The sequence below is a fragment of the Thermobia domestica genome, chromosome 7 (assembly GCF_964235325.1).
Source record: "Thermobia domestica chromosome 7, izTheDome1.hap1.1, whole genome shotgun sequence".
Taxonomy (NCBI): Eukaryota; Metazoa; Arthropoda; class Insecta; order Zygentoma; family Lepismatidae; genus Thermobia; species Thermobia domestica.
The window spans coordinates 293,073,536-293,145,624 of NC_137460.1; the positions used below are offsets into that span (position 1 = coordinate 293,073,536).

The 72,089-nt window shown below is 35.3% G+C and overlaps 1 protein-coding gene across 6 annotated transcripts; it reads left to right on the plus strand.

The window, feature by feature from the left end:
- The first annotated feature begins 12,952 nt into the window (after window positions 1–12,952).
- LOC145691050 (uncharacterized) lies at window positions 12,953–60,022 on the plus strand. 6 transcript variants are annotated; one of them, XM_081766680.1, is made up of 4 exons: window positions 12,976–13,050; window positions 27,741–28,014; window positions 29,009–29,556; window positions 46,617–60,022. In XM_081766680.1, exons 3-4 carry the CDS (start codon window positions 29,084–29,086, stop codon window positions 48,283–48,285), a joined length of 2,142 nt encoding a protein of 713 aa, XP_081622806.1. In that variant the 5' UTR covers window positions 12,976–13,050; window positions 27,741–28,014; window positions 29,009–29,083; the 3' UTR covers window positions 48,286–60,022. The 6 variants fall into 6 exon arrangements, with proteins under 6 accessions (XP_081622803.1, XP_081622806.1, XP_081622804.1 ...); XM_081766677.1 differs by lacking the exon at window positions 27,741–28,014 and having other exon boundaries at window positions 12,953–13,050; XM_081766678.1 differs by lacking the exons at window positions 12,976–13,050; window positions 27,741–28,014 and adding an exon at window positions 13,891–14,567.
- The last annotated feature ends 12,067 nt before the right edge of the window (window positions 60,023–72,089 follow it).

Consider the following 72,089-nt stretch of genomic DNA (forward strand, 5'->3'; position numbering starts at 1 on the left):
GCCAATCGGGTCAGCTCGGGTCGGGTTGTCGGGTCGGGTCAGTCAATTTGGGTCACGGGTGGGGTCGGGTCGGTCTTCAACACATATAATTTCCACGAAAATTACAATATACCACGGTTTATACCTCATTGGATTTCCAATAAAACGTTTTCAATGATGTGTACACCATGTCACCATTTTTGTATGAGGGAATGTCTAGAGGGATTTTGTGGGAATTTGATGGAGTGTAGATTCCTGTGTGTGTGTGTGTGTGTGTGTGTGTGTGTGTGTGTGTGTGTGTATGTATGTATGTATGTATGTGTGTGATACCTTACAGGATACAAGATGTCGAGGAAGTGTGTAAATAAACCGGACAATTTCTGTTATGTATGTGGGGAGCTGATATTTAAATCACAACGTCGATGTTTTACTCCACTTGTGAGGAAGTGTTATCAGTTATATTTTGGTTGCTGTGTAGGAGACCAGGATAAGAACTGGGTTCCTCACTACATTTGTTGTACTTGCGTGAAACGTCTGACTGGGTGGGCAAATGGTGGACGAAACATGAACTTCGCAGTACCGATGATCTGGAGGGAACCAAAAGATCATTCTTCAGACTGCTACTTTTGTATGACACAGATAAAAGAAATAAGCAGTAAATCTAACCACACAGTACAGTACCCTAATTTGCATCAGCAATTAGGCCAGTTCCACACAGTGCAGAATTACCTGTACCGGTACCTCCTCCTCATCTTACGGTAAATGAGGATTACGTACTTGAGGCAACTATTGAAGTTCCAAATGAAGATGATGATCCTACTTATGTAGGAAGCACATCTACATTGGATTCCCATCTGATAACTCCGGGTGAACTAAATGACCTCATACTGGATTTAAAACTCTCCAATACACAGACAGAACTTCGTGATTCTAAACTTAAGGCTGGAATCTGCTCCATCGTGACACTAAAGTGTGTATTTTTCGAAACCTTCATACAGTTTCAAAACTACTATTCTCAAGAAAATGATTTAGTGTATTGTAATAATGTCTGTGCTGTGATGGATAGACTTGGACATGCACATATAAGTACAGAGTGGAGATTGCTTATTGACTCTTTGAAAACTAGTTTTAAGGCTGTCCTTTTGCACAATAGCAACAAATTTCCTTCAGTGCCTTTGGCTTATGCAACTAATATGAAGGAAACCTATGAAAACATCGAAATAGTGTTAGAAAAAATTCAGTATGAGAAATACAAGTGGACCGTTTGCTGTGATTTACAAGTCATTTCTTTGTTAATGGGTTTGCAGCTTGGTTATACGAAATATTGTTGTTTCCTCTGCGAATGGGACAGCAGGAACAAAGCGGAACATTACATCAAGAAGGAATGGCCAACGCATGTATTAACTCCTGGACAGAAGAATGCTGTTTATTCCTCACTGGTGAGCCCTGATTATATAATTCTACCTCCTCTTCACATAAAGTTGGGGCTCTTCAAAAACTTTGTTAGGACAATGGACAAAAGTAATGCAGGATCTTGTTACCTCAAGGAAAAAATTCCTCGGCTTAGTGACGCTAGGGATTTTTGTAGACCCCCAAATAAGATGTTTGATTCGTGACCAAAAATTTGAGGATCTCTTAACTCTGGTTGAGAAAGCAGCTTGGTGTCCATTTAAATGTTTAACAGAGATTTTTTTAGGAAACAAGAAAGCCCCAAATTACCGTGAAATTGTGAGTGATTTCCGGCAATCATTCAATGAAATGGGTTGCAACATGTCCCTTAAAGTTCACTTTCTAGACTCCCACCTGCATTTCTTTCCTGAAAAGCTTGGTGCTGTTAGTGATGAGTATGGGGAACATTTTCATCAGGACATTTCCTCCATGGAGAAGAGGTACCAGTGACAGTGTAGTTCAAAAATGCTAGCTGATTACTGTTGGACACTTAAGAGATGTTCCAGAAACCAAACACAGAAGAAAGTCGACAACTAAAACATATTAGTTGAGGTAAGTAAGTGTCCATTTATTAAGAAGATACCACTCACTTCTTTTGTATTATTTATTAAGTAGATATAAAATGGTGACACGGTGTATACATCATTGAAAATATGTTTTATTTCAAATCCAATAAGATATAAACCGTGCTTATATTGTAATTTTCGTGGAAGTTATATGTGATTTTATCTGCAATGAACAGTACACATAGCATATTTTTTATATAAATATGTTTATTTCTCTAGATAGAATAATGCTATTCTTATGAAACTTAGAGGGCTTACTAAGTATAAATCAGGCTAACATACAATATAATTTGTGCGTTTATATACCTAAGGTACCCAAGCTACAAGTATGAAAATGGTTTTAAAAAAAGAAAAAAAGAAAAAGAACAGAAATTTGAGGGGAAATTTTCCGAAAACACCTCTGTCACGGGAAAACTGAGGGTGATAGAGAAAAACTGATTGCAGATTCGAATTCTACGTGAAAAGTTCTATTAGAATCAGACATTTTCTTCCGTGTGCCAGAGAAAAAGAATTTTTTTTCAACTAGTGCAATAGGAACCATTTTCAAACTCATCAACCGTTATCCAAACCGGTTAATGTTGATCGCAGATATTAAAAATACTCACATCCGTATATTATTTAATACAAACGAAAATTTTACCTGCACATTTCTGCACAAACGATGTATAAACGATCGCGACAATTTGTGGTTCAATCGAACACAACTGGTGGGGCTAGCACTTAGACAACTCCCCTTTTTTTTCGTTCTGTCCACGCATCTGATAGCTTAGAAAAAAATTTCGCCTGCGCATTACTGCTCAAACGATGTGCAAACAATTGAGATGATTTTCTTTTGAATGGGACGTAGGGGGTGCTACCAATTAGGTAGCCTATACTTTGTTATCGTTTTGGCGCGCCCGCAATTGTGTACAAACAAAAATTTCGCCTGCAAGTTTCTGTACAAAACCGTAACAAACAAGTGCGACAGTTTGTGGTTGAATTCGACATGGTGGGAGGCCTATCAATTAGAGAGCCCATAGTTTGTTATCGTTTTGGCGGGGCCACATTTATGTGCAAACGAAAATTTCAGCTGCACATTTATGTACAAAGGCGTACAAACAAGTGCGACAGTTTGTGGTTGAATTGAACACGGTGGGAGGGCTAACATTTAGACAGCCCCCCACTTTGTTTTCGTTCTGGCGGCGCCCCTAATTGTGTACAAACGAAAATCTCGCCTGCACATTTCTTTATAACTATATTCAAACGATTGCGACAATTTGTGATTCAATTGCACATGGTGGGAGGGCTACCATTTAGACAGACCCCCCCCTTTGTTTTCGTTCTGAGGTCGCCCCTAATTGTGTACAAACGAAAATTTTGCCTGCATATTTCTGTACAAACGATGTACAAACGATTGCGACAATTTGTAATTGAATTGAACATGGTGATTGGGCTATCACTTAGAAAGCCCCCCACTTTGTTTTCGCCCTGGCGGCGCCCCTAATTATGTACAAACGAAAATTTTGCATGCACATTTCTGTACAAACGATGTAGAAACGATTGCGACAATTTGTGACTGAATTGGACATGGTGGGGGGCTATCACTTAAACAGCCCCCACTTTGTTTTCGTTCTGGCGGCGCCCTTAATTATGTACAAACAATAATTTAGCCTGCACATTTCTGTACAAACGATATAGAAACGATTGTGACAATTTGTGATTGAATTGGACATGGTGGGGGGCTACCACTTAGACAGCCCCCCCTTTGTTTTCGTTCTGAGCTCGCCCCTAATTGTATACAAACGAAAATTTTGCCTGCATATTTCTGTACAAACGATGTACAAACGATTGCGACAATTTGTGATTGAATTGAACATGGTGATTGGGCTATCACTTAGAAAGCCCCCCACTTTGTTTTCGCCCTGGCGGCGCCCCTAATAGTGTACAATCGAAAATGTGGCCTGCACATTTCTGTACAAACAATGTACAAACGATTGCGATACTTTGTGATTCAATTGGACATCGTGTGGGGAGCTACCACTCAGACAGCTCCCCACTTTGTTTTCGTTCTGGCGGCGCCCCTAAGTTTGTTCAAACAAACATTTCGCCTGCACATTTCTGTACAAACGATGCACAAACGAATGCGACAACTTGTGATTGAATTGGACATGGTGGGGGGCTACCACTTAGATAGCCCCCATTTTTTTCTGTTCTGGCGGCGCCCTTAATTATGTACAAACGAAAATTTCGCGTGCATATTTCTGTACAAACGAAGTAGACACGATTGCGACAATATGTGATTCAACTGGACATGGTGGGAGGGGCTACCATTTGGACAGCCCCCACTTTGGTTTCGTTCTGACGGCGCCCCTGATTGTGTACAAACGAAAATTTCGCCTTCACATTTCTGTAGAAACGATGTACAAATGATTGCGACAATTTGTGCTTGAATAGGACTTGTTGGTGGGGGGCTACCATTTAGACAGCCCCCACTTTGTTTTCGTTCTGACGGCGCCCCTAATTGTGTACAAACGAAAATTTCGCCTTCACATTTCTGTAGAAACGATGTACAAATGATTGCGACAATTTGTGCTTGAATAGGGCATGTTGTTGGGGGGCTACCATTTAGACAGCCCCCACTTTGTTTTCGTTCTGACGGCGCCCTTAATTGTGTACAAACGAAAATTTCGCCTGCACATTTGTGTGCAAACGATTGAGACCATTTCCGATTGAGTCTGATAAGGGGGGGGGGGCTGTCTAAATGGACGTCTCCTTTTCACCTCTACTGTAATTAAATTCTTCCTCGAGAAAATCTGTAATCAACACTGTCAGTAGCTACGTCCTCGACTAATACACCTTAACAAGTACAGCTTTATTTTCGTATATTTTTCAACAGTTAACCAATTTAAAACTATCGCAAACAAGAATATGTAGTCAACTTCTTAAATACTTCGCTCGCCGAAACCCGTTCAGCGCGTGCAACAAGCAAAAACAACATGTTTGGCGTCTCACAAACGGAAAAGGGGAAAAAAAGAGAAGGAAAAGCAGCACGGCAGTGCCTTATCGCAGTCAGAGCTGACAACATAGTTTCGGTCGTCACTAACGCGAATAGACCTACTAGCGGTGTACAAGAGTTATATAGTTACAATATACGTCGTGCCACAGTAGCGCTACAGGCGGAATGTGCACGAACTACAAATGAATATGTTCCCTTACAAGCATCAGTCACTGTTGCACCCTCTTTACATTCTACACATCCTTTTTTCTCCCACTTTTTGACCTTGACAAGCAGAAGTACCAGGCTTTCCAAGTTCACAACCATAAACTGTTTGTGTACAGAGTACGTTTTCAGTTCTTCGAATGACTGTGCGCGCGAAGAACAAGGGTGATGATCGGGCTACCGTATACGGAAGTCAGTAACACCCGGTTGCAACAATAAATGTAAAATACAAATATAGAGCCTTGACAATGCCGTGAGGATGAATATATATATATATATATATATATATATATATATATATATATATATATATATATATATATATATATATATATATATATATTAAATATTACTTTTGATAAAGTGGATACTTTCAATTATTTAGGATCGATATTAACAGACGAAAATCATATTTACGAAGAAATTAAATGTCGACTAAAAGCAGGGAATTCGTGTTACTATTCGGTTCAAAATCTCTTGTCGTCGCGAATTCTGTCGAAGAATTTGAAGCTTAAAATATATAAAACGATAATCATGCCTGTTGTTCTGTATGGTTGCGAAACATGGTCGCTTACTTTGAGGGAAGAACATAGACTGAAGGTATTTCAGAAGAAGATCCTGAGAAGAATATTCGGACCCAAGAGGAATGGGAATGAGAAATGGCGGAAACTTCATAGCGAAGAACTACATAATTTATACGGTTTACCCAACATTGTTAGGATCGTCAAGTCTAGAAGGCTTAGGTGGGCAGGTCATGTAGCTAGAATGGAAGAAAGTAGAAACGCTTTCAAAGTCTTGACTGGAAGACCCATCGGGAAACGACCATTAGGAAGACCTAGGCGCAGATGGGAGAACAATATTAAGATGGATCTCGCAGAGATAGGAGTACAAAGTAGAAACTGGATCCAATTAGCTAAGGATAGAAGTCAGTGGAGAGCTTTTGTGAACGCGGCATTGAACCTCCGGGTTCCATAGGCCATAGAGTTATATATATATATATATATATATATATATATATATATATATATATATATATATATATATATATATATGGGGTAACTCATTATTGTCTCATTTTGAAATTTGCACCTTCAGACTTTGTCTTGTTGGCCTAATTTTATCCTCCTCAATATAGATTATTTAATTCGCACACTGTGAACAGCTACCAGGTTTCAGTTATTAGCTCTTTTATTTATGCATAGTTTAATGAGCAAAAAGGCTTTTGGAGATTCCTAAAATTCTAACAAGCTCGTCAGTGTCCCTACATTAAACTCTACTCAAGAATTAGAGGTATACCGGAAAAAAGAGATGTTCACCTCTGCTTAAAGTTTACTTAATGGCTAATTTATTCCTAATGTTATATGAGACCTGCATCCTAAGTGTCTTGTTGTTCGTACTTCAAAACACCTCTGCTTAGCCTTACTTTAAAAAAAATCTTTCACCAAATAAGTGTTTTGACCAGTTCAGTGGTTCTTAACCTTATTTCTATCACGACCTCCATTTTAGCACATCTTCTTGCCAGCGCCCGCTTATAATTTCTGGTTTATAAGAAGCTTCTGTAGGATTATTGATTTACCTATTGCGGAGATTTCACGATATCTATCTATTTCTATAATAGTTTTTTGTATACCTAAGTAATAGTAAACTGTGTTTCTTGTACTATATATGTCGCATACAGTAACTTTCTTAATAGCGAATGGATTAAATCCAAATTTGTCAGTTCATTCATATTATAAATATTGAATCCGACCCATGATGCTGTTTCAAAACAAAGGGCAATCATACTGTTTCAAAAATAATGACATTTTTTTTGTTAGAAACTATACTGGGGTTCTCACTAATCCATTAGGGGTACCATCATATTTTACTAAAGAATGCCCATTAGATTGTCCATTAATATACATATATTAGTTTTGTGAAAATATGATATGTTTATAATTGAAGTAGAGGGATCAAAGGTTGAAAAAAGGTTTGTTATCACTTTCAATTTTTCTCCTCCTTATAGCAGAGACCCAAAGGTCCATATCCATAGGAATCTCTATATTTATAACGTCATAAAAAATACAATTCTTCAAATCTCGGTTACTTTATTAGATATTGATATGCAGTTTTCCGTATTCTACACATTTGAGTGTATTGTTTAGGATACCAGAAAGAAATTGAATAATGATGAACTTTTTTTTTTTTTTTGGTAGAAACTGTAGTGGGATTCTCAAATAACCCATAGGGGTACTATCATATTTTACTACAGAACCTCTGTTCTATAAATGTACTTATATTAGTTTGGTGAAATGCATTTCCTTATAGCAGATACACAAAAGTCCATATGTATAGGAATCTACCTATGACGTCATGAAATGTTTAATTGCTAATATTTCCGTAACTTTATTAGATATTGACATGCAGTTTTCAGTATTGGACAGAGCTATGTGTCCTGTTTAACCTACATGAAAAGAATTGAAAACTGAACCAGAAGTGGGAATTTTACAAACTCCATGGTACATTCCGCATCAAAAAAAAAAAAAAAAAAAAAAAAAAAGCGACAACTAGCGCCGTGCAGTTAGGCCACCCAATACACACCTTCTTATCCCATAATCGTGTCGGGTAAAGATACCCCCTCTCTCCTCCTTTCTTCTCTCTGATACTAAAATTAGCTAACATGAACGCAATTCTAATTTCAAAGCACACATGAGTTAGTTTTGATAAGATGGAATAACAAAAGCGAGACGAAACAAGATTCATAAGTTGATGTAGGGAGAAACTGAAACACACACAATCAATAGTTGAAACCAAAGGATGTCTATTACACAGATATTCAAAAATCAAGCAGAGAGAGAGAGAGAAAAAAAGGAAGAAAATGAAAAAGAAAAGGAGAACAGATGAAACAGTGGAATTCAAACGTAGTAAGAAAAGAACCTAACATTATAAAGTTCCGTTTCCAGAAATCCAACAGTAATATAGAAATAACGTTTGTTCTGACATATTTTTCAGAACTGTTCGTATATATAGAGGATGATTCAAACATTCATTATGTCACTTTGATAATGGATAGCATATTCAATTTCCATTAGAACTGTATATCTCCGAGACACATTTATGATAATGTCAGAAGTTTAACAGACGTGCTTTATTTCCGCGTGGCTCGATTGCAAATTCGGTAGTGTTCATTGGACGTACTGGTCCAAAAGCACATTCTAATATACCCAGTAGATAGCGTTGGTCATATCCTCCATTTCAGACTACTAAGGCAAATTGAAATCAAATTGAAATAATGTAAATGTATTGGCATTCATGTAATTAAAGATCTGTTTTTAATATTACAGAAATATACTCAGCAGGAAGAGAGAAACTAAAGCGAGCAGAATATGAATCGGATTTGAACACAGAATCGGAAGAAATGAGCAAACAAAATCGAAAACTAAGAGCAGCTAAGGGCCATGCTATAGGAATAGTAAGAACGATAGCGAAATTGAAGAGGAGGAGGAGCGTATTATAGCTACATTACCAAAAGTGCCGAAAGTTACACTACAGAATAAATATTCAAGAAGCAGATTTTCAAATCCTATAATGGTAACCAAATGTACTCAAACAGAGACAGTTGTAGAAACACATCATAAAGAAGATAAACAGTACTGGCGACTAATACATTAAAGTATATAGTAACACTTGCTTACTTAAATTTGAGTCATAATTAGAATGTTGCAGGTTTGCTATTGACTATTCTCTTCTATAGCACTACATTGCTATATCACAAAATTTACAATTTTGTTAAATATTTAGTTTTTATATGACATTTACAATTAAATTTATATCAAGATTTTAATTAGAAGCCTGTAAATATAATACATCTTCGGTTATTTCACTATGGACAAATGTAGCTACGTAACACCACGGTGCAAGTATTTGTTTTTCTTCAAGATAAATGTTCTTCCCAGAGAATTTACACCTATCTCGTAACAGGATACATCAGACTTTTGTCAAATTACTATACTTTATAAAATTAGAGTGCACTCGGTTCCATAATAGATTTCTTTTACCGATTTCGTAGTTAACAGTTTAAAATTACTTTGTTTCAAGATATCAAGTGCAATTATACAAATAATTGGACCAGATCTTTTTCTAATAGTTTCGAAGAAAACTTTTATATTATGAAATCCGGCTATAAGTCTTCAGAATTTAGAAAGCCCAAATTCAGTTCCGTGAATTTAATCCATATAAGTGGACCTGAAAGTTTGGGCACTAAAATACAGCAAATAGATACCTATAATTTTAAAAATAGGAAATAGGCACTAAAATTTAACTCTATATAATGAAGATAAGTGTTCAATGTAATTCAAAAACTATAGTTTAAGTGATAGGTACTATTCCAATAATATAGGAACATACCCGTTGTTTGCAGATTATATTTTTTCATATAAAGATAGATTCTTTAAATGTTATATATATATATATATATATATATATATATATATATATATATATATATATATATAGTTTACTAAATAAGTTATATACAGCATTTTCACTATATACGACACTTCACTCAACACAGTCCAAAATTTTTTACCACTGCAACTTTTACAATATTTTAAAATTACAAACAGCTCTACCACTTTTTGAAGAAAAGTTCCTTTCTTGGAGAGATTTGAAACTTCTTGTAAACACTTAAGACAGTACTTGCTCCTTTACAAGATGAACATCAAATGACGTCAGCACGACAAACGAGCACTGAAGAACGCTACTTCTTCGGTGCATCTATGGAAAGAGAAGATGAATATGAAATGAAATCTTTGAGGTTTACATCCCACGATTATGCCGGCTAGGCTAAGGGGCACGATGATTATGAGAAGTGAGTTGGTGGAATGAAGAAAGTGGAAGGAAACGAGAGGACCCTGAGGAAACCCACGGACACGGTGTTTGTCTATCACAAAGTTCATTGGCTTGAGCGGGGATCAAATCAGGGACCCCATGCACCAGAGGTGAACGCTCTACCACTGAGCCACCGCGGCCCCAAAGGAATATGCAAATCAAACCGTCATTTTTTTGACCTATACTCTTTTTATCGTCGCGGACTGGAACTTAACATTGATCTGGAAATAAGCTTCTGTTAATGGTAAATTTATCAGCAGGGCTGAAGTCTTTCTTAAAACAAGAAATTTGTACTGTTATGGTAATGAAGTTTTTATTTTTTAGGAAAAGTATATAATTGGGAATATTAGGCACTAAACTAATAGTATGGCTAATGTGAGCCAAAAGAGGCCCAAGTTAATTACCTTAAATTGAACTTACAACCATCCAGATAAGCTTTGGAGCCTTAAGTTTTATTATATTTTTGTAACATTAAAGAATACGCTTCATGCCTACCATCCGATCTCTACTCATAAGTTTCCTCAGTTCCTACTGAATCATTTCACGCTGTCATTCTGGAGTACAAAATTATACTTAATAGTATGCGAACAGGAACACTGTGACCAACAGAACAAACTACACCCAAGGGCAACCCTTAGCACATCGGGCACGCAAAACAAATCCTTGACAAATTTATTTTCAATTGTTGAGAGACACTTTCCAGTGATGAAGAAAGTAAGTCAGGGATTTTGTAAATCAAGTCTCAGAAAGGTTACCCACCCTTTTACAACAGACAATTACTATACATATACATTTCACGCGCGAATTAAAAATATAAAGTTGCCCTAAATATATTTTTGTTCCTTTTCTCTCAATTTTAGAACTGAACGAAGCTACACTTAGACATTTCACAGCTACCAAAGTGAAGCTCAATGCCATTCTTTCAGCACAGAATGAAATCTTTCGTAGAATTGAAGAACTCGAAACGAAAGTGACAAATTCCTATCAAGAGAAGGGAAGAGTTTCTGCCGACGATCCTATAGAAATAGATTGTCTTCCTTTGAAAACGGAGGAAGAGGTTGGCATCATCGAAGAAAAGTTGGAAAATAATGCATTCAAAAAGGCATTGGTAAGTCAAACAAAAATATGCAGTACTTACATATACTGATGGTACTTACTTGTGAAAATGTGCACACAAACTACGCAATATTCAGAGCAGGCTGAACTGGCTGCGAGATTTCGAACTATGAACTAGTTCATCTTCGGGCATGTTGCAGGAAATCGAACACATGGATGAAAGAAACAGGGTTAATGACCCTTATTAAAAAGAAAAATCTCAAGTATAAAAGGATATATTTTTACGGGGAGTGCTTTAACTAACGATGATTAACCCTTTTCCTTTTATCCATGGTTTAGACTTCCTTTAGCCATCCTTAAACCGATTGCTTGACGCACTTTTTGGTCACCACAAGGCACGTGATGAGTAAGCAAGTCCTGGATATAACACTATTCCCTATTGGTTAATAATTGAATAGTTGTCCAATCACGATCAAACTTAGAAGTGGTTGGATACGTGGCATGACATGGCAACTTCTAGAATGTTCCATGCAACTACGCAGAAAGAAATTTCAGTGCCTTCGAAACAAAAGGCTATTGTTCTCCACACGCACACATAAACAAGAAAAGTCAGTTTTTGGCGTCGGAGAGATGACATGAACTGTAAAAGCACTCACATAGTTGCCAACTGATAGATTTATCACTAAGAATTAGTTATACGTTCAATAAAATATGCTTTTTAATTTTTCTTGCTTCGAGAGTCGATAGCAGAGGTACGCGTACCTCTGGGGATACATAATCCGAAAATAACCATATTTTGAAATCAAAGCAGAATATGTGTTGATTAAAAGAGAGACAAATAGAGAAACAGCAAACGGACAATAAGTGTACAAATCAAAAGATTATTTACAGGGGGATAAAGTGCACATTCCCCAAAAAAATAACATGGGAAATTTCAAAATATGTTTATTTTCGGATTACATATTCCCAGAGGTACGCGTACCCCCGGTTGAATAGCACTGCCCTAAGGAACATTCCTGACATGCCTAGTACATTCCTGGCATATGCCAAGTAAATGTGTCAAGTACATACACGGAACGTGATATACACATAATAGATACATTCCTCGGCATGTGTCATGCACGTACTTAGGCGGAAGTAACCTTATTCCTTACATGTGTATTTCACATGATTGCTCTACTCACGTACCTATCATGTACATTCCAATGTACCTCGAGGAACATTCTTTACACATGACCAATATGTACTTGTTTTGGGTGGGTTTAACCATTTCCCAATTAATAATGCTAAAGTCCTCTCTGTATATAAAATGTAACGCCGCCACTGTATATGTCTATTGCTTTCTCCTGCTTTTTTTTCTTTATCTTCGAGTTTCCTGCTTTTCCTACTGATTAGTCTGGCAATACTGCTTATGTCAATAATTTATCCCTCCCAGAAGGGAGTTGACAGTGGTCGTTTTAGGGCGAGTACCTCGTTTGTTTTAGTGTTCTGTGAGCAAGAGAGTTGAGTGGGATCTCCTATACACCTACGCTACTCTTACAATTTCTTTTACATTTACAGGTATATACATCCCCTTCTTTTTTCTACCCTTTTTTCATTTTACATTTCCCACTTTCTTCTAATTTTTGCTCTGTTCAACTTGGCTTTCAGCGCTCTTTCACTGTCTGAACCTCTTACCCGATCTTGACCTTTTTCCGATTGTGTCCTTTCTTCCCAATTATGTCCTTTATTTTATTCAATTTTGTTATCGAATCATAAAACTTCCGTATGGGGTATTCATTTGACAATTTTTATAATCTTAGCACACATGACTAGCGAGCGTGTGCACCTACCTATTTGACCAGTAATGTTCTACGACAAGAAATGACAAGACAAGACCTTCCAGGCTTCTCTTCTGAGTAAATAAATTATATGTTTATATTTATAAATCAGGTTAGTTTTTCAAGCAAAGATTTTCTACTCCTAACGGCCCTTCTCATTGTTCTCGAATACTTTTCTCCGGGCTACATAACAATATCAAACGTAGTATAAATGAAATTCAAGGGATTCACTAGAAATTATTATTCTGAAATGACTGAAACATTATGTATCGGATGGTTACGTAAGAACTGCATACTCTGCATTCTTTCATACGGTATACTCTTTTGGGGAAATGCTTCACGTATCAATGATATCCTATTAATACAGAAAAAAGTAATTAGAATTATGACAACTTCACTTCGAACAGTGCATTATAAACCTTTTGTCAAAAACAGACTACCTGAATTACTGTACAGATAGAACTTGCATTCGTGCAATACAAGGTACAATAAACTTATAGATGTACCATATAATAGACTTAATCCGCCTTATGCAGAGTCGTTTTGAGGTGTGATTAGGATCATACTAAGAGCCTGACTACTGCAGGAACCTTACGTTAGTCGAACTCTTTAGTGTGGCGATAATCACGTTCGATCGTGTGGTTCGGATTCCACGTTAATCAGTAGGTCCACGTCTCATATAGCCTCGCTGCTAAACGGGACGCTAAACTAAAATCAACTCAACTCAATCACGTTCGAAATGACTGCATACGGCCCAATAAGTCGAAGAATAACTATGATGTACTAGACATAAAATTGTATAATGTGTTACCAGGTCACTTATCTTTAAGTCCCATCAGGCCCGTAGCCTGCCCAAAAATTTAGGGGGGCCCGACACAATCATATACTTCAGCACCATATTATATTTCATTTGCAAGCCTACCGTGAAATTTTGTGGGGGCTAGCCAAAGTATAGGGGGGGCCCGGCCCCCCTTGCCCCCGTGGATACGGGCCTGAGTTTCATGAATGTGTTTAAATTCATCTCATTCGTCCCTAATAATAATATATAATGTAAACAATAATATACAGATTAATAGATTTGTAAACAAAATTCATAAATTTTGGTAAATGTTTAGCACACTGGACCCAGAAATGCGTAAAAAAATACAAAAGTTACGAGAGAAATGGAAGACGGATGTACTTAGACCTAACATAATCTAACCAAACCTAAACTAAACTAAACTAACTTACACTAACCTGAACGAGCTTAAACTAACCCAATATTAGTAGAAATAAGGAAATTTTTTTCGCTTTTCGAAAATTATGATGCATCCCTGTACTAATATAAGCTAACATAAAGTAGCCGAAACTACCCGAATGGAACACAAACTACCGAAATTATATCATTAAAGAAAAAAAAAATAGCTGGACGGCTTCTGCTAAACATTGTCAGAAATTTCTAATAATGTTTTAATAAAGTAGTGTGGAGATAGTTGAAATATGAAGTTCATGATATCTAAGATGTGTATTTACGTTGTAACAAAAATGAAGGTGGAGAGTGGTATCTACGTATTCTACCATAAGGTAATAACATGTATGTGTACTTGGTGTTGGTTTCCTTTGGCGCACCACATTTTGAAAGATTTGCAGGTAAAGTTCAATCATTTTCATGGAAAAACATTTATAAAGGATAATTTACTTTAAGCGATAGAACTAAATACAAAGTAATATACCTGTAGTTTATGTCTATAAGTTAAGGTTACTAGTGCAATATCCCTACAAGTGCTTCAGTACGGGTAAAATAAGTGAGTGCATATGAGAGATGATTGTATTTAAAACTATTTTCAACCGGCGGTGTATTTGTACACACTGTAATGAAGTTCTATTTTATGTTTACGTGTTGAACGCTACTAGTATGAAACCATGTCAAGTGGTAATGAAACTCGTATCATTCTGAATAACTACTCAGTTTTAATACTCTGCTTATGTATATACGAACTGTCGCTGACGCGCCTGCTACCTTGAGACGCACCCCGTAGGTAGCACTCGGGTTCTTCAGCTTTGCCCTTCCCTGGATGGTTATATAAGATTCATGTTATTAGTGTCCACCTAGTACAGGTTGTTTTGTGTTTCTTGTACTGCACTTTTTATACATACATGTGAACACCGTATTTATACGCTATTCGTAAAAGAATTGAAATTTTCGAACAATGCTAATTATTGCCCCCATGAAATTTCACTATGCCATTTGGGTTATTTTTATGTCGCCCAGTGAGAATCATTTACGAAACAATGCGAAAAATGCGTGAAAGCTATCGAAGTTTTTTGTGGCTTAACGTCTGGCTGGGAATTCTATGTAAAAAAAAAAAAAAAAAAAGTCAAATTATGTGTGATAGTTTACAGATTCTTTCACGTTTAGGCAGTCATAATTCACAGTGTATAGACTGTTGGAATATCACCATCACTCAATATGTACCACTAAAATCAGAATCTGTATTGACACCAATTTTGAGAAATTTGGACATTACATAGTGTGCGATGTAGATATTAAGCTTGCCTTCAAATTTTTTTTTTTTTTTTTTTAATTCGAATAGAAACCATACCAATAATTTGTACTTAATCTTAATATAAACTATTTTTTACCGCGAAAATTAAAATATGCAATCAAAATTAGAATTTGTACTCCCCATTAATTAAGAGAAATTTGAATATCTTTGGCGAATCAAGCTGGCTGATGGTATTATTTCACAGCGCTAGAAAGAATAAAGGAAAGCATTATCACAAAACAATTGACTCTGGAGGTGGTAGATTAAATAGGTATCATTGGCTTTTTATAATTTGGTGGGGGTAAAGAGGTCAAATATCTAGACATGTTGAGTACCCCAAAATACATTTTGAGTGCGTGATTCTTTTCTCCAGTTGTCTGTGGTCATGGAGAGTGTTAATTTTTAATATAGAACTCATTCAAAGGACTAGTTTTTTGTGAAGTCCTCACCATTCTCTCATATCTCCGTTTCGATAACAGAATCTAAATTCTGATTTTGCCGATAATGGAACCAGTCAAAAATTCGTTTGCAAAGTCCGGACGTCGAACTTAAAAAATAAGAATATGTTGACTATCTTCATATGGAATAGATCAACATATTTGAGTTAGTCTTCACATTTACTGAATTGGTGCAGTTTCAATTTTCAGTCTATTGTTACAAATTCTCCAAAAATTTCCTAGAAAATTTTCATTTTGATTCTGAGCAAGCCCTTTCGTTGGAAGGTTTGGGTTGGTGAAAAATTGGCTGTTCGTTAAGTAAATACCTCTAATCTTTATTTCATACATTGTTTTGATGATGCAGATTATATGCGAATTTTTCGTGTCCTTTTTACGAATTCAATGCGGATTTTTTACTCAAGCTTGTCCGATTCGAAAAAATGAAAGAAAAAGGATTTGCGTTCGCGCCCAGTGAGCACTGAAAATTGAAATTTTTGGAAACAGATTGGGGTAAAAATTCTACTTTTGATAATACAAATTCGTACATATTTGGCACATGTTCTTGGTAGCATTTAAATTAAAATTTGTAAGAGAAATGTGTTACGCTAGTCAAGTTTTGACATCAAGTTGGCCTGAGTAATAGAAACTCAAATTTCGCTAAATTGTTGCAGGGTACAAATTTAATTTTAGTAATACAAATTTGTACATATTGGGTACAACTCCTTGTTATTCTTTGGTTCAAATTGAAAAGAACAATTACTTTTCCAAGCCCAATTAACGTCACGCTTGCCCGTCATTAAGAATTCAAATTTTTCGAAATTGGTGGGAGTACAAATTCTAATGTTATACGTACTTATTGGGGAGAAGTTTTTCATACCGTTTTGGTTCGAATTATTTATTTATTTTATTTATTTCATTTTCCGCCGTAAGAACTTAGCGTTCATGGCTTCGTCAAGAGATACAGTTAATATTACAAGTTATAATAATAATAATTGCAAGAGATACGCTACAATTAGTATTACAATTATTAAAAAAATAATATATAATAATACAATATATAAAGTAATAATATAAAATATATACGTAACAATAAAACAAACTAAGTGTACTTTTAGAGAAAATATAAATTTACCTTGTTTTATATATTTTAAAATTCAAATAAATTTTGATATTTACATTATAAAGAAAGATCACAGTGAAGATATTCATCTAAACCATAGAAAAGATGTTTGAGTAACAGTAACTTGAGGTGTCTTTTAAACTGCAAGTTTGGCATTCGTTTGACACGATCTGGTAATTTATTATAAACTTTTATTCCTATGTGGTGTAACGAATTTTGAGTTCTTGTTAGACGGAAATTTTGGATATGAATATGATTGGTTGTTCTTGTGTTGTATTCGTGTAGGTCCGAGTTGAGTTGAAAGTTTCTTTTATTCATATGTATAAATGATGTTGTTTCTAGAATGTATATACACGGCAATGGTAATATTTTAAGTTTCTGAAACAGTGGTCTACTTGGTGTATGAAACGGTACTGATAACATTATTCGTAACATTTTCTTCTGCATCGTAAACACTTTCTTTTCATAACAGGTATTACCCCAAAAAATGATTCCATACGATAGAATTAACTGAATCAATCCGAAATAAATTGTTTTCAATGTTTCTGTAGTTAGAATCTTACTAACTTTACGTATAAGATATATTTTTGCACTTAGTTTCCTCAACAAATCATTCACGTGATCGTCCCATGTTAACTTAGAGTCCAATTTTATCCCTAAAAATTTACAAGAGTCAGATACCTGTATGAGTTCCCCGTCTATACGTATTTGATGTATATTTAGAGAGTTCAGTTTTCCTTCATTGAAACTCATTATAGTTGTTTTCGCTGTATTTAAGTTAAGTTGGTTTGCTTTTATCCATTCTGTAATTTTATCTGTCGTGTTCTTAAATATGAAATCCTCGGGGCAAATGTTATTTGGAATTTCAACTAATATGTTTGTATCATCCGCAAAAAGTACGCTTTTGTTTGGAACTATATAATCGGGAAGATCGTTAATGTATATAAGGAAAAGTATACATTAAAGGAAATATATAAGGAAACATATAAGGAAATGTATACAAGGACCTAATATTGATCCTTGTGGAACTCCGTGCCTAATGTGTCTTACCTCTGACTTGGTTGGACCTATTTCTACATATTGCATGCGGTTAGTCAAATAGGAGTGGAACCATAAATTAGCATGACCTCTAATACCATAACTATGCAATTTATTCAATAAAATTTTTTGATTAACAAGGTCAAAGGCTTTTGTGAGATCCAGAAAAATTCCATATATTTTATTTCTTCTCTCTCTCGCTTTATATATATCACTTAGAAAAGCAACTACAGCATTGTTAATTGATTTGCACTTCCTAAACCCGAATTGGCTCTTCGTGAAGATATTATTCTTTTCCAAAAAGGGCACCAATCTGTTATACATAACTTTTTCTAAAATTTTGGAGAAAACAGATAGAATAGAGATAGGACGATAATTTCTTGGGTCAGTAGTTGATCCTTTTTTGTGTATAGGTCTTATTTTTGCAAGTTTAAGATCTTCTGGAAATGTTCCCGTTTCAAGAGAGGAATTGCATATATCAGTCAACGGTGTAAGAAAATATTCGGCACACATTTTAAGCAAGTAATAAGGAATATCGTCGGGCCCAGAAGATTTTTTCGTCTTCATTTTTTTAATAATCGATCTTATTTCTAACTCTGTGGTAGGTATTAAGTATATAGATAGAAAATTACTAGATAATTTTATGTTGTTAGTCTTTTCAGACTCAGAATTTGAGTATGTTTTCGCAACGTTGGCAAAAAAATCATTAAGTAGGTTTGCAATATGTTGTTTATTTGTTATTTCTCGGCCATGCTGAATTATTTTTTTAATTTCTATTTTTTGCGTTTTTGATGCGGTTGATTGTTCATTTACTACTTGCCATAGTGTTTTGTTCTTGTTATCAGATTTAGATATCCTATTTGATGTGTGCATTTTCTTTGCTTCTTTTATTACACCTTTAAGAATACTCCTATATTTATTAAAATATTCTTTTAGTTTCCTATTATTCGTCCTTTTTACAATTGTATGTAGTTGTTTCTTTCTCATGCAGGAATTAATTATGCCTCGTGTTATCCAGTTGCATCTAGTTTTGTGAGAATATACCTTTATCTTTTTAAGTGGAAAGGCTGTTTCGAAATAGTGCCTAACTGTATTAATGAACTGTCTGTATTTATTGTTTACGTCATTTTCTAGTAGTGTGTCCGTCCAGTCTTCCTTGCTAAGAAGATATTGAAAGTACTCCACGTTCGTTTCATGAAAGTTTCTTGCCCACTTACATTCTTTTCTATCAATTTTCCGATCTTGGGGTTGAAGTGTTATGTTTATTTGAACTGCATTATGGTCGGAGAGTGATGTGTTAAGATTATTTGCTTTAAAGGAAGTAGTTTCATTATCTATTATAATTTAATCTATACAAGATTCTGAGTTTTCTGTAATGCGGGTTGGAGTGTTTATAGTGTGTTGTAGGCCGAAGGATTGCAAAGTGTTTGATAATAATGTTAGGTGATTTGATGGTGTCAGGAAATCAATGTTTAGGTCGCCACATAATACGATTGGTTTACTTTCTTTCTTAACTAGAGATAACAGTTGTTCTAATTTTTCAATAAAACGGGGAAAGGAGCTGTCAGGTGTTCTATACATGACTATTATAATGAACCTATGTCCTGATTTTTCGATTTCTATTACTGCATGCTCAAATGTCTGTTCCTCATTCAGATACATGCTGTTGTTTTTTACCTTATACTTTAATATTTTTCTCACAAACATTAAAGCACCACCGCACCTACTGAATGTCCGGCAAAATCCACCAACACATATATAATTTGGTAGGACTGTATACTCTATTTCATCTTCCCTCAACCAGTGTTCGGTAATACAAATTACATCTGGGTTCATCAGCTCAGTGTCGTTTCTGATTAGTATGTCTAGTTCATCTATTTTATTTCTGATGGATTGTATATTCTGATGTAGTACCTTTAGTTCAACTGTATTATATTGGTTTGGTTGATAGCATACTGACCTAGAAGAGGTATCAGTGTCGATGAGTGGAGCATTTGTTATCTCTTTGATGCTTAGATTTTCATCAAACTTAGATACATGTTCCCCATTAACTACTTTATAAGTGATATTATTGTGTCGTCGCATAAAAAATCATTATTCCTGAGTTTCTCGGGTAATCGCCTTTGTCGATTGGTCACACGCGTACTACTACTTGGGGCGCCTATTGTTGAATGTGTATGTTTCTTTTGTGGTGTCATGCATTGACAAATTGGGAGGATAACTTTTGTGTTTCTTTTGTTGTGTTCCGAAACGTTTTCATTGCCTTCTGCGTTACCATTAAAGAAAGCCATGGATTGCGAACTCTCAGTAGATGTATCTGTACTCCTTTTTTTAATGTTACATGTTTGGTTATGTACTGGCTTTTCACTATTAAGATTTACTAGTGTCACTGATGTACGCCCCAAATTGTGAAGCATCTCTTTTGCTGCAAACAACATTTGGCTATCCTCACTGTGCATTTCAAGCAGTCCATTCCCCATAGCTAAACTAAAACTTACGTTGGAGAACTGAAATGTGTTCAAAGCTCTAGAGGCATCTTTTACAACTGTACATTTAGACGTTACCTTTGTATTATTAGTAACCTGTTTGCAGGCTAAAGATTTTGTTTGCCCATTTCTATACTGTACTGTACTATATGATTTTGCACTGGACTTATTACTTATTAATTGATTTACCTTGTCTACAATGAAAAGCTTGCCTCTGCGGTTTAAATGTAGACCATGCTGAGTATGGTGCGTTCGGTCGAGAGACGCAAGATCGACAATATGTACATTAGTATACTTGTTACATAATTTCATGATTTCCTGATTGGTTTTCCTCACTTCTAAATTGACACAAGATTTATCAATTAAGTCGTACCGGTGAGGGACTGTACAAGCCAGAACATTGGTATTACCTAATTTACCTAATACACTTTCATAAGCAGTTATTACACTATTTGCTTCGTTTTTAGATACATCATTAGTTCCAGTGATTATTAACACATAATCCTCTCTTGTGAGTTTTTCTGTTTCTTGTACGCAGTCCTTCAACACTTGCTCAGATCGAGCTCCTGGCTTAACAAAGTTAACTGTTCTTACCTTGTTTAGTTTGTTGCTCATAAGTGTACCTAACCCACGACCTTGGCTATCTGATAATATAACTAGTTTCTTCAGGTCACTTTCCTGTCTATTACTCCCTTCAGCATTCCTATTTCTTCTGTTGTTTTGTCGAGTCACATTTACGTCTAATTTTGTTCTCAGCTTGTTATGGGTTTCACCATCTTCAAAGAATTTCGGAATACTTTTCCTGTCCTGCGACGTACTACTTTTAAAATGTTCTTTGACCATTTCACCTTCAAGCACTACAAATCTATTCTGAGTTCTAATGCCTTCTGGTGAACCTACCTGTTGATATTGTGTGGTTTTTACATTACGCATAGTTTGCGACTTCAGATTATATCGCGGTTTACTTTTATTTGTTTCGACCTTTTCTTTGTCCTCCAATAACTGCGTTTCGTATTTACTGTTGTATATTACATTTACATTGTTTTTCTTCTGCCGAACATTTCCAACAAATTTCGATGAGTTTTTAGCTATTGGTTGGTTAACACTATTATGCACTGAATGAGGGACATTGTTTCTTTTCACCTGTTCAAGGGTGTTGCTTTCTTGCGAGTTGGGGTGTACATTAATATTGCGTTTTACAATTTCACTCCAGGATGCACTTGTATTTTCTTTTTGAGAGATCTGTCCATTATTTTGCAGAATGTCTTTAGATAATATGTCTATTATTAATTGTTTCGATAGAATTTCTTCTAGTTTTGCATTCAGTTCTCTTTGCAGTTTTTCACAATTAATACAAAATGAACCCTCCATTGTATAACATAAACAAAATTCTAACACAAAGAAGCTATAATTTTCAATATCAATGCGATTTTTCCGAAACCATAATTTCAGCGTAAACCGTAAAGTTAAAACAGGGTAAGCTGGCAACGCTGACTTTCATAGAGATTGCAGCTATGAGATTGCAAATGGCCGCCAATTTATTGTAATATATTTTTCAAAATTCTGAGAATCCACTACGAACTAATAAAATGAAATCTACACAGCTATTATTGTTTTGGCACAGCTTTACACTTTTATCCATTGGAGACTGGATTCAACATTTCTTTTTCCTCCAGAGGGCTAACTCGCATTTAAAATACTAACATAATACTTCTAGTGGAAGCACAAATACAAGTTTTGTTTACGTTTCACAAATTATTCATATCTCAGTTTCTATCACTACGAAAGTACATTTTCGATGTTCTTCTTACCACTGCATAATTCACAGATAAAATAGTGTAGAGTAAGTTCTTCTTAGAAAAATATTACCACTAAAATTCTCGCAATAAAGCGGGAGCATGTCTCGACGCGTTTACTGTTATATTTTAGCACGTAACCATTTTTATAGAAATATAATATAGAAATATATATATAGAAAAATAAATTGTTTGGACCATTGGTTGTACAAATTAATACGTATTGGATACAAAGTTTGGTTAAGGTTTTTTTTCGAATTTGAAATTTGTGCAAGCTAACTTTATGGACATTTCTTGGATAGAAGGTCAAGTGTTTAGACGTGAAACTATTAAAGTCTTGGTAATGTAGTACATGGGCCTGTACACTGGAAGATTATTAATTGTGTCCGTTTCCGGAATTTTAAGTAATGCCGTTGACGAGTAGTGTACGGTAGTGCATAAGTATGAGTACAAATTGAGAAGAGGGTTGGAACTTCATGATACTAAGAGCAATGAAACGTTATTTAAATTGTGATAAAGTTAAGAAAGAACTGAGCCCCGTGCTCACTCGCTCAATTATGTTTCGCAAAGGTAGCATTGTTTCTTTCCAGTGATACCTTGTTTTCCTGTGAACCGTAGTAAAGATAGGAAACAGCGAGCTCTGCATGGTTCAAACAACGCTCGTTCGGCTACGTTTTCTTAAGATAACATTCGTGGTTTCTACTGACGACGTACCGCAGGATAGTTCGTGTTTTCGCAAAGGCATCTTAAAGTGAATCCGCAGCAAGAATGTAAGTGCACACCTCAAAAGTGATTCATCAAAGTATAGAAAGTGAATGCAAAGACATAGAAGTATGTTTTTAATGCACTTGTGTATGGATCTGTATATTAAATCTGCACACAACGTAAAACATACAAACGAACTTCTGCTAAGTGGTCACTAAATAGAACAAAAGCTCTATAACTCAGGGAGACAGTGTAAATCTGGTACAGCCGTGCGGCAGTTTGGGTATGCATCTATAGGGGGAGGGAAATCATCCACTGCATTTGCTCATGAACGATAAGAGTGGAAATAAGAGACAGGCATTTCCAAGAAAGCAGTTTTTTTCACCTCGGCTTATGTCTAGTTGATGTAGGCCAGGCTTTTTCTTTGGATCGAAAAAGAATTCCAAATTAAATTACAAATTTAGAAATTCTACGAACATTAGGTTTGGTTAAATTGTATTTGTGCTCCTTCGTCTAAAAGGAAACTTTTTCTATATTAAAAAAATTAGATCTCGAAATGCAGACATATTAGATCTCGAAACCTCGAAATGCGAACATTACGTTTCGCACATCGTTGAGAAACTTTACGTTTCCCCTTTATTTTGGTGTATTATATTTTACATGAGAAGAATATGTGGATATTAAAAAGTGCATTAGGTCTTCGTATAATATACAGTTCACAAAAAATAAGAGATTAGTGAGACGAACATGCAAAAAGTAAGAACGTGCACTTTATTTTACCTACTGTATTTTAAACATTTATAGTTGAAAAAATTCCTCATTCTATTCATTCCCCTATATTATATGGATTCATGATATGAACTTTTTCCATAAATATAAAAAAAAAAAAAAAAAAGTCGAAGCAAGTTCCTTTATTGAATGTAAATTTGTGTTGGAATTTTGTGTGAATTTGCTTTCCTGACTTCAGTCTAGCAATTGCATATTTTCTTAAGATTCCCGCATGGATCCCCTCTTTTACACATTCAATCTCTGTCAAATTATTTTCAAAAATTCAAAAGAATTTGCTTGCTGCTAAGAGTTTGTAGTACAGAATGGGAAAAATGAGCTAAACTATTGAAATCAGTGATATGACCCCTGCATAAAAAGAAAAGTTACCTTCGCTTAATTGCTGTTTAAAATTTAGGAGTATTCTAACGTCAGACATATTTTCTGGCCGCTTTTGCCACACTCAACATTCTCATTGCCATTGGATGAGGAAACCAACTTAACAGTAAAGAGCATTTCTACATGATGTAGGAATTAAATTACGGTCTGGGGGCGCGGTGATTCATTGGTAGAGTGTTCTCCTCCGGTGGTTGGGGTCCCGGGTTCTATCCCTGCTTGCAGCGTGTTCTTTGTATCGGACAAACACCGTGTTTCTGTCTTTTCACCTAATCTCCCGTTTCCTCCCACTTTATTTATTCCACAATTCCATTCATTTCTCATCATCACCGTCTCCTTTAACCTAACGAATATAATTGCGGGACGTAAAATTGAGATTTCATTTCATTTCATTTTAAGTCATGGTCTATGTATTTTAGTGTATAATCCAAGATTGCTAACTCCGCACAAATATGAAAGAAAACACAAAGTAGATTTTCATTTGAAGGACGCTTTTATGATTATCTTTTTTATGATTTTTAATATCTTGTAATCTCTTTCATCTATCTCATGTAACCGAAAAATACTGTACACTTAAATCCACTAGCTACCATGTACTCCACATTATTTCTTTATTAAATTAACTGTGACCTTTTCAAATTACCTTTTATTTAATTTATAATCTTAACACGTTTATCCTCAACAATTTACTTTTAGTCAGAATACCAACAACTTCCTGTATAATATTTATTCTTAAACTCAGTCGAAAATCTATTCAAACTTCTCTCCTAATTTTACTCAAATACAGTCATATTTATATAGCAACATTCGTCTTTAAATATACAGTCACATTTACATTGCAACATTCTTCTTCTTCTTATTAGCATGTTGGAATCCTAAAACACTTCACTTCCAACATTCTTCGCTTGTATCAAAAAACAAACAAACAAAAAAAAAAAAAAAAGCACTGTACACTTTGATCTCATCTTTTTTATATTTTATAGACGTCAATCTCCATCCTTATTGTACTTACATGTACATTTATTTGCGCCCGATAATTTTAAACCCCATTCTTTGTCCGTCATTATATCCCAACATTTAAGTACTTTCCTTTGCCAGTTCCTTAAATCCTTCAAAATGAACTGAATTACTTCCTTTTTTAAACTCAAAACATATTTTTAAACATCTAATATCTCATCATTTGTTAGTTTCTGTCTTCTCTTATACTATTTTCGGTTTTTATTGTGTCTTTTATTTTTGTCCTAGTAATTATCTTGTTCCAGTTTCGTTGGTGTACTATGTTGTTTTTTGTAAGTGTAATATAAATCTCCTTCATAATCTGTCAGTAGCTTGTAATCACTAGTATTCACCGAACCGGTCTCATACTTACTTTTTTTTTAGATCTACTTCTTTTATATTGCTGCTTCTTGTTAACGTAATTTTAAGTGATTTTTCTTCATGTGCTAGGTTGTTACTCAAATGTTTCCGTACGTTGCCCGACAGTTCTTTAATACCTCATTCAGAGATTGCTAATGCAATGTGTCCAATGTCAATTCTTGATACAAGGCTTGCACTTGACTCTTGTCTAATATGGAAGATATTTCATGTGCCTGTTGTACTTACTGTTTCAATTCTTGTACATTTTGATTAACTTACTCATCTATATGTAGTTCGTTTATTTCTGTATGAAGTTGTAGTATAAAAGCATTAGGAAAGTAATGGATTCCAGCGCATTTGAAACTTTCCTTGTCGTATTGACGATTATTCCTAACATGTAGCAATATTTGCTTTGCTTTTTCTGATGATTCTGGCGATACTGAATAAATTAAGTTCTGCCTTGTACTTCCTAGTGTGTGACCAGGATTTGAAGAATTCCAAGATCTTGGAGAGGTACCTATTCCTTTAGATAGCATCATGTTAACTTGAAGCTAATTTCGTTCACTCGCACTGCTGAATACGATCCGTGTTTTGTACAGCTGTAGCAATATCAACTACGTGTCGAAAATTGAAAGAGAAAATTTTTTTCATTCCAAACACACACTTATCTCGTGAATTTCTAAACACGTATCAAAGTTGCAGTATGCAGCTTGGTTTTCAAACGGTATTACAATTTGTTCAACCGCCTGAAGTTCATATAGAGTTAATTTATGAAACTTGATCCTTTCAGCTGTTTCGTTAGTATTAACACCATAATGCTGCAAGATAAGTCCTTTTAATTCTTCATATGGCTTTTTTGTTGGTTTATTTGGGGTGCATTAATTTCGCAATTCTTCGTAAGGTTGTCCACCCATTACTGCTAAAAATGTTGCTATCTTCCTATCCTCAAGTAAGTTTAGTGATAATGCCACTTGTTCAAACCTTTCAATATAAATTTTTATTCTTCCTGTCTACACGTCAAAAGGTTCGAAGGTGCTAAATGAAGCCATTCTTAGTATTTAAAAGCGTAAAATTCTTTACTACAGACTGCGCCAGCTGTTATGCTTATCTTTTTTCTATTTTTAATTATATTTTAATCTCTTTCATCTATCTGATTTAACCATAAAATACTGTATATTCAAGTCTACTAGCTACTACATACTCCAAGTTATTTTTTCATTAGATTAACTGTGACCTTCTCAAATTACCTTTTATTTAACTTAATGAGCTTAGCACGTTTATCCTCAACAACGTACTGTTTTAATTAATCGGAATTCCGGCAACTTCGTGTATAATATTACCCTTAATCTCATTCGACAATCTACTTAAACATTTCGCCTAATTCTGCGCAAATACAGTCACATTTAGATAGCATCATTCTTCTTATTCTCTCTTATAAACATGTTCCAAAGTTAAGACAATACGCTCCCAACAGACGCATTTATAGGTGATTAACACTCAGTGTTCAAATGCTATTCTTGGAAGTAAGTGTTGCAATAATGAATTCAGAAAATTTCTCACTGAAATTGAAAGAGACACTGTGAAAGCACTAGTAACCCTTTTGACTCCCATCGGAAAAAAATTAGGGACGATTTCGTAGTTTTGGGAGGTGGCGTTCAGTGCGCAGGAGAAGAATGTCCTTTGGCAGTTTAGGAGGAGATTGTCTGGCCACGTAAAGCATTAAAGTATTAAAAGTGTTAAAAGCTACGCCTGCTCAAACCAATATTTATTAAACAGAACGGAAATAGTAGACTATACTTTATATTTAAGGTAGGGAGAAATGACCCAAATAAGAAATATAACAGTTTACATCATAAAATAAATTATTAATATACGTAGGTATTTATTTTAGTAAAATAACTTTATCTTTCTACTTAACCAATTTGATAAAATAAACATAGTTCATTCAGCTTTCTCTTTAATTTTGAAAAGAAATTAAATTTTGCATTGGCATATATTGTCGATGTCACAGTTTGATGTTAAGGTTCCGTTATATAGATTTTGATGTTATAAACATCGTAACATATAATTACATCGCAAAACTACAAAAGCAAGACAGCGGCTATAGTTTTTGAAATGGTTCAGTTCAGTAAAGTATAATGTACATGTATGGCTGTAATACGTTTGTTCTTTCGTTAGTTTAAGGTGCGGATGTGCTGACTGCAAAATGAAAGAAAGAAATGAAATCTTTAACGTCCCACGCATAAGTCTGCTAGGCTTAAGGACACACTGACGATAAAGAATGATAAAAGTTGGATGAAACGGAAGTACCCTAAATAAACCCGTAAGCACGGTGTTTATGCACCACATATCTCACTTGGGACGAATGTAGATCGAACCAAGAACCCCATGTGCCAGAAGTCAATGCTCTGCCACTGAACCAACGTGACCCCCTGGACTATAAGATTAATAAGTAAGTATATATCCCATTATATAACTATGTCAGAGCTCTCTAGGTGCTCTTTGTTTAGATTGACCACCTTTTGTGCGAAAGATCCAGTCATTTCTGGTAAGAACACATGCTGCTAGGATCCAACATTAACATGTACTTCCATGTTTCAAAGAACATTGGTACTAGAGTGAACGTTATACTTCAATATCACCAAGAATAACATGGATTAATAAGGAAAAAGTACGAGTGACAATTAAACGCTGGGAAACCAAAAGTTCCGAAAAACGGCAAGTCCTGAAAATTAAAAGCATAAAATAGCGACTGCAAGAAAAATTTCACTAGAAATTACTAGCGCTATATGTATTTGAGTAAAGACAAAAAGCTGCAAAGAATAAGTAAATATGTGTTTAATACGTGTTGAAAAGGTTATCTACATTTAAGTGAAATATTTGTATAACACTTCTTTGGATATTTTATTTCAGGAGTACACGTTAGTAATTTAGCAGAGGAAATTTTAATTTTTAGCTTTTTCTCATGCAACGTTAAACGTAGATAGTGAATTTTAAGTTTTATTTAATTAGGAAAAAGCAAGAATCGTACTTTCATAAAATGTACCTATGGATAGCAAACATAAAAATAATAATGTACATGAAACTTAATAAACTTATAATATACTTGTGAGTAAAGTCTAAGAAAAATATATTAGGTTTTGTTTTAGCAAGTCAGGTAGTAAACAAACAAATCGAATATTAAGCAGTATTTCTATATTTCGGTATAGTATTCTCTCGGTATAGTATTGTATTTTCGGTATTTAGGTAAATCGATATTTCGTACTAGTTGTAACAAAATTTTGGATCTTTTAAGATACTGGTTTCAGTATATTTTACATTCCTAGTCTGATCCCAGACTATTCCATACACTAACTAATTTAACTTAAATGGTACTCACCGTTGTCTTCTCCCGGCTCGCTCATAAATTTTATTAAAACGAATTATATTTTTCTTATTGATTTCAGATTCTTTTTGGTTTCCTTTAACATTATCTGCTGAGGCTTCAAATCTCCAATTTGAACAGTTTTTGTATTAGCGAGATGGCTTTTGATTATTCTAACCTTGCTTTTAATAAAATTGAAATGAAAGCAGAAGACGTTCGTATTCAAGTTGAAGTGAAAACAGAAAGCGAGCCATTTGAAGAATGTAACTATAAACTGTATAATAGTAAGATCAATGATCATAAGGATCCTCTTGGAATACTTCTGGAATGTAACAAACGAGATAGTGCAACGGAAGGGGAGAATATCTCTTCAGAAAGTAATGAGGATAAAACACTATCAGATTGGAAATTAACTGCAAAAGCAATATGTTTGGCCAAGCGTTTAGCAACAGGTGATGTACTTGTAAATGCCAAACATTTTCACAGCAACGACACCAAATCCTCCGATTTTACACATTGCACGAAAGAGACAAGCAGTCACGTCTCTGCCACTGTTATGGAAAAGAACGGCTACGACGAAGCTGTTGAAGAAAGTAGTAGTCGAGAAAGATACAATGCTAAGGCCCTCAGGTATGTTTAAATGCGTTTTTCATCAGAGCTATGTCTGTATAAATATTTTTTTTAAATGGCATTTTTCGTTGTGGTTTGATTTTTATCTAACACGAGTGTGCTTCTTATTTCCTTTTGTCTCTCTATATCCATCTCTATTTTTCTAGTCTTGCCACATCGAAAACTGATTCTACCATAGCTATACCCAATCTTCGCCGAAGCTCGGAACGACGGACATAAGTACTGTTCAATGTGTAAAAGAGTATGTAGATTAACTCGACATAAGCAACAAGCTACAAATGACTGTGCAAGAAAATAAAATTCTACTACATACTATGAAACACGTATAATCGTGTTTATAAATTAAATTACGTGCAAGTTTCATTAATCGTTCAAATATGTAAAAGGTTTTTGATTTACACGAATTAATATTATTCCTTTGTCATGAGGTCTGCTTTTTGTATATTACTTACGATCTGTAGGTGGTTTTTGCGTGAATGTGTATATGATACTAACAACAATGTTCGAAGATTCAATCCACTTTGAAGCCATCGTTATCTTGGTATTGGGTCACAAACAGTCCCAGGGGGCAGTAGCTGGTTCCATGATTGATAATCCGCAATTGTCTACGTCAATGGAGGATGCGTTCTTACATTTGGTCCTTTCGAATATTCCCTTCGATACCTTAAACAACAAAGTGTCATTCGTTATATGAGAACAGAAAAATTTGAAACGTGCAAATTCAGAATAATTCACTGTTCGTAAAGCTTGATCGATTACGACACGAGGGATAGGTTGGGGAGCGCGTTTCAACACACTGAGTTATCACACCTAAATATATATAATTTCTGCAAAATTTACTAATTTTATTTCTTAACCTTGATTATACGGGGGGAGCGCGTTTCGACCCAGCCGTACCTTCAGTTTGGTATTACTCACCCGAAAGAATGTTCCTTCCCTGCCAATTCTTATGCAGCAAGCCGTTGTGATGGGGAAAGTATCCCGAAAGTTCATATATACGGGATCAAATCTAAAGTACAGTCCTAAGCGGTACAGTCTCTATGTGGGGGGGGGACGTTTTCCTGTCTTTTTCGGCATATAACGTGCTTCGAGCGAAGCCATGCGCACAAACACGTAGATAAACATACATGCATAAGCTTGTGAGAAACTGTTCCAAGAATTCTCCCGTGTTTTATACGAAGCTTTTTTTATTAAATTGGAAGTTAACAGAAACTCCATATCTTCTTTTGATCAAAGTAACTGATAAACTTCAAAAACGTTGATATCTTTTCAGTATTTCAAATATTTAGTTAAATATGTATTTTTTCGTTTGCCTGAACCTGAGGTAATAGAACCGGAAAATTTGCACACATAATAACTCAACTTATTGCTATTGCTTAACTTTGTAAGATGTGAGACAGTTCGGCACTTAGATAAGTTTCCAAACGTAACAGTAAATTACTATAAATCTTGTCCTTACACCAAGCCTTAAATGTAAGAAGAAACACTCTGTATATTCGTGAAAGTTACTAAGAATTTACCATGGGTAACGGAAAAATGAAATCTGAGTTTTACGTCTTACGCTTATGCCAGTTAGGCTAAATGAGACGGTGGTGATGATTAATGAATGGAATGGTGGAATGAAGAAAGTGGGAGGAAACGGGAGAACCCCGAGAAAACCCACGCACACCATGGGTAACGGCATATTGGACAACGGCATATAGCAGAGCAGATTTCACTTGTTGTCTGATTAAGCATAAGGTTATTCACCCTGTATGATTTTAAAGCCAGCTTTTGGCCGCCATTAATAAAGTCTCCTTTATTTTGTCATGATACTTCTTTGTATCTGTCCATTTTATAGGATTTTTCTTTTCCTTTTTTTTTTAAAAAAAAAACTATTAGTGTAAGTCTGGGCCTAGCACATGGGACATTATTGCGTTTAAGGCTTGTCCGCCATTACAGTATCCGAAGGATACTCTCTAATATTGATATTACTGCCTCTCAAATTTGAACGCTGTATATGGTTGAGACTTCAGGTGAGAGTAACACTGATGGTACGAAAATTGAACGTCCAGAGCGGTGGTAAACTTTTTTCTTTTGAATTGAGCCAACAAATCTTATGTTCTTTCTGGCTTAATTTGCCTCAAAAATGAATGGTGATTAATAGGTCTCAAATCAATACCTAGCCTCTCCATATTATTCTTCTTTGGAACCACTAAAATAGGGTTACTGTGAATAAATTGACTACTTGTGATAATCCGCATTTCCAGTAACTTTTTGATCTCACCTCGTGCAAAAGGTAAATATTTGTACGCGATCAGATACTGTTTTCGAACCACTGATTCATTAGTATCGATTTCCACTTTATATTGGAATCCTTTGAACCTGCCCTAGTAGTTCGTAAAAATATCTCTATACTGAAACATTAAATCCAATAATTGCTCCTTTTGCTTGTGATGTAGTGTGCTTCCGCTACTAACAGCTGCTTTCAATTATTCTTCTGATGATATTCCTTTAATACCCTAACATCTTGACTACGACTGATATTACTAATGTGTGGGTGCTCTGTGTTGATATTTTCTTCATCAGTTCATTCGACTGAATTTTCATCAGCATCACCACAATTCTCTGTTTCAGTGTGGAGAAGAGAGACTACTACCCTAATGTTATATTCTAATCTATTGTTAACTTGACTAAGGTTAATAATACTTCGTAATTGCTCTAATGCATTCAGCCCATAATAAATTTCTCATTAAGGTCGGCTACGACAAAAACTTCTAATGTGAATGCAGGTGATTCTATTTCAACGGGGAAGACAGTCCTGATTCTACATTTTCTCTTACTCCCCCTACTATAATCTACAATTAGGACGTCTTCAGCTGAATGTAATTTAGGAAAGGAAGCACCCTTTGTAATTTCCTTCCTAGGATTAGATGATAGCGACGTTTCTGCTCCCGTGTCACACAATGTTTTTATTCCAATGCCTTTCAAACGAATGTTATAAAAGGGAGAATATTTTCGACAATAAGGCCTAACATTTGTATGACATTTGCCAAGAAATTAATCTTTTCCCTTAAATAACGTTTTCGTCTTTTCTGCTCTTTGAACACGTACTATGTTACGACAGATAGAGTTACAACCACAAGCACGTGTGCCCTGGTTCGATCCCAAAATCCCGACAAGTTGCCTTTGCGGTTTACGGACATCCGTTGCTTGTATTTTTCGGAGTTATCATGTGCCTTCCACTTTCTTCATTCCACCGTTGCCATGCATCTAATCTCCATCTTTTTTCTTTTTCTTTTTTTTTTAGCATGGGTGCATAATCTTGGGGCGGTAAACTTAATAATGATCATGTAACCAGTAATTGTGGGCAAGCAATCTGCTCAAGAAAAGAGAATCTAAATGGACTAAAGTTCAATTAAGACCCGATCAAATCGATAAAAACCGATTGTATTAAAAAAAATTGTGCATCATTTCAGTATTCTGCAGGTCCGGTTTGTCCAAACGAATACATACATTTCGATACTTCGTTTTACTTAGGTCAAGATAGGAATGCTTGGTCTATAACGAAATATCAGGTTTAGAATTTTTATATTCTTATTTAATGATAATACGTTATCATCGTTTAATTTGATACATTGTAAACGCAACTTTATAATTGTTTAGTGCAATGGCAGGGAAACACACTATTAGGAAATGTGTGCTGTGGTCCGTTTATGAAACAATTAATTATAAAATTCTTTGGGTGGTTGCCAGTAAGCAATTGAATAACTAAATTTTAAGATCTTGATTAAAGTGAGAACTGAGTTTTATTTTAAAGAATATTTTTTTGATATCTGCTCCTTAAGTGACAGATATACCCTTACTTACTAGAAGTACATTGGATATTGAGATAATTAATGCCTATCTCTTTCAGACGAGAAGAATATAAGCACTCTGTAGTCCAAAATCTTAACAGATACGTGAGGGTTGGTACTTGCCCAATTGACGTGCATAATTTTCATGGTTTCCTGAGGCACTGGTATTCATCTTACTGAACATGGGACGGGCGCGATACGTTTACACCATTTTGCAGAAACAGTTATCAGTAGTAGTACCGAATCAATATCAATGCAAACTCATACATTACACCACCATTTTATATGGGGAAGTAACACGCTGCGCATGGTCGGAGATATGGACGGAGGAGAATTTTGTATGTTTTGAGTGGTGTAGAATTTTCTCTGAAGGCCACACCTTGAAATCACTAGTTCACACAACTCCTAAAATATAAAATAGCGAATGAAATATTGCAATGTGACCTAAGGTATTTTTAACTCTTTCCAATTCTGTGCTCCACCAAAAATTGAATCAGCGACTACGAGTATATGGAGTACGAGTTAATTTTTCTCCTTTTGAAAAAGAACTTCCTTCTTTAAATAGTTATAGGAAGTTTTGAAATTTGTTGTATGAAACGAAAGAATCTATTGCATATTTCAACATATAATATTGTTTTTGTTTACATGCAGAAGTGTGTGTGTGTGTTTGTAGTACACTCTGTCCTAAAAAGTGCATAATGGTATAGGCTCTTTCTGCTTTGAGAGAATACTGCGGTCAATCTGACATCTTGCTCCTACAAAAACTGAATTATTATTATTATTATTATTATTATTATTATTATTTGCGAAACGAGAAAACTGAAGAAAAAAATGTAAAATTAGTAGCATAGCCATGTGTGAATCTGGTACAGGAAAGTAATGTACTAAAACTAACTTCTTGTCTCGTGCCAACCTCTTTTAGAACGGAAGACAACCTGGACAGAGGATGAACTAAGACAGTTTCGATTCGTCAAGACAATTCTGAGGTAGCAAATAGAAGCTGTTTTCAAAAGTTAATTATGTGGGTTTTTTAAAAATTTAAAAAGTTTTTATTTTACTGAAATATTTTCCAGACACTCGGAAGAAAGTGTTCCCCACATCGTCCTGACATTCAAGACATTCCTTTGTCATTTGTAAGAAAATTATTGGTTCCCCTAATTTTCGAAATTGTCCGTTTAATGTTGAAACTTCGCTGGTCTTGAAACGTAAAAATATAATAGAAATAAAGTAAAAAATAAACAACTGGTTCTCTGGAAACTTTCTAAAATAGAAATCCCTCAGTGATAGTTGAATATCGTTTTAAGCATTTTTCTTTTACCAGAGAGTCACCTGCTAAGCAGAGAGTGATTCCACATCCGACTGTGATCCTTCCGTTCCGTTCAATAAACTTTTATTCAGATGTGTCACCAAAGTTCACTAGTTTGTAAAATGCTAAAGCGTAATGGTAGTGATGTTGCGTTGTAGAAGAAATTTTTTTTAAGTATAATAATTTATGTGAGTGATAGTTGTTGCTGTAGTTATGGCAATAAATAAAGTTTTGGTATAAGCCTATTACGCAAGAACATTCGTGTTTTTTTAAGTATGAACTGTCAACACTACTTGCAGTCTAGTAAGAAGGGGAAATTGTCTTTTGAGCTAGTTCGCGATGTGTTTTCTCAAAAAAACAATTCACTACAAGAGTACGTTGAGAAAATGGTAATATATTGCTTTCAGTTAAGCTCATTACGTCCCAGTTTTACAAGTCCAAGTTATCGTATTATATAGTTTGTTATTAACACGCAGGAAACAAGACTGGTGAATTTTGAACGCAAAGTTTTTAATTAGATACTTAGCGTGAGCTGAACTAGAAGAAAATTTACATCGCTATATATAAAGCTGGTTTAAACACGAAGTGATAACGAAATATTACACAAGTAAAAAGTCGAAATGTCTTAGATAGGCGGTTCACGTCTCTTGCTTATTTAATAAGCAAAGATATTGTAGAAATCTTGTTTCAATTCTATATAGGCGATTTTGTAAGTCAGAATATAATAAGAGAATGTTATAGAACCAGATCGTATGAAGATGGGTGATAGTAATCCAAAGCGTCTTGACTTAAAATGAAAATGAAATGAAATCTTTGAGTTTTACGTCCCACGGTTATGCCGGTTAGGCTAAAGGAGACGGTGATTATGAGAAATGAGTGAAATGGTGGAGTGAAGAAAGTGGGAGGGAACGGGAGAACCCCGAAGAAACCCAGGCACAGGGTGTTTGTCCACCACAAAGTTCACTTGGCGGGGGCTGGGATCGAACCCGGGACCCCAAGCACCAGAGGTGAACGCTCTACCATTGAGCGACCGCGGTCCCCGTCTTGACTTAATCCAGGATGATATTCAGTAGAAAATTTTTATTTGTGAGGCTATGAACCTTCAGATTCGGTAAATCACGGGGTGAATGAGTTTCGTACGTTACCGAATGTGTGATCATGTTGAACGGTGGAACGTGTGTAATATTTGCCGCTAAAATTCAGAGTGTAACATTTGCTACTAAAATTACAGTGTGAGTTACTACCAAAACTTCAAATGAAATTCAGCTGTTCTGTAAATATTTGATTCTTTTCGGTCTTCATTCATACTTCTGCAAATATATGCAGAAGAAATTTTTATCTGTAGTCAGCGAAACCAGTGTAATGTGGGATCCGATCCTACCTCAGGTTGCGGATCGAGGGAGTAGGCCTCTAGATATAGATGTTAGCTTTGAATATACTGAATAAGAACTCGCGCAACGACGACCAGGGGTGGTCCTCCAGCTTAGGGTTTGGTGAGGCTAACAACCTTATACTGTAAAAAAATGTACTTGTTCAGAAACATTCACAGAAGCCTTGGACGAGGACTGATAACTTGTCACGTCTCAGCAGAAGAAAATGGGCATTAGACTTGGAACATGGAATATTAGAAGTGTAATAGGGCAGGCACGTTAAAATCAGTAACGAATAAGTTAGAGAAATACAGGATTGACATAGTAGATGTTCAGGAAGTTAAGTACTAAGGAAAAGGAACTGTGAATTTCGGAAATTTTACGTTCTTTTACGGGGAAGAAAATAAAAGTCACTGATTAGGAACAGTTTTTGGTTCACAAATGAATAATATTATCAATTAAGGGGTCCAATTTGTTAATGTTACTTTTCTTTTATTAGTCTTAAAATCGGTGGTGTGATATTATTATTTTATATACACATGCTCCAACAGAAAATAAGTATAACGATATAAAAAACAGTTTCTACGAACGAGTGGAACGGATATGTGACCAACTCCCGCGATACCATATGAAAATTTTATTAGGGACTTTCAATGCGAAGGTAGGACGTGAGGATCTTTCAAACCAATAATAGGAAACGAAAGTTTACATAAGGAAAATAGTGACAACGGTGTTAGACTTGTGAACTTCAACAACATCCAGAACTTTATCGCAAAGAGTACAAAATTGGCATATCGCGACGTTCATAAATATACTTGTACCTAATAAGACGAGAAAACACAATCAAATCGATCACGATTTAGTAGATAGAGGAAGACAATCTAGCATAACTGATGTTCGGTTGTTTAGAGGAGGTGATTGTGATACTAATAACTAACTGGTACCAGCGATAATAAGAGGGAGATTAACGTTGAATAAAGGAATATTCATTGTCTGAAAACGGAGAGATTAATTTTAAAGAAATTGGAAGTTACCCAGGTAAGAGGCGAATACCAAATTGAAGTTTCAAATAGAGTCTCGGTTTTAGAAGATTCGGAGTGCACTAGTGTTGAGGGTACTTGGATTAAAATTAGAGATAGCTTTAAAATTTCTGCAACAGAATAATTAGGACACACGGAAGTACGTAAGAACAAAACATGGTTCGACCAGAAATGCATTCAACTAGCGGAGAAAAGAGGCAAAGTTACTTTTCTACTAGATCCGAATGAAATTCCAAAACTTCTATAACAAAGAAAAGCGATTTTTTGAAAGCTAAAACTAAGAAACTTGAAGATGATAGTAAAAATATTCATGGTATGCATAACGGGATCATGGAATTTAAGAAAGGCTATCAACCTCGTGCTTATATATTGAATAAAGATGACGAAACAGTTCTCATCGACACATAGCATATTAAATTGATGGAAATATTTCTTTAACGAATTACTTATCACGCAGACGAAACTACTGTGCGTGGAGAAAAGGAAATACCGCCACAGGATGAAGTATATAACAAAACCCAACCGAATAAAAGTAAAAATGGCTATAAAAAATAAACACAAATCTCCAGGTGTAGACGAAACTCCTGCTTAGTTAATTTTAGCTGAAGACGAAAATTTGTGGAGAAAGGTACACAAACTCACTTGCCTTATCTGGCACAAGGAGGAATTGCTGCAAAATTGGAAAGAATCAACTATTTTTTCAATTCATAAGAAAGGCGACAAAAACTGACTGTAATAATTATCGATGCATTTTTCTTCTTTCAGCGTCCTACAAAATCCTCAAATATTCTGTTAGCAAGATAAACACCACACCCGTACGAAATTATTGGAGATTATCAGTGCGGATTTAGGCGAAATCGATCAACTATTGGCCAAATTACAACCCGACAAATACTCGAAAAGAAGTGGGAACACAACACTGCGATACGTCAACTGTTCATTGATTTTAGAAAGGCTTACGACACAGATAGGGCAGAAGCAGTATACAAAATTCTTACAGAATTTGGAATACCAGAAAATCTAATTAGATTAATTGTAATTAATTGTAATATATTTAAATGAATCTCAAAGTCAAGTCCGAGCAGGAAAAATTTGTCCATGAGCTTTCAGGTCGAGAGTGGCCTGAAGGAAGGAGACGCATTTTCGCCATTATTATTCAACATTGTTCAATAATACGCTATAAGGAAAATGAAAGATTGCAACCAGGACCTAGAGTTGATGGCATTCACCAGGTTATGGCGTATCCTTTTGATGTAAATTTAATAGGGGATGATAAAGAACAATAGAAAGAAAGGCAGATGTCTTATTGAACGCTTACAGGGACGTGGGTTTAGAAGTAAATGCAGAGAAAACTAGATACATGGAAGTTCGTCGGGATTGTACGAGGGTCACTACGAAAGTTTTGAGACAAGCATTATTGTGGCACAGTATTTGAATTCCAAAAGTTGCGTTCGATAGTGGTTTCCAGAGCGAAAAAGCGAAGCAAGTTTCAATTCGCCTCGCTTATCGGCGTGGCCGTATCGCCGTTACTTGTTTGTTAATGTGAGCAGTATTCGGCTGTCTAGAATGGAGCTCGAAAGGGAACATTTTTGGGCAATGATCCTTTACGATTTCAAAAGTGGTTTGAACGAGACAAAACGTTGACCGTTTGCAGGGGCATTTGGGGACCGTGCTCCTTCCCGTGCTACAATTTTTCAGTGGTTTGGTGAATTCAGAAGAGGCCGAACATCGCTTAAAGATGGAGAGAGATCTGGACCTCCGGCAACAGCTGTGTCAGATGAAAACATTGCAGCTGTGGAACAAATGCTTCGAGAAAATCTTCGAACAACTTTCAAGGACATTGAATCTACAGTGAACATTGGATCGCCAGCAGTAATAAAAATTCTTCATGATCATCTTCGGCTCAGGAAGGTTTCATATCGTTGGGTGCCTCACGCTTTGACTGAACAGCAGAAGCGCATGCGTGTGGAATAGTGTGAAGAAATGCTTGCAAGATTTGATGGAGGCAATTCTCGACGCGTCTCTGACATTGTTACTGGTGACGAGACTTGGATCTATCAATTTGATCCTGAAAGTAAACGCCAGTCTACATTTTGGATCTTTCCAGGCGAAAATCCGCCCACGAAAGTGGAGCGTCCGCGAAGTGTGGGGAAGAAGATGGTCGCAAATTTCTTCTCCAAATCTGGCAAGTTACAACTGTTCCACTTGAAGAACAAAGGACTGTTACGGCTCAGTGGTACACCACTGTTTGCTTAAGAAAAGTGTTCCAGAAGCTTCGGGAACGGCGTCCAAGAACTGGATTGCGTGGGATCCTGCTTCATCATGACAACGCGTCTGTCCACACGGCCACATTGCAATTCAGTTTTTTTAGAATCTACGGATGTCAAACTTATGCCTCATCCGCCGTATAGCCCTGACCTAGCCCCGTATGATTTTTTTGTTCCCGAGGATCAAAGATCGCATGCGTGGGAAGAGATCTTGCAGCCCTGAAGAAGATGTAGTGGCTTACAAGAATGAACTTTCAACACTTGAAGAAAAAGACTGGCAACCCTGCCAAAAGTGGTTTTCGAGGATGCAAAAGTGTGTACAGTGTAAAGGTGAATACTTTGAGAAAATGTAACTGTTAAATTGTTTTTAAGTATTTAAGTTATTTCACATCTTAAAACTTTCGTAGTGACCCTCGTAATATGGCAAATTATGGATGCGTTAAAATATCGAATAATAACGTTGATGAAGTGAATGCCTTCAAATATGTAGGATCAGTATTAGCAGGCGAAAACCATATTCACGAAGAAACTAATGTCTACTAGAGGCAAGGAATTTGTGTTATTGTTCAGCTCAAAATCTTTTGTCGCGAATTCTGTCGACGACTTTGAAGCTTAAAATATATAAAACGATAATGATGCCTGTTGTTCTATATATGGTTGCGAAACATGGTCGGTTAGTTGAAAGGATGTACATAAATTGCAAGTATTTGAGAACAAGATCCTAAGAGGAATATTCGGACCCAAGGAAGGGGGGAAGCGGAAACTTCATAACGAGGAACTACATAATTTATACCGTCTACCAGACATTACTAGGGTAGTCTTGGAGGTTCTGGGGGTAGGTCATGTACCCAAGATCGAAGACAGTAGGAAAGCTTTCAAAATTCTTACTGGAAGACCAACCTGAAAACGATCATTAAGAAGACCCAGGCGTAGATGCGAAGACAATATTAAGATAGGAATACAAAGTAGAATCTTGATCCAATTGCCTAAGGATAGAAGTCAGTGGAGAGCTTTTGGGAACGCGGCATTGAACCTTCGGGTTCCATAGGGAATAGAGTGAATTAGTTAGTTTAGTTAGTAGCTTGCAAAACTCGCACCTGATCACGAGATGCCATCTCTTCCATAGAATGTCCAGAGAGCGAGTGCATAACCTTAACTTTTGAATTTCAGAGATCGAACGGTAAATACAACCCAAGGTAATCTTTTACTTATTGACCCTCAGTGCAGGATATGTGAGGCTCTCGATCTTATTGGCTACTGGACTTAAATATTGAAGAGTTTCTGGATACTTTAGCAGAAAGGAAAGTGACTTTTAACTGTGCTAATATATAAATATAACCAAGAAACTTGTCGGTTTTTGTGGAGGTCTCTGTTCAGTTGGACCTCACACCGTGTGTTAAGTACGAATGGAGATAACATGAAGCTCACTTTTTGGTGTCATTGTATACAACATACTACCTAGTAATGGCATTTCAGTTACAACTTGAACTTGCATAAGGGCTCAGTGAACCTGTGACTTCCACAGTATGTCATAAGGGCGGAGATGCTGTACAAGTTTAAAATGGGGTCAAAAACGGCCGCCGCAGGCATTTAGTGAGGATGTCATGACTACGCGTTCAGTGCAGCGGTGGCTTGCAAGTTTGAGAAACAGGATGAAGCACTCGAAAACACACTAAGTGACGGGAGAAAACACGTGTACAAGATGATGATCTGCAGGCAGCAGTTGACGCAAACAGTTTCAACACATGTAGGAAACTGGGATTAGAATTTAGTGCGAATAGGGAAACCTTTCGGCAGCACCTCTATCAACTTGGGGAACATTACAATTTGGACCGATGACAGCGGCGCAAATCTGTCTTCAACATTGGTAGGACGGGTACGACTGTTCCCGCAATCTTTTTTAAGTGATGTTAAAACTATCTATGAAGTTGGAAAACATTGCTGTATAGGACGAGGAGAGCACAGTTTTCTGCAACATTGGCAGCGCAGCAGCTTTGAGGGTTATTCTAGGAGTATCAATTTTTTGTCACTTTCATTTTTGGCAGTTGGACACAATCACATTTCTCCCTTAAACACACATTTCAAATCGGATTTTTGGGGAAACAGCCTCCCCCCCTCAGTTCATAGATTAAAGGTGACATGTCCACCTCTTCCCTCCATGATTTGTGACATTGGTCGATGGGTCCCACATGATTTGATTGCGGGCCAGAATTCAATACAAGACGACAACTTTCTTTATTTGATGTATCGTCTGAGGAGGAAGCCATTTTTGGACAGGGTGTTGACATGTGATGGGAACTTTGTCCTGTACGAAGCTCCACGGATCCGTCTTCATTCGTTAGTGTCGCATAAACAGGTTCCAAACGGTCGAAACCAGCACAGCACCAGAAGAAAGACATCCTGTGTTTTTGGTGGACTACACTCAGTATCGTGCATCGGGAACTGGTAGCAGCCCCTGAGCACCAATTCATCTGTATACTGTTATAAGTTGTATGTAACGTAGCTTGAGTGAAGTTAAGTTTTCCCCACAAAGACTAACGCCATTGGACATGTACTATTTGAGTACATACACATAATTGATTTTAAATATAATGAATAAAACATTTAAATCTGAGTCCCTATACTCCAAATATGGATTAATGTATTTTCAAAATTAGTAATGAAAATCAAGGAATTTAAATTGACTGATTTCTTTTAATGAACAAAATATCAAAATATTAGGTTTTACATCAAAACGACTAATTTCTGAAATAATCATGAGACTAAGTATTTTGAACATGAAATTCAACACTTACCAAAATTGCTGACTCTAGAAATTATTACTTCCATAGCGAATTTTAATTCTTGTACAATACATTTAACGTTATTATTCCAAAAAGTAATTATGGAGCACTAGACCCACTTCCAAGGCTATTAATTGGATTGCTAAACCCACTCGAATGGGATTAAATTTCTTGAACTTTACCGTGATCACTATGAATGTGAAAATTTGAGTATAATTTTACCACTCAAAACTTCAATGAGACAAATATCATTAAGCCACTCACATAAATGTAACAAACACTCGTAAAAGTAAAGGTAGTCGTTCCCATATCGTAAATAAATTAAATATTTGAATGAAGTAGGCAAAATATTCTTGTTTATAATCTTTGTTCAATTTTCGGCAACCAAAACACTTTAACTTATCGATCGATAAACTATTTCTTTTCAACTATCAGAATATACTTGTTACAGCTTATATCAATTTAAGAATATTTTTGTTTCACATTATTACTCTAAACTGCATATATATCTTAAGAACTTTACACTAAGCTCCATTTCTACAGCACTTGAATTTACGAGTATTTGACTGTGTTCAGTTCTCGATCATTGTCGTAATTATGAGCCTACTCTATACCCGCGCACAACTTTCAGGTTCTAGTACTCGTTATTCCCGTTATAAATTCAATGGCGCTGTTTACCAATTTTAACCGACTATCATTTTTTCCTTTTTTTTTATTAATGAAACTGTTACACAGTTAAGCCGTTTTCCAAAGAAACTGGAAACTCTGGAGCCAACACTTTTGAATCGCACAGTTGGCCTACTGCTACACTACAACGCTACGACGCACGTGGCTAGGATAACCCACGACACCATTCTGTGGTTTGGATGGAAAACACTATTGCATACGCCATACTCCCCGGATATTGCATCTCCCAATTATCAGCTCTTTCATTCATTGGACAATCATATTAGAGGACGACAGTTCAAATCATTAGTATAGGTGCAAAATATAATTGATATAATTTCTGTGCTTCTTGACCCACTAAGTGCAACCGCGATGGAATACATGAACTTCCGGAACGTTGACAAAAGGTTGTCCATGTTGATAGGGACTATATTTGATATTGCAGATACGTGTTATCTGACATACCAATGTCCGAATGTGGTAGGCGGAAAAGCGATAAAACTTTTTTCGTTATCTATATATAATTAATTATCTACTTTTTCCAGAATATGTTGGAAAAGACAGGGAAAGAAGGTATCTCGTAATCTTTACTCCCTCAATTAGAAAAGGTATATCATATATGAACTCCTTAAAATTACTTCCCATGAAAAATATAGTTTAGTAAAAAGAGAATGAAACACGAAATATTAATGTAAATTACGCAAGAATAACGACCAAATTGTTTTATTTGCCTGGGGAGATTTCTAAAGACCTAGGACGTAGAATTTCAGGCGTTTCGCATGTAAAAATACCGAAACAAATAGAAAATTTTGTGTTTTAGATGTATTGGTTCACAGCTGAATATCAGTTCATGACATCCGCATAAACAACTTTTTTCCTAAAATTTGTTGTATGCTACCAAAACTGTCGTTACTAAATATCATTAGATAATGTGTGATGGAATCTGTACAATAAATATATTTCATTGATGAGGATAAAAGAACTGTCCACGTACATCGCTTGAACCATAGATCACTTGCCCAATATTTTCAGCAAAATCTCTATGTAGTATTTTTCACTTTGTTAAGATAATGCAATCTTCAGGTACTTTATATTCTCGGTGTACAATATAACTTGTTTTGTTACTCATAGGATTCTCATTCTAACGAAAGTAGCCGGTTGGCAGACACTGATACCAGTAATGTGAAATGTAATATTAAGTGCTTCACCCGTTTCCTTAGCTAACTAGAGACAAACTCAGTGTCAAGTATACGTACTGAGAAGTAATATGCAGTATGATCCTTATCTCCCTCTTAAATACGGTATCCCTCAAAATACTTGTGCAGCGACAGTTTATTTTAAATGGTAAGTTTATAGGCTTAGTTTTTTCTGTCTAACAAGACAGACGCGTGAGTGTCGCATATTGTTAATCCTCCTCCTCTCCTGATGATAACCATTTCAAAGAAAGAAACATCATAGATACCCATTCGGAGGTATTCACTCACCATATTAGAAAATTTATTTTCAGTAATTCGTCTGTCATTCTTTCATTTACCACCACTTTTCTGGGGCTCATTGTTTTCTCCAAAAGGAGAAAGACACTAAGCAGGGTGAGTTTTCGACATCATTAAACACACCTCGTATGAAGAAAATTCCAAAACACTTATTCTCTCGCAAGCATATACATACATGTTCGCATCTGTGTGCGTAAGATAGTTGCTGTGATCGAATCGCAAGAGCGGTTTATATGGCGAAAACGAAAGAAAATCGCTCGGCAGGGCATTCCACAGATGGGCCTTATCGTTCATTTTTGCCATGGTTTCTGTCCCGACGTTACAAGTGAAAATTCAGAAGCAAGACTACATTGGGATTGGCTGAGATGACAATTCATTCGGGGCGAAGAACCCGATCTCGAAAGACGTGCAGCGCAAATCCTCCCTCACCCAATCTGTTAGCATGGCTCTGTTGGGCTTTATATTAAATCAGCGAATCGTGTTTTGGTTTAATATGTATAAAAATATTATTTTAATATGTGCCAGTATTCAAAGTGTAACTTCGTTGGTTAGTGTACTAACGAAGAAGATTCTAAAGGGTTCAGCGGGATAACGCATAAATACTTCGCCGTGGAGCAACTCAGAACTTCATTTCATAGAATCAGCGATGAGCCCGTGCAATTTCGTACGGGCGGGCGATACAATGGCGGACTTTAAATCGGACCTCTTACACAGACATCGTTGTGAGTATTAAAGACATGTTAACGGAATAGTCACCTGGTAAATACGTCGATAGTAATTCGTGAAAGGGCCGAGCTCGGAAAATGGTATATCATTAATTTTTTTGTAAATCGAATAATAGTACATTCTGAGTATTCATGTTAGTGTAATCTGCATGTTAATTAACTTACAGTTATAATTATACGTCTGATGTATTATGTAGTTGAATTTCATTTTCTTGTCAAATAAGTTTTTAGCTTGCAATTTGCATTGAGTTAATTAAATTCATTTATTTGACACTCATTAACGGTGCCTATATCGAAATGCATCTATTCCAATTTCGATAGATAGTAGATATGAGCTCATTGAGAATGCTTTGTTGTTTCAACTTGGGAAAAGAGAGAGAGGGATAAAGAGAGATATACCGTGAGGAAGACGAAGTAAAACAAAATAATTACTTATTTCGTTCAGAATAAAAGTTATAATTAGCTTACTCAGGTAAATGAAAAATGAACAATAACTTAACACACAATCAGTAATGCAATGTATAAATATTTATTTTCTTTTAATATACAGAGTGGAGCATTTGACATTACATACCCTTTTAATTTTAAAGTAATAAACAATATACTTTGATGTTTGTCAGAATGCAAATAACATTCGGGAAAGATTGTTTCCGTCATACCCTGGAATAACAGTTTTCCACACCTAGTATATAATTGTGATTTCTCGACTGGCACACATTACGTAAAGAGAGAACAATATAGCGCACTTACTTCTGTCGTTCAAACTAAGGACGTTAGAGCATGATAGCGTTAGATATTGTAGAAGCTTCTAACAGCAATAGCCCAAGGGCGATGAATGAGGTATTACATCTGCTTATTACCTTAGCTTCGAAGTCTTTAATCATATTGTCAGGTATTTTTTATAAATAGATGAGAGGTTAGAAATAATTGAATACTCAAAGTTTATGAAAAGGATTTAATTCGGAAAAGTTCTTAGATATGTATCATATCTATCCATGTAGATATATTGCAACAGACATAAAGATCTTTAAGTGGATTAAAATTTAATATCTCAAAACGTTGCGAGCTCAAAGGATTTTGTTTAAAGTTTGAAAAATTGTTAGTTGATTGTTAGTCTTCCTTTGTTTAGTTCTTATATTAATAGATCCTAGAACTGGTTATCGCAAGCTCATTGCGATTGCTAAATTTTCTGGTACTAAAATTAACTATACATAAACATTTTCTGTGACTTTCAATCCCCATTTTCACCTATAATGATATGTTCGTTCCATAGTGTAACATATGAAACTTGGTATGTACTGAAGTCTGATACCGTATATATTAACGTAGATGGAATTCGAGATTTCGAAGAAAGGACATTATCTTTCTTGGAAAATATAAATGATGTGGAAACTCATCCGGTCCTCTTATCATTTAATTTAACGTATGAGAGCCTAGAAACCCAGAGCTTTTAATGTACACTATAAAGAAATAAGTATCTTACGTTTGTTTCTCTATTTTAGATACGCTCGTTTGCGTTCTTTGATGTTTCATAATGTTAACTTCCATTACCTTTTTTACTGAATATTTTGCAGCTTCTGTAAATATACTGTTTTCAATAAAGCCACAAGAAAAAAAAGAATTCTTCACTCAGATGGGATATCTCATTCTTGCGGGGAGTATAATCGATCACATTTGGGAAAATATATGAAAACTCAAGGAGGTGAATATTCTCATACATGCCAAGAGTGTGGAAAAGGATTTATTCGAAGGTCATATTTGGCAAGACATATGTTAATACATTCAACTACAAATCCTCACACATGTGAAGAATGTGGAAAGGGATTTAGTGAAAAACGTAATTTGGCACATCATATGTTAATACATAGAGGTATAAAACCTTACAAATGCCAAGAGTGTAAGAAGGAATTTAGACAAAACGGTGCTTTAGCAAAACACATTTTAGTTCACACAGGTATAAATCCTTACATGTGCCAAGAGAGTAGTAAGGAATTTATTGGAAAGAGGACTTTGACAACACATATGCTGATATATAGAGGTATAAAACCTTACAAATGCCAAGAGTGTAAAAAGGAATTTAGACAAAAAGGTACTTTAGCAAAACACATGTTAATTCATACAGGCATAAAATATTACAACTGCCAAGAGTGTAAAAAGGGATTTAGTGAAAAAGGAAATTTGGCAAAACATATGTTAATACATATAGGTATAAAACCTTACAAATGCCAAGAGTGTAAAAAGGAATTTAGAGAAAAGGGTACATTAGCAAGACACATGTTAGTTCATACAGGCATAAAACATCACAACTGCCAAGTGTGTAAGAAGGGATTTAGTGAAAAGGCAAATTTGGCAAAACATATGTTAATACATAAAGATATAAAACCTTACAAATGCCAAAAGTGTAAAAAGGAATTTAGACAAAAGGGTGCTTTAGCAAAACACATTTTAATTCATAAAGGTATAAATCCTTACATGTGCCATGAGTGTAAGAAAGGTTTTAGGGAAAAGAGTGATTTGGCAAGACACATGTTAGTACATTCAAGTGCAAAACCTCACACATGTGAAGAGTGTGGAAAGGGGTTTAGTGAAAAAGGTAATTTGGCAAAACATATGTTAATACATAAAGATATAAAACCTTACAAATGCCAAGAGTGTAAAAAGGAATTTAGACAAAAGGGTGCTTTAGCAAAACACATTTTAATTCATACAGGTATAAATCCTTACATGTGCTATGAGTGTAAGAAAGGTTTTAGGGAAAAGCGTGATTTGGCAAGACACATGTTAGTACATTCAAGTGCAAAACCTCACACATGTGAAGAGTGTGGAAAGGGGTTTAGTGAAAAAGTTAATTTGGCAAAACATATGTTAATACATAGAGGTATAAAACCTTACAAATGCCAAGAGTGTAAAAAGGAATTTAGACAAAAGGGTGCTTTAGCAAAACACATTTTAATTCATACAGGTATAAATCCTTATATGTGCCATGAGTGTAAGAAAGGTTTTAGGGAAAAGCGTGATTTGACAAGACACATGTTAGTACATTCAGGTGCAAAACCTCACACATGTGAAGAGTGTGGAAAGGGGTTTAGTGAAAAAGGTAATTTGGCAAAACATATGTTAATACATAGAGGTATAAAACCTTACAAATGCCAAGAGTGTCAAAAGGAATTTAGACGAAAGGATGCTTTAGCAAAACATTTTAATTCTTACAGGTATAAAACCTTACATATGCCAAGAATGTAAGGAAGGTTTTAGGGAAAAGCATAATTTGGCAAGCCACATGTTAATACATAGAGATGTATAACCTCATATGTGCCAAGCCTGTAAAAAGGAATTTCCACGGAAAGCTATTTTAGTAACACATGTTAATACATAGAGGCGTAAAATCTTACAAATGCCAAGAGTGTAAAAAGGAATTTAGACAAACGGGTACATTAGCAATACACATGTTAATAAATAGTTGCAAAAAACGTCACTTGCGTCAAGAGCTTAAGGTAGAATTTAGTCATTCTATTTCATAGTCATTCACTTGCATTAATCACGTGTCCCCCTTAGCTTAATGGCCATATTTGTGGGACCTTAAGCAAAAAGATATCATCTCTCTTACGGAGCACTGTGTCTCAATGAAAGAGTGTGCTTAGTTGGGAATTTACAGTTTGTGGTTGGATCCGAGCAAGTAAATTTATGGTGGGGAACATCGTACGTGAATTTTCTCGGGGTACGCTCGTCCCACATTGTATTTCATAATCATTGTCTTCTCTTGTCTCAATGATGTAGTGTGCTTATCTCGTGATGAGAAAATTCCCGGGAAGATACTTTTCCCGGAATATTCTCGGGAAGGTTCCCAAAGTAGGAATGTTCCGGGAATTTATGACCAATCACAAAGAAATTTTCATTCTATTACAATATTATGATTTCAAAGTAAAATTTTTTTCTTATCACAGTATGTTATTATCGTCTCCAGAGGATTCTTTAAAATGTATATTCTGAAAGGTATTATGTTGTTAATATGTTGTTATTTTTTAGAGTACGCATAAATGCACATTTACTTACAGTATGTTCTATGCAAGTCAAATTGTAAAAAATGGCTTAGTAACTTCACAAACTTTTACACTGCAAAATAGTTTAAATTTATATGGAAGTGTATTTTCTATACTTGACTCTACTACTGATATTATAAGCAAATTAAATTTTTAAATGCTATTAACAAATTAGGTTGGGTATCTGCCAGAAAACTTGTTCCACCATTTGACCTTCATTTGCGAAAATTTTTATGTTCAAAATATTTGCAATATACTGTCTTTATAATTTTGCACGTAACAATGCCACACACAACTTTCTTACTACCTATATCTGGAAATTACATGCGTTAATTCAGTCATAAGGGAACTCCGAGTACTTTTTCAGAAATACGAGTTAGAGACATGAGAAATACCAATGTCTATTACTAACAGTGGTTGGGGTACATCATCTCTATTTTTACATAATTTCTACATTACTTTACAAACGGGCCTTTTCGTCATTTGTAAATTAGTATTTTGCTACCTTCTAGTGCAAATGGGAATGGAACTTAAAGAATCATATTACTAGTTATATAAAGTACAGTCAACGAATTTTAATTTTTTCAACCTCCAAATTATTTAAAACGTAGATGTAAATTATAATAATTGAAAATAAAGTAATTAATCATAATGTTCTTATAATTCGAAGATAAAGAAAAAATGGAAATAAATTCGTTCTCAAAAATTTATATGCCAGGGAAATACCCGGGAATAATCCATTTTTTTTTATTTTCGTTACCACCGGGAATATTCCCACTGCTAAACATGGCCTTTCCCCGCTGGGAGAGGATCTCCTTTTCCTTCAGATAATTAAAGAGAGAGACAATGAACAAGATTGCGATTACGAGTAGAAGTTGTAATGTGTCGTGCAGATTAAATTGTGGAGAAAGTAAGAGCAACGAGGAAAAAAAGTAGGTATATGAAAGGAAAATGTCTCGCAAATATTCAGATTTATAATGAGTATATTTTTCAAACGGTAACTCAACAAGCGAATAAAATACAAGGAAAATCAATCTTGTGGAAGAGGTAAAAATTATACCAAACAACTGACAATATTTCAAAAAGATTTACTTCATTTTTATGAAGAAATTGGAAATCTTGTAAGATAATAGAAATACTAAATGAGAAAATGACATACCTAAAATATACACAAAGTGGTTCAATGTATAAATCAACAGTGCAAAGTGCAAGTGCAAAACAAACTGAGTGCAAATGGAGCGACTATATGAAAGCCCAAGAGACAAGAAATACAGAATACAACTGTCGTTAATAAAAGATCACTGTGGAAATATCGAGAGTTCGTATCAGCAGTACCAGTAACCGATTTACAGCATATACCAACTTCGGCGGAAGCAGGACGAAATAAATATAACTAAATTGAACCAAGTGCAAGGGACATCCAAAGACATTACAGAAGCAATAAATACAGAACAGAGTGACCAATGAAAACCTGCAAGGATGAAACAGAAAATGTAAAATGTAACTCTATAATTAAGGAAAATGTAAACCATGGGTTCAAGGTGTTGAAACAACCTAATGTTGAAGTTATGGTGCAGGTAAAGAAAGATGGAACAGACAAAACTTTAAACCTAGGAGAAAACTAAAAAATATAGATGATAATTTTAAAGAAAAAAAGAAACACCGTAAACGAGTAAAACATACAAATGATGGAAGTTAGTATAGTTTTCCATAGCCATGCGAGAAGTATGGCAGTAAAGAAAAAATGAAATGAAATGTGAGTTTTACGTCCCACTTTATGCCGGTTAGGCTAAAGGAGACGGTGATGATGAGTGATGAATGAAATGGTGGAATGAAGAAAGTGGGAGGAAACGGGAGAACCCCGATAAAACACACGCACACGGTGTTTGTCCACCACAAAGTTCACTTGGCGGGGGCTGGGATCGAACCCGGGACCCCAGGCACCAGAGGTGAACCCTCTACCGCTGAGCCACCGCGGCCCCTATATGGCAGCAAAGGTCTAAGATGGAATTGTCGGTGAGTAGCTATGTAAAGCTTGGAGAAGGTTTTGGTGAAATATTAGAAGGTATAGTATCAAAAAGCGTAAAAATGACAAAGCGCGACTCCATTGTAATAATCGGAGGGACAATTGAGTAGCAAAAATTAAACGAAAAATGTCGTAAATAATTTGACGAAAATCTTGCCGAATCTCACAAATACGAATGTTGTGTTATCTTCTCTATCTGAACGGTTTGACTTAGAGCCTTCATCAATTGCAAATAAAGAGATTGAGATAACGAATATAAAATTAACTACGACTTGCAAAACATTTAAAAATGTTACAGTTCTGGACCTAAATAAGTTTCCTAGGAACTATCACACAAAACGTGGATTACATTTAGACGGTAAAGGGAAAATATCCTTCGCTATTAAGTTAACTGAGCAAATCAATCATATAAGCAAATAAGAATAACAGTAGGACATTACTTCCTATAGACGTATATAAAGCAAATGAACAAAACAACTGTAAACGAGACAGGCCGATGTGATAGGGCAACAAAGAAATACGCACTGCTTTTACAAATAAGAAGATGTAGATGTACAAAAAGTAAATCGAAATGAGCTTGGTGTAGCAAATGAAACCAAAGAATAGGGAACAGAAAACACGAAGTGGAAATAGACTAGCAGAAATAATCACACTCTAAACAATCTTACTAAATCTAACAATAGGATACAGGTGATTCAAGGCAACAGTACTAAATATAATGTTTTAATTATCTTTCTCCGAAATATTCAGGGCTTGCGAAGTAAAATGGATTACCTTATGACAGTGTGTGGTTCAAATACCGTATGTCCCTGAGAGGGATTCGCCATTCTATGACAGTCCTGGGTTCGTATTCCTAATGTCCGTGTTTGTGATAAACCATTCTATTACGGTACGAGCGTATGGATCCCTGTGAAGGAAAGCCATTCACTGAGTGTACCGAGGTTCGTGTTTCGATAAGAGAACAACAGTCTACCACGGTCTCTACGTTCGGGTGCGATTAAATTAATAAAAAGGAGGTTTGCTCGTATACCCACCGTCGCTGACAAGCCAATTGTATAGCAAGAGTAGGGTTAGAACTTTACCGTTTAACAGTCTCATATAAATTACATGTCTGAACGTCTCTTCTAGCCTCAGAAAAGGAACGCGTGACACAAAATGAGCACCGGATGGTTGCAGGGAGCTACTAATGTGCCCCTGCACTCTGCTACGTTAAACAAATCATTATTAAAGCAAAAAAAAAAAAAAAAAAGAATATTAAAATATACATGCAATTTACAATAATACTTATCCTGTTATAAAAGGAAAATGTCACTATGATATATGCACGATTACAGTATAAACATTTTACCACTTGACACAGATTAACACTCACGAAAATTATTTTCAAACTATATATTTTAACCTTTAATAAATCACAATCACATTTGTTTAACACAAACAATATATTTTTTAATAGGAAATAGTGGCCCAACATTTCGGTTTAAGTGAACACGAAACGAAACCGATAAGAACGCACGAATGTCGCGATTTCAATAATTCGTTGAAATACGCTCGGATATAGTATACGTAAAGCCGCGTCTGTTCCAGAAGAACCTGGACGCTCATACTTTTAGGGATTATTCATTGAGTATCTACAAACTTACCAAGGGCGTAACAAAGCGACTTTGATTTACTTCTCGAGTGGTACGAAAATAAAAAAGAACATACCTGTACTTTATATCTGCATGTGTAGTGCCCTTGTACTTTATCTATGACTATGTGTATGTGTGTGGGGGGGAAGGAATTAACGCATATCGCATGTCTTGTGCACACGGATACTTCTTACTATTGCACTACGTAGAAAATTTATGGCATTTCATGTAGAAGTGGTAATAGAACACAGAAGAAACGCAGATCAGGGTGTTCTCATATATACCATTACCATACGCTCTTTATTGAAGATAAAACATACATTCGTCCACCAAAACCATTTGGAGAATTAATTCCTTTAGGAGGATGCTTGGACGCTCTTTCTTTGTTCCATGTCGTTTTACGTTGTTGGGAATAGAATAGAATGCCAACGTTTTGGTGAGACAGTCGAAAAATTACATTTTGTTCTGCTTATGTCAGGATTTCACTCCACGCGCCTCTTTTGCGCGTCACTTTCCTTAGTTTCTTTGAGAGCGTATGAATACACTAGGCGAGCAAAAGATAGTTCCCACACAGCTCCTCGTTTTTGAACAATTTCTTCCCTAATAAAAGTTGATTATTTGAATGTTGTCTTATTGGGAACAGATTAATCACATTCAAACACATAATAACATAAGGAGTAAGAGATTATCACAAAAATGCATATGACGTATAATCCACCTCTGCCTTTTAGCTTTGGAATTCAGCTTTGGTTAGGAGGAAGAAGAATGTTAAGCTGAGTTGATTTTTTGTCAGTATATGGTCGCTCGAAGAGGAAAGTAGGTTGGTGGATGCACACACACACACATAAAAATATATGAGCAAAGGAGTTCGCAGCATCTCGGTTTCAATGAATTTTTCTTCCGGTGTGCAGCAATTCCAAGAAATTCTCTTCGAGTATAAGGATTGTTTGAGAAATATATAACGACAACGTTGTATATGGTGTTCGAGGGGAATGTCCAACGATGGTACCCGAAAGATGAGCAAGAACCCTGGTAATCCATATCTTCAATACTCACATCTATTCATAGTAACACATTCACAGTACTATTGGATTGCCTATTCCAGTGGTCCACAAAATGTTAAAGTTATGTTAAACTTGTAAACATTGAAGTACAACTATCCATATGTTCACACGAAAATTCGAACGATAATAAACGCGCGGGCCATTTACGATAACACGAGGGCCATATTGTTAATGTCTTTGAGTTCATTTTTTATTACTTGCGTTTTCCTTTTTTAATTACTTCACAATGTGTATAAGTAACACAATTTTAAATATATAAATACAAACCAATTGTTATATCTGGTATATTATTCAACACACATAAAAAATTTAATATAAATATTATATTGAATGTTATGTTTCAAAATAATCTAGGTTACAATCTAAGTTCATAAGCATATTCATTGTAAATGTTATATTCAATGTAACTACTATATTCAATGCCATTTTACAACTATAGTATGGGACTGAGCATAACCAATTTTTTCCTCGAAGGTCAATATCTAAGGAAATACTTCTCCCTAGCATAAATTCTTCATTTTAACTAAATTCCGGCATTGCCGCTCCAACTCAGGTAGAACTGTATAAAGCTCTCAGTATGGCTAACCCCATTACAGTTATCATAGTAGAATCTTACGGTGTTTGTTCCGCCTGGCATCTGTAGCTTTTACAGTGTGAAGAACGTATATTTCGGTAGGTAGGCTTTGCAATCAGCCCATATCATGTGTCTATATGAAAGCTATTTTATTCTACTTTGTTCAGCTTAAAACACAAATTACTTAGATGTGAATTATGTCGGGAAGTATGTAAATGTTATCGAATAGAGCAAATCCTCTCTACTCCCGGTCCAAGCCTTTGCATCATGTTATTTCCATAAATGTCGTAAAGACAATGTTCTAAATAGAAGAGAGGGAATATGCGGGGTATACTTCCTTAAATTTTCTACTTCAAGCACTGCATAAAGGAATAGCAACAGTTTAAAAACCGAGATCTTCCTATCTCGAATATTTTCAGTGCGTATCTGATGCTTGTATTGCAACATTCGGCAGGCACAGCCTCTCATGGACCGTAGCTCCAGGGAGTCAGTTTAGTACTTATCTATATTTCCTCACTATTTCAATATGCCTTTATTATTTTATTACCAACGTCGTAGCTACACTGGAATACCACTCTCCATGAGATCAGCGAAGTCAGGCAGTCCTGGGTCTGGTGAGAGGAAAGATAGTTGGGACCATTCGTAGTCACCAGACGGTATTGGGCTACGGCGTCCACCCAGCGTCGTGAGGACAATTGGAAGTTACTTGAAGTAGCGAACTGCAATCCAGGAAGCCAGAACTAACAGTGAGGCTAGTCGGTCTGCAGAAAATGCATCTAGAGGTCTGCACGGGCCGGAATTTTTAGCCGGCCCGTGAATTTATAATGTGAGATCCGAACCGCGTCGAAAAGGTGTTTTAGCATGTGGGTCGGAGCTCGGCCCGAGCTTATGTCATTATCAAATAATCCTGAATCACAGAAACTCAAAGAAACGCAAAATTGCATTTTTTTTGCAGCAATTAGAGGTTTAATTTTGATGTGGTGCTTTAAAAGTTCTCCAGAAGCAACGGTTGAATAAATATCGTAGTACAGCACATTTAGAAAGTTAGGCCCGAGAAATGTGGTTGTATATTTTAGAACTTACGGCCAGGGCCCGAAGTGATACATGTTTTGCAGGCCTAAATCCGGCCCGCGGGCCGGGCCGGCTTGAGCTGCGGACTCGACCCGAGCCCGTGCAGACCTCTAAACACATCAGCCCACAGGAGTGCCAGGAACTTCTAAGAACCGTTGCGCCAGGAATTTAGTTATCATTATTATTATTGCTAATAATAATATGTAATATTAGAAATAGGCTTAATAAATATTCTGTCTGTTTGTCTGTTCTCCTTCCAAGTATATTATTTCTAACTTTATGATATAGTTAGACAGATCACTAATTGATCAGTTTTTTTCTAATGAGTTTCGTCACGTGTATAAAAACTGGACGAACTACAAAAGAGAATACTATACACAGGAAATCAATAATGATAGCTTTATTAGTCAGATATTAACTTGCATATATTAATAAATATGAGGATCTAGGTACTTAATAGAATGTTTTTTAACCGTAGATTATTGGACTTAGTTTTTTTGCCTTCTAATACTAGACTGGCTGAAAATTCACCCACATATTTTTTTTTGTTTTTCCTCTATGTGTGATTTATTTGGTTTGAAGCTTACAATTATATTTTAAAGTAGATACACTTATGCTTCTCTTGGACAATGTTTCGTTAAATAATATCAAGGGAAACCTGTGCAATTTTAAATGAACTAAAATCCCACTTTCACCAATAAAATATTATTCAGCATTCGTTTAATCACTAAAAATTAAACTTTTGTGCTTTACCCAAAATGTTTACAAAACTAAAAGAAACATTTCCATAAGCCTTCATTGTGTGTATTTTATTTCTTTCGGCATATATTAAAACATACTTTCTTGGAGAATACGAGAAAAAGTGCGTATCAGACAATTGTGAGGGATCATTTACACATTCTATACTAGACTGGGTGAAAATTAACCCATTTCTTTTTTTAATGTAAAGTGCATATTAAGGAAATGTTTAATACTGAAAGTCTACTATTCTTAGAGCACACGATTTTACTCAGATATAGTTCTCAAAACTTCGCTACAGTTTCATTCCGCAAGTCATTTAACTGAACTTCATAGAGGAACCCTTACTGACAAGCTTTACAGAAAGTGCCTCTGTGCTCATTTCACGCACAAGAAGCACATTTGGAGCGTTTCACAGCATACTTTCTGTCTACACGAGAAGGGCACAAGCGATATCGTCCTTGACGGGCATCTTTCGTACGATGTGCTGACACAGAATCTGAATATGAATTTTCTTCATTATTTATCTTCAGAATACTCTTAATTTCTGATCTCAGAGACAAGTGCAATGCGTTTGTGCTAATTTCAGTCCAAGATTAATGTTAAATTCTTGGCGATTCAAACCTTTTAATCCACTTCATGCTATGTTGAATTTGTGAATGATGTTTGCATTAATGGCACTTGCATTAAGAATACCGTAGAAAACTCGCTGAGGCCATCTCCGTGTTTTTCTGCTGTACGAGTACTGTTTGCACAGCTTGTCAAAAATATTACTGAACCTTTTGTTCTATTTTAATATTCTACGACCTCCGGCTTGTTACTTTCTTCTGATATAGTGGCTGAATTTTGCATGGAAGAAGCAACCAGCATAACTTTGTTTTTCTTTGGGCTAAATGACACAAGTTGCAATTGACTAATGGTATCAAAAACGAAAATAGAAGTTTCCGGCTTACGATTCTTCGTACATAACAACTCTGATGGTATTTCTGGTTTGGTTGATCTAACAGTTCGTACCATGGTCAAATTGTATTCCTTGACCATCTTTGTCATCAAGGGGAAGCTGGTAAACTAATTATCTGTTGTTATGTTACTATTAGATCCATGAATTGGCTGTGATAGTTCCTCAACAAAATATTCAGCCAGCCCTTTTTTACCATTTGTTGTTTCCTTCTCGATATAAAGAATTCCGCTTACGAGGTAAAATGAGTTAGAATCGACCATAAGAACTATCTTAATACCATATTTGTCAGGCTTGCTTGGTATATACATTCTAAATCTGCAATTTTCTCGGAACGCTAAGAGTTGCTCGTCAGTGGTCACTTCACACGATGGTTAATATTGCTTCTTACAATGAGAAATAAATTTGTCCCACACCCAGCGAATGTGGGTAAATAGATCTTTAGTTTGCCTTTCAGCTCTATCTGTTTTATCATCAAACTAAAGGCAGTTTGAAATAAATACAAATCTTTCATGAGACATCACACTTGGGTATACTTGCGAACCAAGCTCTCCCCATAAGACCTTAGTTGACATGTGGTTGTCTTGTCTAGCTCCTGAAATGAACAGAATACCAATATACGCCTTGAGTTCTTCAACACCGCCTGAAATGAACAGAATACCAATATACGCCTTGAGATCATTTACCCAGCCTGGGTTTCAAGTATAAGCTGTTCTTTGATGGGACATTTCCAGATTTGTGTAAAGTACAATTTTACTAAGCAGTTCGTCATCCTTGAACAAAGACCAGCAGTCCATTTCAGAAGTTATTTTTCTTGCATCCCCTATAGGACCAGGAATGTTACGTATATTTTTCGCAGAAACTCTCGATTTATTTCGAGGTTCAACAGTTGACCACATTCCATGTTTTCTTCCTTTGATAACTGGTTCGTTCAGAAGGTGACGTGAATTTTGAGAATTAGGTTTCCAGGGTAAACTTCTTAATTCGGTATTTTTTTCAGATCTACGTCTTTGTTTTGAAGGATGTTTCACTGAGAGTGAATCGGCTTTACTCTTTTTGGGACGTTGTTTTGAAAAGCTATCTTTTTCGGAGTCGGATGAAGAAACACTCGTTAGGATTAAAATCGGGATCGAAATCACGATCGTCACAATCAATAACATCATCCTCAATTTCGCCTACTTCTAATTGATCAGGTTCACTCTCCACAAATTCTTTTTCAACTGCATCAAAATTGTCAGTATCAAGTTCTTCCAAAAGTGCACTAGCAATTTCCCGATCTTTCAAAATGCGTTTTTTATCCATGATATCCTTCACAGTCACCAACGAATTTCCTCCCGAAAGGACAAAGCAAATTAACCCACACAACACTTCTTGAGTACTTACTATTACAGCACACAACTTGTGATTTCGTGTTACGCACTCACTAATATGTGTGATGAATTCAATTTTTTGTTAACAAGAGTTGCTCATTTGATAATAACGCAAACACTACACTGGGTAAAAATTCACCCTCCTGGCTGTTTTTGACGCTGGACTAATTCTCAAAACACTACTTTCAACACTCGGTCTCACACTGCACAGAAAAAGAGGAGAATACTAGCAACCACATACTAGATGGTGGTACCCTCTAGTAATACGCTACAAAAGCAAACTGGGTGAATTTTTACGTAGTCTAGTAATCGAAGGTTAATCATTTCTTTTCTAAAAAAAAAAGTTTTAATTTTTCAATATAGGCAGATGGCCTGTCGAATAATAATAATAATAATACAAATGCTATTTATAAAAGACTAACATTAGTGCATCACGCTAACTCTTAATAGTAAATCATGCTCCTGCTCATTGCAATAATTTAGATTTGAGCATTTATATTTATGTATCCGCAAGTTCGTTGGTCGGCAATCAAAAAAAAAGAAAAAGAAAAGAAAAAGAAAGAAAGAAAAACGTGAGTGCAAACAATTAGAGCTTTTAAGTATGATTTTAACCTAAAGTGCTTGAACTTTTCTGGTAAACAGTACCCGCGAAATACCCATTGCGTTTGGTTTACTCGATCCTTAGACCTGATAAACCCGTTTGACCCGTGTTTGGCCTGTTTGGACCGTTCGACCCGGTAGTCTCGTTATTAGTTCGTACATAATAATTAGAACAATTTGTGTTACGATAATAAAGTGAAACAACACATGATTTACAATAATGACAGACTAAGCTTGTTTTCATAAAATCGAGGTTATCAGGCCAATCCCATTCATACGGTTCAATCGGGGAAATCCGATTCACACGGGTAAAAATACAATATCGGTCCAACGTGCGGTCCAGGATCTATTATATTTTCCGAGCATTACCAAAAATGCACAGTACCCCAAAACGGCTCGGACGTAAAAACTATCATATTATTATTATTATTATTATTATAGTAATAGGAGAAAAAATTACTTGTTGAATGACCTGTACGTATTTTTATTCCTATTTTAAATGGTTATTCTTGTTTTATGTATCTGCTTATTGTTTTACAACAGTCAAAAAGCAGAATAGTTCGAGACTTCATTGTTTACCCTGGCGACAGGGAGAGTGGCTAAGCTTTTGTAATACCGGCAACATCCAACTGGTTAACAAACCGCACGTGGCCACTAACAAACATATGACAGTTTTACTGCTGATAAGAAAAGTTGGTTTAGCTTTGAAAACCATTATAACGATACACAATAAAATATAATATGAACCAAGTATATTGTGATAATTTTACTGTAATGGTAATTAACAGCATTATATAGCAAAATCATATTTACTTATTCTAGAATAAAATATGTGACAGTACCCATATTTTTTATTTTATTATATTGTTTTTGATTATTCAGTAATACAGAATCCATCAATAAATAATTCAAAGTTACAATCATTTTATTTTTATTTTTTATAAAAGTAGTGTACTCCTTGGTATTGAGTGCAAAAAGAAATATTTACCACACTTGACACAAACAAGATATTCAAAATATTGACACTATTCATAAATATTCAGAATTATGTATTCCTTCACATTTTAACATGATATACTTAATAAAAATATTCAATGTAGTTCAATACAACTAAAACATAAAACACAATATAAACAACTATTTTATCATTCATGAAAATTGCAAATTACAACAGATATACTTAAACATAACATTATAAGAAATAATATTTCAATTGTTTAAAATGAAATAAGACTAGGCTTACGCGAGGTTGTCAAAGTTGAAGTATATATAAATATACCTCCTGCGTAAAATATGGAAGACCCTACCTCAATAATTCTTGGGTACATTTCCGGGGGAGTATACACACATAGTTATGTATATTCCAAGTCCTATGTATCACTAACACCATGTGAGTTTCCTCCATTTAGAAACCCCCCTTGTGTCACTCCGCCTATTTAGTTCTTGGTTCGAGTCCGAACCAGGATACCCATTATGGTTTCCGACGGTTGTGCTACTCTTACCATTCCTATCATTCACTACCACCATGTCAACTTGATACTTTCTCGAAGTTCGCCTGAGTGTCTGAGTTCGAACCCCGTCAACTTACATCTACATACATACTAGTAGTTGTCTAGTGAAGGGCAACTTACACCATTATATAGATAGCTATTTACAAACACCACGAAGTAATAAGAAAGCTGCCAATCAATCTTCGAAGCATACATTCGCTAAGCACATATCTTACCTCGCACTGGCAGTAAAGACAGAAAGGCAGTTCATCAATAAAATAGCTTGAAACAAACCAGTTGCAACTTTTGTTTTGTTTATTTGCTTATTTGGATTTCATACTTTCAATTTAGTTGCTACATTTTAATGTTAAGTCAGTTATATTCATTTATTTTTTTTTTGGTTAGCTTTCTCAATTTATTTGTAAATTGTTTTCCTTGCAATGTTATTTTGTTTTTTGCATTCCAATATATGATTCTAATGATTTGTTATCTGCATTTATGCACTAGTATCTTTCTTGTAAAAAAAAAAAACAATATTTGTATCTAGTTATTATTAGTAGCGTAATTTTAGTACTCTACTTTCCCGTTATATGTTTTTTTTTATTTAATTTTGCTTGTTCCTGTTATTTGAGTATTACCAGCAGAGCACACACAAACCAATCCTACTCCCCACGTCACTACTATCGTTGCAGGGTTGGCGAGTTCCTGGCCTGTTCGAAGTATAATCCCGTTATTCGCATCCGCCCATTTCTAGTGTTTTTTACCCTGGCTAGGCTTCATTGGGCTATCCAGCCTCTTTGTGTTGCACATTTTATGTATTTAGTATTATATGGTATCGTACGGAACTGCATTGGTTTTTATAAATTTTCCTCCCAGTCCTCTTTGGTAATAATAATAATAATAATAATAATAATAATAATAATAATTTTTGTTTTGTACGAATCTAAATTTAGTTTTCTTTAGGCCACTTTGTATTTCAGTTCTTGTACTGGATACAGTGCTCGATGAGGAAAGCCATATTTTTTCACATCGTCACTTTCGTTAGTCGGCCATGTTTTCTTCACAGGCTCGGCCAATCACATCATGTTTCCATCAACCAACTACCATCCGCTCTTCTATCACGTATTTCCGGCCTGTGTGGCCCGTAGCCATACCTAGGCGCCATGATTACCTTTTTACGTCGCCCCTCTTTTTTCTGTATGGCATTTTTCATGCAATTTGAGAACCCACATTTTTTTTTTGTTTTTTCGATCTCCTAAGCCTATTAGCCACGATTATGATATTCTTTATGCAGCCACTTGTTACGTAGTCCTTTTACGATTCACTTTTGTGAATTAATCATTAGTCCCCACGCGCTCTCCTCTCTCTCTGTTAACTCATCTTTGCATTTCTTTTGCATTTTGTTATTTTTTTTAACCTAACGCCTCAGCATACACAGATTAAGCTAAACTATGCATCTTGCTACGAGTTCATTGTACTCACCTGCTATCAGAGTTCCCTCTGTTGCTTCCTAGTGCCCGTCGCGCATTCTTTCGTTTCATGCATTCCTGAATCATTAGTTAGCGGTTCTCAACTGTTGGGCCGCAGGCTGCGGTCCTCCATGGGCTTTCCTTTGGTTTTCCCCTCGAATGGGAACTGTTTCATAGGGTGATGCAAGCATTTTGTTCTGAACCCTCACCCACAGTTCACTATGGGTATGCAATGTGCCGCTATATGCTATAATCTCTGTAGGCAAAACTGTATTGAATTTGGATTTTGCGCGCTGGTGTCTTCGCTAGACACTCCATTAAGGTGATATAAGCTGGTAGTACTTCGGCTAACGTGTGTTATGCTCCTGTTCCGTGATAAACAATATTACTGTATTGGCTGTATTACCTTTATTTCGATATGTTTATATATCTTCCTATATCTACAATTGGTTCAAGGTTGGTCTACATTGTGCATGGCTCGGTGTTTCCCAAACTTTACTGATGCTCGGCACACTTGTGTTCGAGTACTATGGTTTGGGAAAAGGCGACCCCAAAGATGGAACGTCCACTCTCAGAACACGGATCTTTGGGTATAGTTGAACAGTAAAAAGAAACATTTTTGAGTAGTGCAATAATTTAACTCCTGGGCCAAAAATTCCAATCCAACCCACTTCGGAAATATCTTTGACCAGTACTTTAACTAATGTTATTTAACACAGAAGGATAGCGCAAAGTATTTATATAACTACAACTCCAAAGTGAGATTGAGTAGGGTGCTCTGGACATAGGATTTTATGACATATACAACTATATAAACTTACATCTAAAAACTTATAACTTAAACTACAACTGTTGCAACTTATAATGTCCCCATGGCAAGGTATGTATTTCATCTTTAGAACACATCTCTTATCATCTACACAACTTAAAGCTAACTTACTTACTTCTACACTGTACAAATCGTGCGAATAACTTCTGATTAAATTCATATTTTTATAATATTCTTTTTGGTTGGACAAACAGTCTTTATAATCCATAAATGAAAGTTCTTTACTTATAGCATTTTTCTTAACTCCTTTTGCTTTTTTACAACATTTATCCTTTTCGAACTTGATTTAATACATTTTTGATCTTAAACCAACAAATTATTCTATGATTGTTTCACTAAGTTCGTCTTTCATCTTACCAGTTATTTTCTTATTGACCTGGGGTATCTTATACCTGTTATCTTCATCAGTCGTGTCGAAGTAATCAATATAATTTTTCATGTTTTCGTACACGTCTTCTGTTTGAATATAGTATATATAGCTATCGGTATCTGTGTAACAAATTTCTATTTTGTCTTGATACTTAGCTTTCTTCACATTATAGTGAAAATCATACATTAAATGTTTTAACATATCTAAAATTGACATACCCACATAAATCGGTTTGTTAAATTGCATTTTAACTTTATTCAGGTGCACAGCTACTAATATTTTGTAAAAACTTTAGTGGTTTTATAGTTTGGTTTTGTTACAAGCTTCTCAAAATTTTTTTCATCACTTACTAGTTTAATGTTAACTCTCTTTCTAATATTTTCCATAGTCTTTCCAAAAACTGAATTGTTCATTAGCTTATAAAAGTCTTTCTCAAAATCATTTGTTGCTCTTGTTCTCATCTTTGTGTTCAAATCTATGTAATTCTTTAACCAATCTGATTGTTCAAACTCTATTACTCGATTAATTTTCTTAAGTTTTAATCCAAGTGATAAACATTGTTTTAAGTTTCGATAGTGAATTACATATTTTTCCTTATCGTACAAAGTTGTTAACAGTTGTGATTGTTTTGACCAGGAGGACACATGTTTTGAGGTGATAATGGGTAGTCTTTGTGATAGTCATTCAATTCTGTATGATATTCAAGATCAACTTCTAATATGTAACCAGCATCAGAATCATGAGGTATATTTGTGAAATCTGTTTTTCTTATGTCGTCTTCACTTAACCATCTAACTCCCTTAAATGGTAAGTATTGGCTCATTGCCCATCCAAACAAGTTGTTAGCATCCAAGTACATTAAGTAAGAATCTTCTTTATTTCCATCGTAACCTTTTATTTACTTATTGTTTGCTTTTACATATCTTTTACTACATTGTGAAATTTCACCTCTTATACTTTTCTCTTTCATCAGCGCCATATAATAATCTGTTAATAATTATAATTCTATATTTGTCATTAACATTGCATCCCAAGCTAAACCTGGTGCTGTCATATATCAAGACCATAAGCTTTAAGACATGTTTCTCTAACGTTCTCAAACGCATCTGCTAATAACAGCACATCAGTTTTTAGATGTAGGTCATGGTACTGTCCGAGATTATTAATTTTAAATGTTTTCCACACTTTCTTTGCATGCTTATAATCCTCATCACTTATATGTGTGTTGGTAAGCTTGTTGAAGAATGCTTCCTTTGGGGGTAATTGTCTCTGTCTAAACTTATTCCAGTCACTAACATAATCGTATGGGTAAACACATTTTCTTGTTACATGGTTAAATTCTTCTTCATTAGGGTAGAAGTGGTGTGTGTGAGTGATTTGTTCTGTTGTTAGGTTTGATGATAATTTGCCTAAATTACATGCCATTAATCTAAACGAATCTATGAATTTTAATTTGATAGTTCCAACATTTATACTGAATGAAATGTAGCGTTCTTCGTTATTAGGTGTTAAATCAGTTGTTTATTTATCACATCCAAGCTCTTTAATGAATAAATGTGAGTCGTATCCTATTATGTATAATGACTGGTACAAACTTTGGAAATTTAACTTTTGAATTATAATTATAACATAAAGGAGCTATAAACTCTCATGTTACATGATCATAATGTTTAACTTTATAATTTATTCAGTGTATTTTCTTTACAGTAATAACAAAATTCGGATTTATTAAACTCTCTTCTCTGTTTCTTTGTTAAAGGCAATTCAAATGTTTGATATCATTCTAGCTTCTTTCTGCAATTTATTTATGAACGTTTTAGCTGCATTTTTACCTCTAGACAAAAGAGGTTCGGTTTTAGTTCCATCGCTTTTTACAATGTAATGACAAGATCCAGAAGTTTTATGTTGTTGATATTTTTTTGTATATAATTTATTTTCTGAGTAACATTCTTCACATCCCATAACCTAATATAATAAGCATTCAAGATTAGCATAGATTACAAAGGTCATTCTCATTTTATATTGATAGTTCTTAAATTTAACATATGTGTTTTCTTCAGGCATTATTATTTTTACTGCTTCATTCGATGAACAATCTTGCTTATGCTTATCTAATGCACTTTATGAATAAAAGTATAAGAAGCATCTATCACATAAGTATTTTCGAGCTCTCCATTTAGTCATTTGAGTACTAACTAATTTACTCTGGTTTTCAATCCAACAATAAAGTGTTTTAACTTTTTCTTCTTTATCAAGTTGTTTTATATATAATAAATTTACACGTTTTTCTTTTTTGTTTTGTGTGTGATGTAATTTATAGATTACGTAGTCTTTATTATACGCATAGACATTTGTAGAATTATTAAGTACTTTTTCGACTTTTGGAATATCGCTTAGTTTTACAGGAAAATGAATATTTTTTAGTTTAAATTCTAAGTTTAACAATAGTTCATTATTTTTTGGTACTCGTTCAGGATGCGAATTTGTAGGATATAAGGCTTTGTATAATGAGTATAAGAGGCATTTTTCATCTTTATTCTTTACATTAGTTACTGCCTTTTTGTTTTGAATCTGTTTAGGTAATTCTATGTATGATGGTTCTCTGTATGGTACATATTTAACGATTGCTTGTTCTAGAAAGTTAATGTTTATAAGAGTCCAGCCAGAACCTCTAGCTTGAAACTCATACATTCTTGTTCTTAATGCTTGTTTCATATTAGTCAGTGCCTCTTTAAAATCAGTAGATTTGTATATTTCTTGGTTTTCAGTATTAAAATAAAACTCTTGAATTTCTTTTCCTTTCTTATATTTACAACTTAAACATAGATTAACTTTCAGCGAGCCATGTTTTTGTAAGTTGAGTTGTATTCTGTTTAATATAGCTGTAAGTGTTGTTTTAATATAATGTTCTAATGGTTCTTGTGGTTTATATTGTGTTGTGAATCTACATGTTCCTAATCTTGATTTAAATGTTGTATTTTGACGTTTTACACCGATTGGTATTGATTCAACTTGGTTTTTCGGTTCTTCAAATATCTCTTCTTTAAATGGAAACAGTTTTAAAGCTCTCTTCGTACCCAACCTCTTAGGTTTTGGTTTTCCAAAGATGTCTTCTTGAAACGGAAATGTTTGAAAAAATTTCAATTTGCTTTGTTCATCTTCATGTTTTTTTAATACGGTCTATCAGTTCTGGTTTTCTTAATCGGAAATAACCTTTTATCCCCTTTCGTTTACATAAGTTTTTCAATTCAGCTGCAGTATGCTTAATTAAATTCATAATTAGCTTCTCGTTTTTATTATCAAAAAAATAATTTTAATCATTTTCGTTATCTAATACAACAGCTAATATTCATGTGACGTAGAAAATCTCGATGTCTATTAGCATATTGTATTAGAGCATAGCTTTCATGGGAATAGGCCATCAAAGTTACTAATGATCTAATGAAAGCTAATTCACTTTTATTATTCTTTTTTCAAATCTACCTCATGATGACCATCACTATCATTTGTAGCCTCAAGTTCTTTGTTACTATCACAATTTGAGTATGGTGTATATCTTTCAAGTACTCCATTCTCTTTTTCTTTTAATAATATTTCTTGTTCTTTTAATAATATTTGTTTTTCTAGCAGTGCTGTTATGAGATTGAGATCTTGATGAATAAGGCTAAGTTTATTCTGTATCAAATTACAGTGCTTCTCCATATTTATTATATAGAATTTAGTAAAAATGAATATATTTTTTTTAATTAATCCAATAAACGAGGTTATGGAAAGGAAAACTATCCCCCAACTTAAACAATACTGTAGAAAGAACGGAATACATGGTTGTTCAAAGCTTAGGAAAGCAGAAATAATAACCTTAATCAAGGAGCAAAAAAATGTCTTTAAGAACAACTACCACAAATTCACAACAACCAAGTGAACAAGATGAGCTTATAAAAGGCATGATTCAAAAATTAAATCCTGAATATATTGTAAACTACTTTCAAAATCCGCTTTGTAGAAATATAGTTATAGATGTACTTAATAGTAGGAAATTCGAAGAATGGAAACAAATTTCAGAAATAAAGAACTTACCCGATGACTTTCTACATACCTTTAAAAACAAGATATATTGGTGTTCAGTTATATCAACCCATAAACTATCACTTTCTTTTATTGAACGTTATGAAGAGAACATCGATGGGCCAGATTATCAAACGGAAAAGACTTGCTTAAACTAGTGATGGGATTTTTACCGGTAAATATTTTTTGGGTATTTACCTTGGGTAAATACCCAGGTATTTACCCAAATTGGGTAAATATAAGGGTTTTTCCTTTCAATCATGTATGTGATACAGATCTTCTTGAGCAATATATAAAAATAATGAAAATGTAACATTAGATCCAGTAGAAGCTAGAACAATTGTCAAAAGACATTAAATTTATTATTTTCATTAATAGAAATGAGTTATATGGTCATTCCTGTTTTGATATTTTTCCAGAGAGCACAGTTTAAACAACGGATCACTCTGATAAAGACTACATTTATTTTTCTGCAAATAAAGAAACCAAGCAAGTACATGGAACGCTGATAAATGCTTTTCTTTTAATTTACATTCTGCAAGTGACTATGGGCGACAAGCCATTACAACTGACATGACTTGAAATATATTTTCTGTTATATCATACACGCTTTAATAACTACAAATTGAACACAGCAAGAGTAGGAGTATATACGAAGACTTTCACACTTCCCTACACTTGCTCGCTAGGCATCACAATATAATAAAAAATGAGCTGTCTCAAGCCAGAATGAAGTAACTGCATTTTCATGTTTTGCGGGAAACTAGCATTCTTGAGAACAAAATGCCATTGGCTAATGGGCTTCACATGACGGTTACGTCAGTTTCTTTAATTAGTTTATGATTGGGTGGCATCAGATTCATACGCGTAATTCAAATGATTCCATGTTTTAATTTAGAATTAGGCAAAATTCAGTTAGTTTTCTCTGGTTTCATGCACCTCAATTGGCAGTATCAAGCTAATAAAAGTACAAAAGAATTAGAGAACATTCAGGACTCAGTAACGTTCTCGAAATATTCTATACACATAAGGGCAAAACGTTATCTCGTTATGAGATGGCATTTCTACCAAGATTACTCACCATATTCATCGGATACATGAAATGAATATATGGAATCATCGCTGGTAATGTCTCAATTTATCTCACACATCGAAGAAGTGTCACTTTCACTGTCTTCTTCATGGGTTCTCCTTTTTCTTGGTACCATGGTGCATTCCAAATGTGATGAACATGTATCTTCTTATAACTTATTTTCTAAGTCTTCCTGCTGCTCTGACTCAACAGTCTTCTCAGTCTCTTTACGCTGTGTTGATACTTTTGGCTTCTGTTTCCGGTGATGCAACTTCCAGTTATAAGCTATATACGTAATTTTTCCGGCTCTAAAAGCAGTCAGTCTATTCCTTGACTTAGTGCGAATTTTTGAGAAATTACTGAAGGATCTTTCTGTGGCGTCTGGTAATACCGATGCTGTTAATATGCGCTGTGCGACTTCAGATAATGGGTAGGGGAGACCGGGTATGGTTGTAACACTTTTTACATTTTTACCCATAACTAGACTCCAATTGAAGAAAAACACGAATTTTTGCACGTGATCGGAAGTTTGGACATCCTTCTCTCAAAATACCTAGCAAATATCAGATAATGTAAAGTATTTGCTGAGATATAGTAGAAAAACCAAGACTATCCAAATGTTACAACCAACCCCGACGTTGAGGTTGGTTGTAACAGTGATTGGGGTTCGTTGTAACGTACTGTATCTTTGGTAAGTGGATACATTGCTATTACATATATTACAATATTAACACAAAATTAGATTATAAGATCGATATTTAATATGTTCCGCTGTCACAGGTTCAGAGAGTGCAGGGCCGGCGCGAGGAGGGGTCGAGCCGTGCCACCGCCCAGGGCGGCAACTTAAATGGGCGGCAAAATTTGAGAAAAAGAAAAGAATATTATCAAAATATAATGCTTCGTCATAGGTCCACATGGAAAAATAAAATTGTGTTCAACTGAGAATGTAATTGAACTTACTTCACTCACATTCATGAAATTCAGAACATTCCTGTCATTTTCAGTTATCAAACTACTAGCCACAGGTATATCATTCAATATTTCCCTTGCCGTCTTTCTGCTACAGAGCAAATGATAATAATCGTTCATTGTGTACAAATTACACACTATAATGGAGAATGCCTCGTAAAAATTTGCTAACACTTTCTTAGTTTCGTACCGATAATAGACACCACTGGTCTAGGACTGACAGAAGAAATAATTAAGCAGCTAAAGGAACTGAACATTCCTATCGAAGACATGAGGGGTCAAGGATATGACAATGATTCCAATATGAAAGACAAACATTCAGGTATTCAGAAGAGAATTTTAGAAATGAATTCCCGAGTCTTCTATGTTCCTTGCAGTAGTCATTCACTAAACCTTGTCGTTAACGAAGCAGCCACAGCATCTTAGTACGCCGTTTCATTTTTTTTTTGTATAAAAAAGTTTATGACTTTTTTTTGCGTCAGTTCCACGTTGGGCCATACTAAAGGAGCATATTAGTAGTCTCACTTAAAACCATTATTCACCACAAAGTAGGAGAGCCGAATTGATGCTCTGACTCTACTTACGTTATATATCAAATAGGGGAGGCTTATGATGCCTTACTTCAAATAAGTAACAACAATAGAACATAGAATAGTCACCCACGATGCTCTGTGTATGGTAAACCAGCTCCGTGACTTTTACTTTCCTTTGCTCACTTGATATCCGGTATTACTTTTTACTCCACATAAACATAGTAAGCAAAAGCCTCCAAAGCATTCATTCTCATGTGTTGGATGCAGTCGGGTTTCTCGAAAATATATCTGAATACTCTGAAAGAGGCAGAAATGATGCAAAATTTCATTTTTACTTAGTTTATGCGATGGAGTTAGCATCAGCATTGTATATGGATGATCCACGGATAGGTACTACACTGTAAGCTCGAAGGCAAAAGAAGAAAGAGTTTCAGTACGAGTCAGAGGATTAGGGATGCACGCAAGACGCGAGAAGTCTCGTCTCGTCTCGCATTTGCGAGACGAGAGTAAATTTTTTATGCGAGACGAGACTAAACCATGCGAGACGAGATGCTAGACGAGACTCGGTTAAGTCTCGCGAGACTTCTCGCAGTCTCGCAACATTTATGAATTACATGTAATTGCATATTTAGTGATTTGACATTTATTGAGTTTTCTAAGTTGAGCGTTAATGCCTCCAGGAACAAAAAAAGTGATTGGGGCAATAGACATTTTATGAGGTTTATTATTATTCAAGGTTGATTTTCAGAGTTTCTAAACATGATTAAAAAAAGAAAAGCTTTGTAAATTGGAAATTTATTACAGCATCGATTTAGGACTTTATTTTGCGACACAAACACATACACGCGGGCACGCACGAATACATTAACTTCTGTTTTTGGTCTGAAAAGCGAATAAGACTCCCTATTGCTGCGAAATGTGATATTTCTGTTGTTTCTGTCTTTTTCACATTACTACTAGCGATTAATGTTGGGGGATGGCGGGGAAATCCCCTCTCGTCAAAGTGTATCACCGGCCCGGCTCACAGAAATAACATGATATTTTTACATGGAATAAGTATTTTCGTTCTATATATTTATCAAAAACATCCCCATGTAGTTCGGAAGTTTAATTCAGACACTGGTTTGGTAGGATGGCCCTATAGGTTTGGTGCGAGATGGTAGGAATGGCCCTATATCTGTCAGTAATTTTATTTTCTAGATCTGGTAATACTATATAAGTTCAAAGCGAAAGTTGATAAAATGCGATAATGCAACGTTGCTACAAGCGCGAACGAACCGAAAGAATTGGGTCGTATTGTGTTGTGAGGAGTTCTTTTGTTGTCTACAAGCGCTTTTGGTGGTATAAAAACATCTTTATAATGGAAAGTCACCCTTCAAGGAAACGACCAAAACGTGTGAATGTTGATAGTGGCGACGGTATTTTAGAAGAGCCAAATATTGCTGGAGACCTCTAAGCTGGAGAACAATGTTGGATCCAGCAACAATTTATGCTGGTTTTGCTGTAAATTATGCTATTAATTTGACGAAAATTAATGGTCCAGCAATCAAATTCCAGCACAACTTTTCTTTTAATTTGGAGCGAAGGGGACACAAGTTCGGATACCATGTTGAACTCTAGGTTCCGTCTCCTTAGGATGTTATGAACATTCATCCATGGAAAGCAATGGCAAACCACCATGGATTCATGTTGCCAAGGGACTTTCAGGTCAAATACCTGCCTTCGGACAGAATATCACATCACCATTCATTAATACCCATAGAATAACACATTGCAAAATTTTGACCCAAAATATATGCGAGACTGCGAGACCATGCGAGAAAGTCTCGCGCGAGACGCGAGATGAGACTCAAAATTTTATGCGAGACGCGAGACGAGAATTCACATTTGCGAGACGAGACCAACATTTGAGGCTGCGAGACGAGACGAGACTTTCTCATTTCTCATCTCGTCTTGCCTCGCGTGCATCCCTACAGAGGATGAAGCAATTGAAGATCCACAAACAAGATACAAGATCGATTTTTATTACAAAGTTCTAGACGTGATTGTGTTAGCTTTAAGAGAGATGTTTAAGCAACTTAAACATCACAGCGAGTATTTCGATTTTTTTTTACGATATAAGTAATCTTAAAGATATTATGCTACCTGAACCTTTGTCTGAAAATTGTACTAAACTTG

Bases quoted from the DNA above. Each gene is read 5' to 3' on its own strand.
- LOC145691050 (XM_081766677.1), top strand. From the start codon at position 29,084: ATGGCTTTTGATTATTCTAACCTTGCTTTTAATAAAATTGAAATGAAA. The intron at 29,557-46,616 runs GTATGTTTAAAT...AATATTTTGCAG, and splicing joins TACAATGCTAAGGCCCTCAG to CTTCTGTAAATATACTGTTT.